The following is a 72,089-nucleotide window of genomic DNA, read 5'->3' as shown; positions in this document are numbered from 1 at the left end:
GACGTCACGGCAAATGGTGCGGGAATTCCAAGGTGGCGTCGCCACCTGTATTTTCTTTTTGCGCGTTTTCTCGCTTATTAAACGTCTTCTCGCAGCAAGCGTGGTGTTTTTGGTATCGTGGAAGACTACTTTACTAATGCGAGAAAAAATCGTTTTGATGTTTTGTCCCTTTAGCTCTTGGGGTGCCGGCTGTATCGGTTTCTATGCTTATTCACTGTGTTTGATACGGAACCGCTTTTATATTTTACTTAGCTTGATATATTTACAAGTTTTATAGCGCGGAACTTCTACACAAGGCGCTATAAAACATATAATTATGGATTACCAACTAGCCTGAAGCAACACCTTGTTGATATATTTGTTTTCCTTTTTTTAGGCTTCCTAAATGTTTTTACTGTTACTAGGCTAATCACCAGGTACTTGGAGATATAAAAGGGTCAATATAGTGGGAATAGCGGCGGTGTCCTGCGGCGCTTTGTGCAACTGTACAATGCGTCTGAGACGTTTCTGGGCTGCTCATGTTCTCTTGTAGAAAAAAAATTGGTAATATATTTGCGCATTACTGAGTACGTCGCTAACGAACGCTTTACGTCAGCAGATAGGAGAATGTAAAAGTCATTGCAGTTTTATATCCTCTAAGTAAACACTGTGCGTTTCAAAGAATGTCGCTAACAGCGTTCCTACTGCTGTACACCTGCCTGGTGATTCGGTATTGCAAAGACCATAATACGTTAGCAGGCAAGGTGGAACTCCCCAGCGCTATTGGCACCATCGTGCGGATGCTTCTTATTGAAGTTCTTGTGATTAGATGGCAAACCGCAAGCTCGTCGGCAAGCAGAACAGCGACTGCCACCTATTACACAAGCGACAAGCAAAAACCGCAATCAGCTAAAGCAACGCCAATAAGTTGTTTCGGAATAAAACTAATATGCCTTGAGCAAGAAATATAGAGCTTTTGAGATATTAACAGGCATTTCATTCAAATGAAACAAAATTGGTGGCAGCGAATAAATTTTCAAGCGAATATTTTTGTGCATAGGCGTTTAGTGCTACATTATCTAGATATATAATAACAAATTTGCGAATGTATCGAAGTATCTTAAGATACAATTGGAATGTATCGTATCGGATACAATCAGTGTTGCGGTATCTTGTATCTGTATTTCAACTACTTCTTGCCTGAGTATCTTGTATCGCGATACAATTTCAAAGTATCTTTTCCCAGCCCTGGCTGGAGCCATGGCAGCTTCGACGACATGGAGCCCTTGAACGGCTTAGCAGGTCCGGAAAGGGAAGGAGTCTTTTCAACGCCGGCACGAATTTAATGAGCTCCGCTGCTCGACAGGAGTAGCGCCGTGTCCGGTCTTCGCGCATGCTGCCTGCGTAGTCGGCGAACAGCGCGGGAAGTGAACACACGCGTCACCCCGACAGAGATCGTGCTTCCAAGATGTCGTGGGCGCCGTTGGTGATCGCCTCAGCTGCGTGGAGCGCGGTGGTCGCGTCGAGCGGACCGTTCTCGTGTCCCAGTCTGGAACTGTGCAGCTGCGTCGATGAGCGCGTGGATTGCGCGTGCCCGGGGGATGAGGCTCTTGACCTGTTCGCGTTGTTCGAGCCCGACGTGGAGTACATCAGCGTCAGGCACTGCGGAGTCGTGCACGTGCCACCGTATCTGGTGGCCAGTCTGTCTCTCGAAGAGGTCTGTTCTCACCTGTTTGCTTTGAGAGCGTAATCCATTATTTTTCCTCTTTAGAGGCACACTAAAGTGAAACAATAAATCAGTTTAGAATGATAAATGATACTTTGAAAACTCTAGTATCGTTAATTTCGCCACCATATGTTTATTAATATATTAGAAAATCCATGTCAGAAGTGTTACTTCAAGCTTCCCGCCGAAATCTCCGATGTTGAGATATCGGATTTCCAAGTGTATTTTTCGTAATTTGGCCCCATTGGCTCAAAGAAATTACCTGAAACTTGGTATGTTAAGTCTATGACCTCCTAAGAGGACAATGTACTTCATCTTTACCAGTGGCGTACCAACTCGTTCGCGAGTGGAGGGGGGGGGGGGGGGGGGGGGGCTGGCGTCGCTCACTCCGTGCGGTGACTTTTTATATTCATAGAGCTGATCAGATGACGTGCTTTTCAAAACTGTGTTTTAAATTAAGGAAGAATCTGCACAAACAGATTGTGCAGGCTGGGCCACCCTATACTGCGACAACACAGCAGTGTTTAGTAACATTTTGGCAATATTACCGTGAAGTTTAAAAAGTACACCCAAATTTAACCTGATCATCTGAGCATTGCATCAGTAAACTTCCCAGTCTTAGTTTGGCGTTGTAGTTACGATGAGTGTGAAGAACTTGCTATGACTCTAGTACCTTAAATTCTCACTTATTAAACAAAACATGTGGCTGACAAAGCAAGGTACTTCGCAGAAGTCTTCAGGATACGCCTAGTGCCAATTTCTTTACTGTTAGAGCTCTCTAATATAAAGTGTTTCTAAAGAAGAAGACCAAGTTCAGTCGATTAATACTTAAGCAAACCACATTGAGCTGTTTGTGTATACTTATGAGATTATGAATGTCTACGAATATATATACTAGGGGTCGTTCGTTGCCCTCGTACTTTTACCAGCTTGGGTGGGAGGTGGACGGTTAAGCGATTAAGTGGCCCTTTACTCCTCCCCTCCGGTTCCTCACAAGTAAATAGCCTACGTAAACTGTGTAAGCTCAAATTTTCCTTGAAAAAATGTAGGTGATTATAACGTTAAACTACCCCGCATTGTTTCCTTCCGTATAGGTTGTTACCTGTTAATGATTGGTCGAAATTTTCTGGGTCTTGCTCACAGCACCTGCTCGTAAAATGACGCCACAAATGATGCGTAAGTGATCCACCGCGTAATTACTACGAACGCATGACTGGGTTAAAAAATAATAATAATGAACTATTTTCAATACGACGTGTTGTTTGTGAATGGTTCTTCGCTATTTGTCAAAAATTTTCAATGTGCCATAAAATCGCCTTCAAGTGTTACGCGACGTCACAAGTCTGCGAAAACTCGCGGCGTTAAAATGAAGTGTGCAGAATAAGCAGCACATTACTGTGCTGAACAATAACTCATTTATTTCTGAATAGCCAAACAGTGCCTCTTTCTGAACGTAATTTAAGAAGGCTGTCCTCAAATCACATTGGCAGCGGCTACTTATAGCAGCTGGTGAGACGGATTCATATCCGTATAATAGATACTTTCAGTTGTAGTATAACGATGTTGAGCTGTTTTTGCGCGTGTACGACTCTCTGTGAACTCATCGTTGCTGACAAAGAGGTAGAGAGAGAAATAAACATTATTAGGAACAGACACAATCCTTCAAAGGTAGGCCGCCTTTTTAGTCCAGAAAACGGTGGATGCTGATCATCTCCCTGGTGAGGTAGATCAAGTAACGGGGCAAACTTGCAAGCGTGCTTCTCAATGTACTCGAGTCCACTGCTTTGTTACAAGCCGCCACGATCGCTGCAGGCTGCCATATGATAAGCCAAACGAAGCAGGGTAATCGGAGACTAAAATGGCAATCTATTTTAGCTGTCCTGGCTACGCACAACGAAAATACTGGACTCTTCTGCGCACTCATCAACTCACAACAGGTTGAATATGGAGCAGTGGCGATGCTAATCGTTTTCAAAGAAAGAAACTGAATTTGCTGAGAAAGGAGAGTGTTTGATAGGGCGATAAAATCTTTACCGGTTCCCGCCCATATTTACGTTGCCGATTACTTAACTTTCAGGCCAGGCAGAACAAAACAAGATCATGACAGATTGTTGTGTTCTAGAGCCCCTACTGAGCGATAGCCTCCTCTGCAATGCTCGAGCGCAAGACGCACAAGCATGGAATAGGCAGCCCGCACCGCAGGTAGCCTACAGTGCGTGGTCATGACACACGGAGGACAGTCGTCACAGCAGAATCGTAGGACAATTATTACATAATTACGTTATTCCTGCATTCAAGTAACACTTGCCTGACTTGTTAGTTTCCCAATCTGCAAGCGACAATAGACACGTGTCGAAAGTGGGGGGGCTCCGCCCCCCTAACATTTCTCAGTGTGTGTGTGTGTGGGGGGGGGGGGGGGGCTAGCGCTTCCCTTGCCCCCCGGTAGATACGCCTATGATCTTTACTGATTATGAACTACGTACCTAGTTGACGCCGTCAAAATCTATGACGTCACGGCTTTTGGCGCGAGAATTTCAAGGTGACGTCGCCTCTCACATTTTCTTTTTTGCGCGTTTTCTCGCTTACCGAACGTCTCCTCGCGGTAAGCGTGGTGGTTTTGGAAATGTGAAGGGGTACTTTACTAACGTGAGAAAAATCGTTTTTCTCTTTAGTGGCTATACATGGAAGATGCCCGTAAGTGACATTGTAGTTCGAAATTTAGAATTAGATAAGATGAAAGGGTAAATAGGAAAACTGAAGAGAGTCTAGCCAGTAGACAGTGATGTGGACGTCCGCTGCCCCATTTAGTATCTCCCGGAGGTTACATTTCAATTACCAACGTGTTTTATTTTTATTATTTTTTCAGCACCGTCTAACATTGAAAGCACGTGCGATGTGTGCAGTGGAGAGCTTTTCTGTTAACAGACTTACTTTGATGGCTAATTATGAAAATGCTGATTCATTCCATCATAAGGTTTATTGACCCAAGTGATATCTGCGGCAATGAGAGAAGCTGTTGTGAATGGCTCTGGATCAAATTTGATCACCCAGGGTTTTTTACACATTACACAATAGTAATAAAGGCCGCCACGGCCGGGACTCGAAGCCGCGACGTTCTGCTCAGCATGCTGAAGCCAAAGCAATTGGGCTGCGGGTGTGATGTTGGCATAACGTAGCAGCATCCTGCAGCCTTAGCAGGCCGTAGCAAAATAGAGATAATACTGGGGACCCCAAGTTATTGAGGCCCCAAGCGGGGGGAGTCGGTGTTGACTTTTCCCCCGCCCGAAATTTTCACATTTTGTATTACACGCGCACATACAAGCACACGCACAAACGCACACGAAGTACGGTTAATTGCCCCCCTCTCAACGCGAAAACAATTCGTGGCCACGCCACTGCGGGAGAGTATATAAAAAAGAACGCAAGAGCTCCTCTGACACCTTACACATGCACCTCGATGTAGCCTATAGCCACAGCTCTGCGGCTTTGGTAAGACACCGGGCGCCTTATCCAAAGGTTGTAGGTTCAGTCCCTATACCGGTGGCAAGTGGTCTTTTCGTTCACTTAATTTCTGTACATCGTATTTTCCAGACTACACTGCATATTTAAAAGAATACAAATAACGTCCCCTATATCTCCATTGGCTTCATTGTCTTTTGGTTTCATTAAGAGTGTCTTACACCCCTTTGAATTCCACATTGATTCTCCGAGACGACAACCACCACCCTTATTTTCCGTGGCCTGCACGCAGTTCACGCTGAGCGACATCGGCCAGCTGGTGATTCGCTCGATGGCCTTCGAGAGGGTGTCGGCGGTGCGCACCATGCGAATTCGCAACGTGCGCAACCTCACTTTGGAGCACCTGGCTCTGCACGGGCTGCGCGGCACCGAGCTTCTGGAGATGAACAACGTGACCACGGCCGAGCTTCCGCCTGCCGCGCTGGCAGGATTCACAGACGTCCAGGAGCTGGCAATCCGGGACTCGCACCTTGGACAGGTCAGTACCAGGCCCGTAGCCGGGGACGGGGGCTGAGGGGCTAGGGGCCCTCCCCGCGTAATTTTGGCGAAATGGGTGTTTTTACCAAAAATAATAAAAATAGGTGTTTTTCTCAAATGGTCACGGTTTCCAGCAAGTCCCCCCCCCCTCCGAAAATTATTCCTGGCTACGGGCCTGGTCAGTACACACGCATGCTATATATATATGCAGGGATATCTTGGAGCAAGGCAGCAGGGTGGGCGAATTGGTTTTGATGCATCGTACTTGGGGTAACAGCGCGACTTTTGACGTAGAGAGAGGAAGGAAATATCCTGCGCTAATGTCGTTCTTGTGTAGGTCTTGGTGTAGTTCTAAATCCTGCGCTTAACGCAGTTCCACTACCGTGAAACCTGAGGAAGTGCGTAGTACGGGAAACCCAGCGATTCCCTTGGCGCTTGCCGCCACCTCGGCAATCACGCGCTTGCGGAAGCGGTGGCGCCCTCTCTTGCGCGACGCGGGTATCAGGCGGACGTTTCAAAAACGTTTATCGCGATCTTCGGTGACTTATTGCGATTAATTCTAGGTTATTTCTGTAGTTTATATTATTTTAGACCTTTTTAGTTTATTTTGCACTGGCTTTGAACATTGTTAGCCTTGTTTTAGGCTCGTATTGGCCACTGCGTGACCATGCGACATGAGAGGGTGGTTGGGCGACAAGCCGGGCCCCTAAAGCACTGCGCAATTAAAAGCGCGGGTCGTGTTTTCCTTCCTCTGTCCATGTCAAAAGGCGCGCTGTTACCGTAACTACGATGAATTTGTAGGGATGCCCGTGTGGACATGGCGTAATACTTAAAAGACACTAAAAAGAAAAACGACTTTTCTCGTCGTGTTAGTAAACTTCTCTTTCGCGATACCGAAAACATCACGTTTGCTGCTAGAAGACGCATGGTAAGCGAGAAAACGCGCGAAAAGAAAATGCGGGCGGGGACACCATTTTGAAGTTCCCGCACCAGTCGCTGTGACGTCGCAGATTTCAACGGCGTGGGCCTTCGTAGTTCCTATATAATCGCTGAAAGCGAAGTACATTGTCTTCTGATGGTGCCAGAGACTTAACATGCAATGTTTCAGGAAATGCCTTGAGCCAATGTGGCCAAAATACGAAAACACACACACACACACCACACAACACACACACACACACACACACACACACACACACACACACACACACACACACACACACACACACACACACACACACACACACACACACACACACACACACACACACACACACACACACACACACACAACACACACACAACACACACACCCACACACACAACACACACTTTGAAATCCGTGACGTCACGCGCGGAGTTATCGGTGCGAAATTTAAAAATGGAAATTCGACCTTCTGTTTTGTTTGGAATTCTCCTGTGTTAATAAACTAATGGTGGTGAAATTACGACATTACGATTCTCAGAGTACATTTTATTATTCTAAGCCGATTCATTGTTTCACTTTAGTGTCCCTTTAAGGCAGGCACGTAGCGAGGATTTTTTTCGGGGGGGGGGGGGGCGGGGGGCAAGGCCTAATTGTTTGAAAGAAAGTCTTTCCATGGCAAAAAGAAAAAAAAAGTTGCCCGGGAATATAGAAGGTTGGACGAATTTGGGGGGGGGGCTGCCCCCCCCCCCCCTTGCCTACGTGCCTGCAAGGTATACTTACGACATTGATTGCGCCGTATTTTTCCTTTTTGTCTGTGTGCTCAAATGCTATTTATATATCAACTGCAACTGAGTGTCACGGTCATAGCAGTAGATTTAGCGCACAGTCTGAGTGGCTTTATAACATGTGCGACTGGACGGGTGCAGGTCCACTCCATGGCGCTGCTGTTTGCCAAAGGCAAGTCATGCCGGCTTTCCCACACGCTCTTGGACCAGGCGCAGAACGGCTCTCTCGTGTTCGACTCGGTCAGCACTGTCGAGGTGTCGAACTGCACCTTCGGCAACGTCAGCGGGGCCCCTCTGTCGGCCACCAACGCGACAGAGGTCATTGTCCGCGACTCCACGTTCAAAGAGCTCCGAGAGCGCGGTAGCCTGCTCCTGCTGGGAGGCGCCAACGCGACCTCAGTCGTCTTCGAGAACAACCGCATCGACGTCGCGGGGACCGGAGCTCTGGCGCAGCTGTCATCGGCGAAGAACGTCACGTTCGCCCGAAACGTCATCCGGACCGCGAAAGAAGCCGCGCTCCCGTCGGGGCCGGCCGTGAAGTTCGCGAACAACTCCTTTCTGTGCTCGTGCGATGCCTCGTGGCTGTGGAGACATAAAGCCGCAGGAGGTAGCGTCGCCGTCTACGAAGCAGCGGCGGTGATCAACTCGAGCCTCTGCGTCGGTCCTCCTCCGCTGGACGGACTGAGGATGAACGAAGTCGAGCCTGTGCCGGCCAACGGGACCTGCAGGTTGATGAAGGCGTCGAAACGCGATGCGCGCGAGAAGGTGCTAGCACGGCTCAGCGGCGTACTCAGAGCATCTCAGAAGCCAGTGCGAGCGTGTGGCGGTTGGACTGTTCTGGCTGTTCTCGTGGCACTCGCAATACCGCATTGACGAACGAGGCTGTTGGCAGAGAACTGTGGCTTAAAGCGCATCAACGATGGTTGGCATCATCTCTATTAAGGGGGCTAAGCTTCGCTACAGCACCCTCTGCCCCCCTCTCCCGCTAGTTGAGTCTACGGTGTAAGAAAAGTACCCTGACACCATGGTCGAGTCCAAAAGAAAGCGAGCTCCTCAATGGATGCAAAAAGGAAAATGAAGCGACGGCGTGCTTCTCACAAAGGCCTTTCATTGGTCCATGGTTTTCCAGGGTAAAGGTGGGAGGTAGACAGGTCCTTTATTGCAACATCAGGGGTCCTTGGTCACCATTATTGTCAAAAAAAAAAACAAAAAACATGCGCTGCCATAACGCTGTGCATTAAGAAATGACGTGAAAAGGCCCACCTGGGTAAAGGTATGTGGCAGAATTGGCGCCCCCTTTTCAATGATTAACGGGGGCGGCCACCCTCCCTCCCCCCTGCCCTCCTCGTGCGCACGCCTATGGTTAGCATCATGAATGACCGCTGCTGGACACGTGAAGGCACGCGCCTATATATACTAAGGGAAACTGAGTGCTGAACAACGATCGAGGCACCCGTTTATTTTGTATACACTGTTCATGTGTATTGTGAATTGTGTGCACTCGTCAGGCCCGTAGCCAGGGGGGGGCACCCCCCCCTTCCGAAATTTTGATGACACATGGTGTTTTATCGGAAATCATGAGAATAGGCGTTTTTTCTCAAATAGTCAAGGCTTTCAGCAAGTGCCCCCCCCCCCCCCCCCCCCCCGAAAAAAATTCCTGGCTACGGGCCTGGCACTCGTGCTCACTTTCTTTGTCGCTCTCTTTTCCCCGATAATCCCCCCCCCCCTCCCCCCCACACACACATGGGTAGGGCGGCAAAGTGTACAAATCCTCTCTCTTTCCTACATTTCCTCTCATTCTATAGTCCTGGAGGACTGGCGCACATGTCGTCTTGTTTGAAAAGGACAGAGTGGTTGGTGGCTCGAACTGAATTTATCGGTCGTTTCTTCAGATATATTGGACATGTTTGATTCGGAATGTTCACATACCCGCGTGTGCATTTGAAGCTGTTAAGTATGTGCCGAGCATGCAGCGGACATCTCATCGAATCATCTTTCATCGCACACTTAAATCTCATGATAGAAACTTGAAATGCAGGGTGACGCGTAAATAAAAGTTCAAACAAAAGGACATTGAGTCCCTCATCACCCATATATGCAGTATGTGTCTTCCATATACATAAGAGTTTTGTGCTTCATATACACGAAAAAGCTCTTGCACGCTAGAACTGCTCATAACCGCGAATTACAGCCAATTCTTATGCTGAAAATAGTATTAACAATCGAGGCGGTCAGCGAATGCTAAAAAGCATCTATACCAGCGGAAATATTTGCAACATATCTGTCACCTTCGCTACTTGAGTTTCGTAGCTTTCCAAAATTTTCGCGTCGTTATCTTTATCTCCTTGCCCATGCATACAGAATGCAAGTTGTGCTAGTGTCTAAAAGTACTGGGGCCAAATTATGCTTCGTATACATTTGTATACTCTTCATCCATCACTTTTCCCTTCCCGGAGTTGGCCGTTATCCTCTATAGACGTCGCTAACATGGAGTCTCAAACAGCGTTCATAACGTCAACAAATAATGATGGCGCTTAGAGGGAGGAACTGCTTAACTTCCTGCTCGCGCTCTTCGAAAAAGATAAAGCGCGAGCCGCGGGCTGAGGTAATTGGCTTGCTTGCCCCATCTTTGTTCGATGTGTTTTCGGCGCCGGAACCTCGCGTTTTTTATTTTTCGTTTTTGGTTTGTATTGCAACGCCTGCCAATTAGGCTTGCCGGTGTTGTGAACTGTGTGTGTATCGCACTTCGACACTTCCTTCGTGCCAGCAGAGCCTGCAAAGAGGCCATGCGGATACCACCAGGGAGCTGCAGGGTGTTGCAAGGAAACACGTGGCCTATACGGGCTGAACCATGAGCGCGCGGCGTCATTATGGAGCCTCGGCACACTACTGACGTGGGACGCCTTTAGCGATCGCCACACATGCAGCTTGCTTTAGTGCATGCCATCGTGGCCATAGGCGTATCTACCGGGGAGGGGAGGGGGGCAAGGGGGGCGCTAGCCCTCCACTGAGAAAAGTTAGGGAAGCGGAGCCCCACCCCCCTCCCCCACCCCCTGTCGCCTGCGCACTGGGAAACCAACAACTGAGGCAGTTTTCTTTCAAAACAGCAATCACGTAATTATATATTGAAATTTATCCTGCGCTTCTGCTGTGAAGGTAGGCCTCCGTGCGTCACGATCACACTGTAGGGCCTCTGCGATGCAGGCCGCTTATGCGACGCTTTCTTGGCTTGTTGTCCAGCACTGCAGAGGAGGCTACCGCTGAGCAGGGGCTCTGTAATGTTAGATCACTCTGCCATGCTTTTATTCCTCTCTGCCTGGCCTGAAATTTCAATAATCGACGACGCAAATACGAGCGGGAACCAGTAAAATTTTTTATGACTGATTGAACCTCTTTCTCTTTCAGCAAATTCATGTTCTTTAACCGAAAAGGAATAGCATCAGCGCTGCTCTATATATATCCAAGCTGCTGTGAGTCGTTGAGTGTGCAGAAAGTGTTGAGTATTTTAGTTAAGCCGAATTGGCAGAGCTAAAAAAGGTGTCCGCTTTAGTGTCCGATGAACCTGCTTCGCCTTGCTTATCAGCTTCTAGCGATCGCCGCGGCTTACAACAACGCGACGAATAAAGCAATGGACTCGAGCCCATTGCAAAGACCAGCTGCCGAGCTTACCCCGCGTCTTTATCTATTGCATTAGGCAGATGATCAAGGTCTACGGTTTTCTGGACCAAGGAGTCTGAATTCACAGCCGGGCTAGTCGGTCTTAATTGATCTTGAATTTACTTGTACAGCGCGAAATACAACCCGGGCAGCAAAGAAGCACACACGCGCAGCGCTGCTTATTTCTCTCTCTCCCTTTTTCTCAGCAAGGATGAGTTCATAACAGAGTTGTATACACGCACAAACAGCTCAACATCATCACACTACAATTTAAAATATGTGCTGTACTCATACGAAAACTATCTCGCCAGAGGACAATGTGATCGGTAGGCAGCCTTCTTGAATTTCGTTCTGAAGGAGGCACTGTCCAGCTATCCCAAAATTGTTGAGGTATTGTTCAGCATAGTAATGCGCTGTTTAGTGGGCACACGTCACTTATAACGCCGTGAGATTTCACATATTCACGCCGCGTAGTCGAGTAACAAGCAGGCGATTTTATGACACACCGAAAATTTTTGACGAATGACGAACAACCAACGGCCGACGATATGTCGTATTGAAAATAGTGTATTCGCTTATCTTTTACGTTGTCGTGCATAAGTGCTCATTACGTGATAGATCATTTTCGCGTCATTTGTTGCATCGCCTACGAGCAGGCGCTGTGTGCATGACTCAGAAAATTTCGACCAATCATAAACAGCTAACGACAAATGCGGAAGGAAACAGTGCGGGGTATACCGTAACGTTATAGTCGCCCGCATTTTTGCAAAGACAAATACGGTGACTATAAAAATGTACTACATATGTAATACCACAAACTCTTACTTAAAAAATAGAACTTCTTGTTAACAGTAATATAATAATAGTAATAATAATATTAATAATCACGCGCTAGGTACACTACTTGGACTGGTAGGAAAACAAGGCAAATTATAATATGCGCAACCCTGAACATGGGCAAGAAAGCGTAGTACTAATTACGGAAAAGAAAAGATGCAGTCATTGCTACCTATATACATTACAAGCGCAATTATTAGTGAGCAGCCTTTAGACATCAACGAAATTTCGTTGAATGATACAAATCTATACTATTGGGAAGGCTGCCATAAGCTGTGTGGCTAATGTATAAAAAGTGTGGCTAATTACAACATTGCATAACACGCATGTGTATGGTTGTCCCAGCGTGTGCTACATAAAAGTGTACTTTGTCTGTACTCTTACTATATGAAAATGAAATCAAATTGAGAGCGAATGAAGTTCTCTCTCTCTCTCTCTCTATATATATATATATATATATGTATGTATATGTATATATATATATATATATATATATATATATATATATATAATATATATATATATATATATATATATATATATATATATATATATATATATATATATATATATATATGATAAAGAATACTTATATTTTTACACTATACCATCCCCTAACTTCCTGGCATTATTGTCTGTTCTAGTGCTCATTAATATTTGTGTATAACAAAGAAAACGAGCCCCTTAAAATTCACACTTATTTCCTTCATTCATAGCGAGGGTCTCGTACTGGCCAGATTGCTGACTCTCAAGGTGGTATGCGCGGGATATTGGTCAGCTGCCAGCTCTTAATAGTTCACGTGCTGACGTGACGGCCAACAGGCCAGAAACAAAGTGTTCCACACTCGCCGCTCATGGCTACTGGCGGCGCTGACTGACGCTCCCACGTTTAATGTTTACCAGCAAGAAATGCTGTTTCGCCAGCAAATCTATCTAGGTCTGGGACACGTCGGTTAGCAAAGATGGAATTCGGGAGACCCTGAGAGGATTGCTGCGGTTCTTCGCTTTCCGGGCTCGGAAAGACCGAAGGAGTGAGGAGTTTCCTTGGCCTCGCCTCCTATTTTCGTCGGTTTATCCAGAACTTCGCCTGAATAGCTGCTCCACTACACCAGCTAGTTGCTTCCGACGTCCCCTTTCGGTGGTCTGAAGAATGCCAAACAGCATTCGACCTGGTTAAAGGACGCCCTCACGTCCGAAGTTCTCTGCCATTTTGACGAAGCCGCACCACCATCGTTGATACAGACGCTAGCGGCCGCGGTATAGGTGCCGTTCTTCTGCAACGCGACACCTCTTTCACAAGAGAGAGTGGTTGCATATGCCAGTCGCGTACTCACCGCTGCCGAAAAGAACTACACGATAACTGAGCAGGAGTGCTTGGCTGTGGTTTGGTCGGTGCCAGAAGTTCCGTCCCTATTTCCACGGCCGTCACTTCACAATTGTTACAGACCACCACGCCTTATGCTGGCTTTCCACTCTGAAGAACTTGTCCGGACGCTTGGGTCGGTGGATTCTACGCCTGCAGGAGTATGACTTTGACATGATTTTCAAGTCTGGTAGAAAACATCGAGACGCCGACGCTCTTTCTCGCTGCCCGCTTCCTACTACCCAGATCAGCGTTGGCGAGACCTCGGCCGTTACTTCTACCGCAGTTCCTACGCTCGCCTCAATGGGCTATCTGTTCTCGGACGACCAACCAACATTTCGCTCCCGCCAGCTGTCCGATCCATACTGCAGGCGTATTATGGACCACCTTTCGGGAGCCTCCCATCCACCTAACGCGCGACTTCGTCGTCAACTCCTGCAATTTAAGCCGGAAAATGGCGTTCTTTACCGCCACATTTACCATCCTGACGGTCAACGCTGGGTTCCTGTGCTACTACGCGCTCTTCAACTTCATGTGCTTAAAGCCTTCCGCGATTATTTAACTGCTGGTCATCTTGGTTTTCAAAAAACTCTTGACCGCATTCGATGTCGTTTCTACTGGCCCGGCCTGTATACTAGCGTAGCGCGGTACGTCGGTTCCTGCTTACCATGCCAGCGCCGTAAACTCCCGACATCTGCACCTGCTGGACCTCTACAGCAAATTCCGTGCCCCACAATGCCATTCGAGGTTGTAGGTGTCGACCTTTACGGGCCTCTTCCCGTCACATCTACTGGCAAACGATGGATAGTGACCGCCGTAGACCACTTGACGCTCTACGCTGAGACTACCTCTGTGATTACTGGCTCAGCTGCGGAAGTTGCTGACTTCGCTCTTCACGCCATAATACTGCGTCATGGGGATACTCGTATACTGCTTAGCGTCCGTGGAAGGGTGTTCCTGTTACAAATATTAAATGGAGTACTGCGTGCTTTCGGAACTACTCACAAGACAGCTTCAAGCTACCACCCTCAGACCAATGGTCTCACCGAGAGGTTTCATCGTACTCTTGCTGACATGATAGCCGTCTACATCCAACCAGACCAGAAAAACTGGGATACCCTGCTACCATTCCTCACCTTCGCGTATAGAACACGGCCGTTCAGCGCACAACCGGCTACTCGCCGTTCTACCTCGTTTACGGACGTCCCCCTGCTACCTTCCTCGACGTTTCCCTCTTCAAGAGCCATGTTACTTCACCTCAGTCTCCCAGTAAAGGGGTATTCTGACGGGGGAGAAAAAGGGGTATTCTGAATGCCTCAGAATACCCCTTAAGGGGTATTCAGACGGGGGAGAAATGCTCGGGGGAGACGGGAGGATTGCGGATCACGTGACCGCAACGTCACGGATTAGCGAGTGGGCGTGACCCCCCCCCCCCCCTCGGCTCCTCGGAGGAGACGGGGACCTTTTCCCCGACAGGACAAACGATCCCCCGGCGGTGGGGGATATGGCGGAATTTCGGGCTCTTGTTTGGCCACATTGTTGCACTTGCTCCTGCAGAGAGCGGCAGTGGGCGTCCAGTCTGCAGTTGGGGTCCTCTGTAGCTGGGGTCATCGTCGTCAGCAACTGGTGAAAGGGGCGGTACAAGCCACAGTAGTAGTCTAGTAACACTGGTCTCCCCCTCTGTTCGCCCCGTCCGTGTGAGTGGGGGGCATTTGTGGAGACTTCTCCTCGCGAGCTGACGTCACTAGGCTCCGCCTTTATCCCCCAAGCATTTCTCCCCCGTCTGAGCATTTCTGCCCCGTCCAGACGGGGGAGAAATGCTTGGGGGATAACGGCGGAGCCTAGTGACGTCAGCTCGCGAGGAGAAGTCGTCACAAGTGCCCCCCCCCTCACACGGACGAGGCGAACGGAGGGGGAGACCAGTGTTACTAGACTACTCTGGCGGCTTGCACCACCCGTTTGACGAGCTGCAGACGACCATGCGGCTGCAGACTGTACACCCGCTGCCGCTCTCTGCAGGAGCAAGCGCAACAATGTGGCCAAACAAGAGCCCGAAATTTCGCTATATCCCCCACCGCCGGGGGATTGTTTGTCCTTTCGGGGAAAGGGTCCCCGTCTCCTCCGAGGAGGCGCGGGGGGGTCACGCCCACTCGCTAATCCGTGACGTCGCGGTCACGTGATCCGCAATCCCCCCGTCTCCCCCGAGCATTTCTCCCCCGTCTGAATACCCCTTTAACTGCAAATCGATCATCATCATCATCATCAGCCTGTCTACGCCCACTGCAGGGCAAAGGCCTCTCCCATGTTCCGCCAATCAACCCGGTCCTGTGCTTTCTGCTGCCACGTTATACCTATATACCGATATACCGATATGAAGATGTAGATGTAGATGTAGATCCTGTGCTGCTGGCTCACACCCACTCAGGGGGATTGGCCAAGAATCGGGTAGCTTAAAAAATATTAAAAAACTAGAAATCAGAATAATTTCTTATTTTGTATAACAAAAAGATTTGTTACAAGTTAATTTTGAGAGAATAATAATTAAAAAAAGGAAAAAGCGTGTGCAATTAATTCTCATCAAATAAGAAATAAATTAATATAGAAAAGAATCTTGCTGTATTTAGGTTTTTGTTAACTATGGAACTTTGGAACTGTGGTTATTGTGAAAATCTCTTTGATTGTTCTATGAAATCTTGCATGGCTTCGCATACTTTCCCGCTGCTGTGCCCAAGGGTAAGTGCACCTAGAGATAGTAAATTTGAGGTTCTCAACTCTAATCCCATGATGCATAACGGCGTTTCTAGGGATGTCTTTCGTAATCTAGAAAACTTTTGACCAGAGATCAGAAAGTGTTCTATTGTTTCCTCTTCCCTACACTAAGAACAAAGGGGTGATGGTGCCAAGCCGGCTCTATATAAATAAAAATTTAATGATGGAATACGACAACGCAACTTCGTAATTATAACTTCCAGATCTCTGCATGACATGTTGAACTTTTTTAGGGTGTCAATAGATGATTAAAGTCCGGGGAATTTCCTAGAGATGGTATACTGAATTCTCGCATGATCATTTGCCTCCGAAATCTAGCCTCTACCATAAAAGCTGATGGGGATGTTATTAATAGCTGGTCCGTCTAATGCCGCTTTCGCTAATGCATCAGCTGTTTCATTTAGAAATAGGCCTCTATGCCCAGGTACCCATACCAAACGAACATACGTTAAGTGATCAGGTATTAGGGATTTGAAATCTTTCAATGTTTTCGTATCACCGGATGCCGTGAGCGCACTGCACACTGATAATGAGTCCGTTATTATTACTGCGGGATTTATTGATGTGAGCAGTTTACGAAGGGCCAGAACTATCGCTAAAAATTCTGCAATAAAGATGGGTGTGTAATCTGGAATTCGGAGCGAAAAGGACCAGTCTAGAACAGGGCAGTATATGCCGATGCCACTCTTTTCATCTCTCTGCGACGCGTCCGTCGCAATGACAAAGTTTGCTTGCATTCTGAACAGGTAGACCTGTGGGGTAGCTCTTAACATGTCACTCGGTAGGTGTTTTGCAGTATTAGGGAAAATGTCATCAAAGTAGATTTGAAGACAATTTGTCGCATCCCCCATAAATTAATCGTGCAGTAATTTTTCTTTTTCTTTCTTTGCTTTACCTGCAATCTGAACCTCGGCCGATCTCCGCAGTTGGCATGCACAATCAGGGAAAGAACACGAGACGAAACGATGCACGCGGAGAAAAGAAGACAAAGAAGAAGCCGTGTTAGTCTATTTTTCTCTGTTCATAACCTTGATTTGAAATCTGTCATTATTTATCTTAGAAAGCCCAAACGATAGTCTGACCACTTGCTCGTTAAGCAACTTCATTTATTCGATGTTTCATTTTTAATCTAAATTTCCAGATTTGTTCAGTTTCCTAGGTCTTTACCTCGAGCATCCAGTCGCCCGGTTCTTGGCCCATCCCCTCAGCGTGGGTGTGTGCCAGAGTGTATAGGATCTACTCTACTCTACTCTGTGGGTGAACGCCATTAGGAAGAGGTCATCATCATCGTCATCAGAAGGAGCTTGTCGCGTGTCAGCCCGCCTCGTTCCACGCGTTCACCTGCGGCCACGGTTGCCTATTCATTCCGCACAAGAAGCCCAAGACGTCCAAAGAGCTGGACGGACTTCGAGAAGGCGTCCACGTACCGTCAGCGCGAAACCCAGAATGGCGCACCGAGGCACGCCCCTGTTCTCGAGCAGCGTGGTCTTCTGCGCATTCCTGCGGCTTGTGGTCTGTCAGCTGGAAGCCATGGAGTGAGCTGAGCTCTCTTACATCTAGTTAAAGGCTACACTTACAGAAAAACTTTTGAGCTCACTGCGCGTCTCGTGCAGAGACGCTATCAGACGTAGACTAGCGCTTCTACAAAAAAAAAAAAAAACCGTGGGCGGTTTTCGAAAGGCGATGAGCGATATGTGTTTTCTAGGGTGGGACGCCGGCGAACAAAAAGGGGTGGGAGGGGGGTATGTTTGTGACATCACCGTTTAGAGCGCTCAAACCTGTCTCCTCTGGTAAGTATTGGGTCTGCGTCGTATGAAGGGAGCCCAATGCTGCGCAGGACTCGAAACAACTAAGAGTGGTAATTCAGGCTTGATTGGAAATTACTCTTGCTAACACACTCTGAAACGCAACGATATTTAAGAGAGCGATCGCAGACCACAACATGGCGCATACAGGCTAGTAACACAACATGCCACTTCCCATACTCTGGGCATTCTAGAACACAAGTCGTGAGACGTCAATTGTCTCCGAATTGTACTGACGTCACCTTTAGCCACCGAATGTATTGTGGCGCAAGTGCACATGCATGCACATACAACTCGTACTGCAATCGGAAAAAAAATGTCAGCCTGTGCGTGAAATGGCTATCTCTCAAGGTTGCGTCGGGAAGTAGTCATCAAAAAGCCTGATGAAGACCTCTACATGTACGTGCAATATTCGTAGTTGCTTTCAATCATGCCGTGTCTTAAGAATGTATAAAATGTTCTTTTACCAGCGCCAGAGACCACTTCAGGATGGTCCATGACAAGCACGATCACACTGATGTCAGCAGCAGTAGCAAGAGCTCTGATCCAGGTATGAACAATGCTTAAAGGGGTCATGAAGCACCCCTCGGGCTTGTTGAAAAACACATCCTGCGGAAAGCTCACACGGCTATGAACTGCTCAGCCAAATATTGCAGTCATGCGCGCCGCGTAAAGGCTACAAGCAGAACGCGAAGTTGCTGTTTTCTCAGGCGCCCTCTTTTCAAACAGAGGCCGGTTCTCACTCTCGTAGGTGGGCGGGGCGTCTGCCGATTGACGTCGCGATCTGCATCGCCGCGTCGCAAAAGACATAGCATCCTCATTGGCCGATAGCCGACGTAAATCGAGAGCGGCGTTCGGATCAGATGCGCTTCTTGCCACGGGGTACCACCACTTGCCGGCGCCGCACTCCTCAGTACACGGTAGCCGCGCTCGCGCACGCGAATCACAGCGGGAGAGCGATCGCGTTTCATGACGCGCGCTGACGTAACTTCTTTCCCTCGTGCCATCCCTCCCCGTGTAGCTTCCAGTGCGCTCGTCGGCACGAGAAAAGAGAGAAAGCGCTGAGAGCGTGCGCCCAAAACCCGTAACTCCGCTCATTCTTGACGGATTCGAGAAATTTTTGCGGCAATTGATTCGGGAGGCAGTAAACTCCGATACTGAGGCCATTAGATTATTACTTGGAAAAGTGATTCATGACCCCTTTAATATGAGAAGCTCTTCGCGTATTAGCCATCTGCACTCCATCATATATACATCTGGAGTTATAAACTTACGTCAGCCATTCAGATAGCATGATTGCGCATACTAACGTGGCCCCTGTGGGGACGTGAACATTTCGCTCAAAATCTTAGAAGAAATGAGCCTGCTCTTACCAGTGCTTTGTTCTTGCTCATACTTCACAGGAAGATCGAATTTTAGTCTTCATCGTTTTAGCGCAATTACATGAAGTCCTAGTTTCTAAGAAGAAAAAAAAAAGAAAATGTATTTCCTTTGCGGACGTTAGCTGTTGCCAAGGTGGTTTTAGCGTAAACATCGTTCGCCGCCTTCCGGAAGATGCAGAAAACAGGTTCCGTATTCTTAAAACGTTCTGTGAGGGTGCTGTATACATAGAATCGAGGGCAACCGCGGCCAGTGTTGAAGGACACTTAGAAAAGCTTTGTGAATTCGACCTCGGAGCTATTCCAATAGGGTAGCCGCGCGCTGTTGCCCCATATATAAAACACGCAGCAACAGTCCCGGAATGGCTGCTTTGTTCGGAAACTGTTTTTTGACTGCCCGTATAGGCTCGCGACCACGTGACCACGTGACCACGTAAGCCATGACCACGTGACGTCATGGCTTACGTTTCTAGCGTTGGCCATTTTAATATTTTCTTTCCATCCTCTTCAGAATGTAACAGTGATTGGTAACCTGCGCCTATATACACCACTATATTTTATGAAACTGCACATATTGCCACGCCCGCTTCTTCTTTTATTTTGATGTGTTCGAGTTTGACCAGCAAGGACGGTTATCAACGCTCGACGCTGTCCGCGAAGCAGTGTTCGAGAAGCTTCACGATTTTAGTAGATCGTTTTGTTAAGATTGCGCGCCGCACGTGAATGTTCCAGCTTTGTCGAGAGATAACGCCGCCACCAGCGATATTGCTGGAAAGTTCCATAGCGCCTGTATAAAAGCCGACGCGCTTGACCGCTTGTCAGTTGATCGACGGACGACGCCCTGTTCGCCGCTATCATTGTACAGCGTGTATTGCTGTAGTTCTAGTTCTGAGTTTCTCGGCCACAAGTTCGGCCAAATAAACAGTTTCATCTCGGACGTGCTGACTGTTGTCTTCGTCGACGTCACGACCACGTGACGTCATATAACCACGTGACCACATATCTATTTTATGGAAACATCATCTTTTTATGCCTCTTTCGCTTTCTTATAACTCACCGAACAGCTATTACCGCGGCGGCACTGGCTACTACATCAATCGGCACCACCGCTTCCAACGGGACACCAGGATCAACGGCATTACCCCTCGGCTTCGGCTCGGACTGCTCACACGAAGGACAGTGCAACGCGCTTCTCGGTCTCGCCTGCATCAGGTGCGTCCACTGAGTCTGTCGCGGTATTCAGAACGAATGCGATAAGCGCTGGCGTAGCCAGCGGGTTGGTAGGAGGGTTAAACCTCCCTCACCCGTAATGTTTGCTTATCGTATATATATATTCGCTGAACTCCCGCTCTAGAATCTTCAAGGTTGGTTTCAGGGGCTGCGAGGCCAAATCCGGGCACAGAAGCGCCCGCCGTGCATAAACCGCGTTTCTCGAGGTGACGTTGCTGCTTACGTCAGCAAAGCGCGGGGTTGCTCCGGCCAACCAGCGCGACGCTGACTCACCTTCTCTGTGATCTATTTACTGCGCAGCGCGCCGTTTATAGCGTAGCTTTGACAATTGTCCGCGAGCTAAGATGCAAATGAAAAAGAGCTACCGGAGAGTAGATGTGTATTATTATACAAGACGATGTCTATGGGATTGAAAGCGAACGTTTTCTGCGTTTTACAGCAAAGAGAACAGCGCGTCAAAGTGCGCATGCGCTACATCGACACCGATCTACGTCAGTGGGGTGGCATCCACAAGTGTGTTCGAGGTGAGAACATAGTCATATCCGGTTTCACGTTGCTACTAAGGCACTGCATGCAAATCACCTCTTACTCGTATGTCGACTTTAACACAGGCATCCAGTAAATTTGAGACAACATATGATTTACGACCGTCATCTTTCAGAAAAATAAGAAATTTTGAACACACAGAACTTTAGACCGAATGCACGCCCTTCAACGTTGCAGCCAAGAACCTCAACGAAGCGTGCGGTCAGCAACCAGGAGTGCAGCTACGGCAACCCGAACGTGCAGTGCGTCAATTCCTTCTGCACTGCTCGCACCCATTCGAGTTGACAGCAGCTAGGCTTTGCCTGTTGCGTGAGTTGTACTTCCAGTTCTAGTGTCGGACTGCATGCGTTAGGTGATGATGTCGGTGTTGCAGGGGGCTACGCAGGTCACTTAGCGATGATAAACTGATTTGCACATGTCTCTAGTGAATGGTTTTTTGACAAGTGTTGAGCCCACTATGAGAAAATTAAAGTGGCATGGCCCACTTTAATTCGATGACCCGTAAATTATATAGTCCGACATGCAGATGAGGCAGATTATCGTGTTTCATGTAGTGACGATTACACGTCTTTAGCAATCTCTTACTGATTAATTATTAATTGGCGACGTAGCCATATACTGTTTTAGTAGTACTCGAAGTACTGCTCTGAAATGAACTCATTACGCTTCAAATCAAGGAGGCGACATGGTTACCCATCGCCCTTAGCGTAATGCTGGCCCTGGCTTTGCTGCTCCTGGTGCTGGCTATGCCTATCAAAGTAAGTGAGACATACGTGATACATGTGATGCTACCGCACAAAGAAATTTACCACTAAGGCGCCGCAGTGCAATGACCTCGTCAAGCTCACAGATGCTGGTCGTGCTTGCTTGAGTCCAAATTCGTCGGGCACTCTGGCGACGACCGCATTCTGGCGGCCCACAAGGAAAGCCCACATTCTAAGATCTATCTATCTATCTATCTATCTATCTATCTATCTATCTATCTATCTATCTATCTATCTATCTATCTATCTATCTATCTATCTATCTATCTATCCTATCTATCTATCTATCTATCTATCTATCTATCTATCTATCTCTATCTATCTATCTATCTACTCTCTATCTATCTATCTATCTATCTATCTATCTATCATCTATCTATCTATCTATCTATCTCTATCTATCTATCGATCTATCTATCTATCTATCTATCTATATCTATCAGTGCCGATTGGTCTGTCTCAGGGTACTTGTCTGCAGTCAATGGCGTAGCCAGGGGGCGGCACACCGAGCCCATGTCACCCCCCCCCACCCCCCCCCCCCCCCCACCCCCCACCCACCCCCCCCCGCCCTCGATTTTTTTCCCATGGGATACAGATCAGAAAAGACACCCGACCGCACTTATCTGCACCGGACCCATATCAGATCAAGGAGGTGCCACACCAAACATTTCTGCCTACACCACTCTCTGCAGTATGTTCGGGATGCACGCAGGATGATGCGCGAGCGGGACGATTCAAGCAGCAGCAGCAACAGGAGTACTAGCAGCAGCCGCCGCTCAAGGCGCAAACGTAAGCGCAATTCAGACGCCACGACCCATGTCTTCGACGACTTGCATCCTGGCCCAGGACAGGCCCTGGCCAGACGTCAGCAACGAGCCAGCGTATTCGGCGGGAGACAATGACGGCAGCGAGGCGCATGAGGAGGAGTCGCGGCGACAGCCACGCGGCCCCCATGGTGGCTCGTGCTTGCGGGACTCGTCGATGCCGCCTTCGCATCCGCCTCGTTTCATCTGGTCCGGCAGGCTGCCAAGGTTCGCAAGGTGTGCCTGATTCTTAGAAATGTACGTGTGCCTAGAATGTACGTGTGTCCTAGAACTGTCGCCAGTAAAAGGCACGCGGGCAGCTCGAATAAAATTAAAATGAAGAATTTGAACCTCTGACTCACAACTTTCGAGCGTAGAAGCCGGACGCGCTGACCGTTACGCCACAAACGAAAGCAGGTCTCTTAGTATGAGGCCTCATATGCTGTAGAAGAACTTGTTCCTGGGCGAGTTGGTGCCTAACTTTGCTAGCATGTTATTTCTGGCCGCAATGCTTGAAACATAGAAAGAAACTATGAGCGCCATACTACCAATGGTTTATTGGCAGCAAAGGCCGCAAACCAAGAAAACTTCCGAGCATGCGCAGATGCGTGAAATAGTTTACATAAGAGATATGTCATCACGAAAGCTGTTACTAAAAAAGGATAGCTCAGATCCATATAGCATATAGCATCTTCATGTTTCAAGCATTGCGCCAGAAATAACATGTTTGGCAAGCCTCATGCTACCCGCTCTGACACGGATGGCTTGGCTTGGCGATGCGCTTACGGTAGCGAGACGCTACGAAGGACGACATGAACCAATAGCCCCTTTCGTCGCATTACTGATACAGATGGCGTGGCCATCTTTTTTTGCATGCTTTCCACAAATGCTCACGAAAATGCTTCCGCCATGGACCTGGAACCCAGCCCGCACTCTTGTGCTAGCGCAACACCCGCGGCCGCCAAAGCTACCACGACAGTTTTTGTATACAGACTCTCTGACTGTCTTTAACGCACTTGACGCGAGCAACAGTGTGCTGTCATCTTCTACATTAATATTTTACTGCATCTACATGCTGTGGAAAGCAAGTACTTCTTGGGAAACGCCCACAACAGTTTGCTTTACAAGATTCAGTTTTTGAGTTTATATATTGAAGTCGCATGAAGTTGTTAGTGGATACTATATCGCATATAAGAACGGGAATATGGGGTTAAATTTTTCTAAGTTTTGAAGAAGTTGCTTTCCCTCAAATTTATGGTTCAAATCGAAAAACACGCGCAGCACTCTCAACTTGGCTAACATATACAAGGGCTTACGATCTTATGGCCAGGGCTTCGTGCATTTAGCATCGAGGGTGGCTCATGTTCTGGTCCGTTTGTTGCAGACCTCGCGTTTGTCGACTGTGCAGAGGCCGACAGTTCATCCTCCGAGGGTGACGAGCAGCTGGAAATGCACTCGAGCGGCTCCTCCGTCGCCGATAAGCCGGAGGAAGACCCGTTTGCGACGCCACGCCGTACGCGCAAGGGACGACAGCTGCCCAGCCTGGACGGGCGAAAGACCGGTACAGGCCGCCCCTTTTACGCGAAGTTTTACTTTGTATTCGAGTGATAATAAACGTGCAGTACTGAAGTATACATGAGTGTTTGCCAGGAATGGGAATAGTCGCCGGATTTTCATTTAGGCATTCAATGTTTAGGTGGCGAGCTCGACTACAACGAACTCGGCAGCAGCAGCAGCTCGTCGCCGATGCATATGCTTGGACCCAAGGACGAGCAGATGCAGAGGGTCTTCGACAAGCAACAGGTCGTCGTAACCATCGAAACGCACAAACGAAGGCACGTACGATAAGCCCACTCTTTAGGATGCAGAGAAGAGCAGCTATAGTTTCCAAATTCAGCTCTATAACTTTTAAAGTGGAAAAAGTAGATCATAAGAGGCACGCCGTGTTGTGAGGGATGACGGATTGTTTGTCCTCCTGGACACCTTTAACAGTCACTTACATCTGAATACACCGCTGTTTTAGCATTCACCCCATCGAATGCGGCCGCGGTCGTAGGGAGCGGAACCTGCGCCCTCGAGCTGAGTAAAGCAACACCATGAATGAACCGTAGATATACCTACACATACACCCTTGTTTTAAGGCGAAAGCCTTAGGTGTCTATGTCGGAGGTCGCCGCGGTGAGCCGTGGATGATGAACCGAGATGCACCGTGACCAAAAAAAAAAAAAACCCTCTGCGGAAGTATTCGGAAAGAAGCTGTGAGCGAGTGAGAAAACGTATGCGCGCGCAGCCGAAACGTGGAGGACTTTCTCTTTCGCGCACGGGTGAAAGCTACAAGCCCTGCGAGCCTTCCTCGAGTTTGCGGCTTCTGCGGACCTCGCCACCTTATAGACGAGCCCTTTGGCTTCGTGTTCCCGCCTTCGTTGACAAGACACTCTTGCCACGCTAATCTCTCCTTCTATCTTCCTTTCTTCTATCATCTTTACTTCCGCTTCCCCATTCCTAAGGGCGCTGAGCCGTGCCCCCACGACGGGAGGCAGAAAATAGCGCCCCTTTTCATTTCTTTCACGAACCACTCTCTCTCTCGGCTTTATTATGCAGAGTAACAGGCGTTGTTGAGCTGAAAAGTGGGCGCACTAAGTACGCGTTTGAGTCAAACCAGGCGCAGATGCCGCAGCGTCGGCTGTTGCCGGCGGCACTAGTCGGCGGAGAAGAGGCGAGCGATGTATGGAGCGTGCCCATCCTTGCGGCTCGCGGGGACGGCCGCGCAAGTATGCCACTGCGGAAGAACCGCTGTTCATACTTAAGCGTCTGTACGAGCACGACGCCGAAGACAAAAGGATGCCGAACTGCATGCGGACGCGAGAAGTGGAATAGAGGCGAGCGTGGCGAGCAGAAAACGTAAATGATGCACAACACGCAAAGGGGCTTGCATAATGCGTTCAAAGGTTCCATCATATGTATGTACTGCTCGCTGCAGCTTATCCTAGATGAGGGCAGCAAGGTTTTCACCTTCTTGTGTTACAAGAGTTTGGCATCTCTTTAATACCTTCTTCTACGCGACGGGAGCATGGATCTGTGCTCGTACACGTTCCAGTAACTGCCGCGAGCAGCAGCCGTAAAATCATAAAATGGAAACACTTTATATGTGGAACAACAGGAAGTTGAGCTAGTTGGCACGGATCCATGATAAAATTAGGTATACGCGTGCAAACACGGATACACTAAAAGAGATAAAGACAACACAAACGCCCTCTATTGTGTCTGTGTTTGCACGTTTACCTTCTTTTATAACGCTATGTAGTCTGATGTCACTCAGTTTTGTTGGTTCACACGTACGATACTATTCCTCGTATAAAGTGAAGCAGTAAATCCTCGCCATCTGACCTGTCGCAAACGTTGCCGCCACCGCATCGGCACAAGATAGTCAGTATAACTACCGTGAATTTTAATAATAATACACTGTATGTGGAAATGTCACTGGGGCCGAACCCAAGGCACTGCACTATATCCGGCGCGTGCTGTGATAACCGTAGGTCTATGGGAACGGCCCCAAGCCCTCCGCCCGTGGTGTCGCTCCGAAGGCCAGAGCTTTCTCCATCGGAGTCCACGGATGACTCGTTCATGAAGGACCTGAAGCGCCGGCGCACCCTGAAGGCTCGGTTCTACGACGACCTCTGTGGCACGTTGCCGACGAGGTGCTCGGTGTCCGCCGAACCACTGCCTGTCGCGGCAGCTGCCGCGCAGTGCGGCTCCGCCCAAGTCACTCCGCGGAAGCTGCTCCGCAGAAGGTCGCGACGGTCGCCAGTGAGGCGCAGAGGGACGCCGAACCGCCGACTACTGGTGAGATATTTATCGTTGCTGAAAGAACATTTCTTGCGACTACGGGCAAGGAGGTTGCGGTTGATTCGGGCTTAAACGAAAGTTGGCCTCACGAAAGCATTGGCCAAATGTGCAAATCAAGACTATTGTAAGCGTTGTCCGGATGAGATAGAGTTCCAGATGAAAAATACTTAGCTGCACTTTCTAGCCATGGTTATTACTATGATGCCTGTGCATGTCAGCACGTCATGTTTGATTGATAAAGCCCTGCCTTAGTTTTCGGCCAACTGTTACTCGCCACTTGTTTATTTGTGTCCAGGTGGCTCTTGCATACAATCTTTACACGTTGCTCAAGCATGGATTTTGTTTCCTTTTCATAAAAATAGCGGTATACAGTAGACGCTTGCATGTTCTGCTTATATTTTATCTTCCCTTTGTCCCTCTTTTTGAATACCTTTGTAGATATCACCACACGTAAAACATGACGAGTAACCATTTTCATTCATTGACACAGGTCCAACATTTGGCACCACTGTTCCTGTCCACGGTTTCATCGCGTCAACCAAACCGGCAAAAAAGCAGAATACGGACATGAAGCAAGGCAAACAAGCCCCACCGAAGGTGATCGAAAAAATAGCTATTGACAAAACCTTGCAGCTGGGCCGAGAACATGATGTGAAAACCCAGCCACATTTACAGTTAACAGATAAAAACGACCGCTTCGGTACAATACCGGAGAAAATCTCGCTGAACGCAGGCTCGATCAAAGCGAAAAGGCGTTCGTCGTCGCCACCTGTTTTTGACAAGTTCCGTCACAGAGGACAGGACAGAGCAGAACAGGGCTCTATCTGTTCCACAAGCCGAGAAGGCCGAGAGCAAAGCTACTCGGCAAGGTCGTGTGCCAGTCGCCGTTTCAATAGCCGGTGCCAATCTGGACGAAAACGGAGTGGAGTTGCAAGTGCAACCTACGGAGCAGAACATTGCTGGGCTGAAGGTGCTGGATATTATAAAACCACTTGCCGATAACAGCGTCGACAAACGGCCAGCATTGACAGTCATCAAGGATGCGAATGACGATGTCGGCTCAGCGGAAATTGCTGGCTACAAGACGCCCAGTCAAAATGCGAGACTGGAAAGTTTGCTTGTCGATAGTGGCTCGGCAGAAAAAATGCAGCATAAGCAAGCCGACTACCTCGACATCGAAAAAGTCGGCGAATTGGCTTGCCTACTTTCTAGGCTGATAAAACGCACGACAAGGTAGAGCCTACTTCTTCAGTCGAAGACGGAATCACTTATGTTCAGAGTCCTGTCAAACGGAAGCGTCGCAACGCGAAACACTCCGGCACACCCCACAGTGCCCACAGGACGCCGAAAACGCACTCGGTGATCACAGGACGCACAGAGGAGAGCTCTGCGGGAACCTCTCAACAGTTCTCCGACATGATCGCCGGCGGAGTCACTCAAAAATCAGTAACTCGAAAGCCTGCTTTGCCAGTGCTGCCGTACCTCCGCATGGAAGAACTTTCGCAGGAGCAGACAGCCGCGAAGCAAAAACCACTTAGCATAAAGCAATTAACGGGCAAGATTGCAGTGCCAGAGACACCGGAGCTATCAGAGGCAGTGCCCAGTACAGAGCTTCATATTACGAAGCAAAAGACACCTGCAGAGGCTATGCAGCTTCCTATGAATCAAACCACAGAAAGTACGATAAAAAAAATGAAGTCGAAAGAAGAAATAACGCCTGCAGAGCAGTCGTCACAGACGACGACGACCAGGGAGAGCACTGCCGACGACGCGAAGTACGGTAGCGACAGGATAGGCGGGCGAACTCCAGAGCCGATACTTGTCGGTGTGCCGCAAGACTATCGTGGCTGGGTCGACATCGGTGCCGCTTACGCTGCGCAAAGGCCGCCCAAGGATGGGGGATCTTTAAGACTGTCAGAAATGGTAGGAAACACCAGTGGGCCTAGGGATATTTCGCTGACGTTCTCAGACGTCGGCGGTATCCGAAGCGTGCGCCGCAAGAAATCCTCGGTGTCGTCCGCTCCATCAGAGACCACACCGTCGCTTTCAGCGCAAAAGCCGCCGTACCAGGAGTACATCGCGAAACAACTTCAGCCTCCGGTGCACTTTGCCGAGAGGCCATTCGCGGAAGTCCTCGCCAGCATGGAGAGCGAGATGGCCTGTAAGTTCAAAGACGACCGGACAAGTAATTTGAAATTATTTTAGCGAAATGATTTCTACAGAGATTAGAGCTCGTGGCACCGTCGATCACGCCGATGCGCGAGCTGTAACGCAGGTTTATGCAACAACAACAACAACAACAACAACAACAACAAAACAACAACACAACAACAACAACAACACAACAACAACAAACAACAACAACAACAACAACAACAACAACAACAACAACAACAACAACAACAATAATAATAATAATAATAATAATAATAATAATAATAATAATAATAATACTTTTTATTTAAATCAAACAATACATGTGATTAGGCCTGCCAATGCTATGGGTGGCTTGAGTGGCATAGTCTGGTAGGCAGCAGAAAACCCAACGAGTTACATTAGTAGTGAAATGAGGCGTACAAAAGATGGCAGTGGAGAAAAAAAGACATAAGCGTTAGATTACCAATGACAAAGCATACAAACGAAAGTTGATACATTACAAAACACAAACACACCAATGTTTGTTAAGATGAGCTACTAGGTGTGGAACGATATATGAACTTTACGATGAAGCGTGGCATTGTCAGTTCGCGATGCAGTTGTGATCCTACCTGACAACCACTTTCATGCAGTACCGCCGAAAGAAAAGACAGAAAAACACGTACTTCACCCATTTTATTTGTCGGCTGTTTCATTTTTAGCTGATGACAGCCTTCCTGTTCGTTTAATTAAATGTCAGTGTCCCTGGTCAATTCCTTTCTTATCTGTTTTTTTTTTGTGCTAGCTGGCTATCAGGGTACCGAAAGGGACCTGCACGAATCGTCACGAACCAGCACCTCGCAAACCTCGAACCAGTCAGCCATGAATGACGAGAAATTCGATAAAGCAGCCATCGAAAGTTCGTCAAAAGGAGCTTCCGGGACTGGCTCTGGAGCAACCGCCACGAGCGGAGACGTGGCCGAGTCGTCGAGCAGCGTCGTATCCACTGCAGTCACGCCAGATGGCAAAATCGCGTTCAAGGCGGCGAAGACGACGACTTCTATCGACAGCGACAATTCGTCAAAAGAAATTCTAAGGGTGCGGCTCACCATGAGCGACTCCGACGACGGCTCGTTTCCACCTTCTGGATCCATGTCGCTTTCGTTCGTCTCCTCCAACTCCAGCTGCAGTGCCGCCACCGCCTAACCGATCTTGCCGACCTTCCGAGGTTGGAGCGCAGCGTGGCGGCGACGTCTCACGAGACGGGCGACGGCAGCCTCGTGCTCCGCATGCCGTTGCCGCGACTGACGTCGTCATCGGCAGTGCAGACGGAGAACTCGCGGCCACCCGCGTCTTCGCTGACCGAGTGCGGCACTCAGGCGCAGCTACTGCCGGAGCCGAAACCAGCGGGTCGTTCTGGCTGGCCTCAGCTCAGGAAGACTCGAAGGCGCGAGGTCGGCCCTCGCGTGGCCACGGATCGCCCCTGGACAGATGACGTCAAAAGGTTAGTCATGCTGGGCAACAAGCACTACCTGCGTCAGCACGCAGGACGCCGTCCCATGGCGAAGTCGGCGACGACTTTCGACGAAACTCACTACGTGCTCTTCAAGATCGATGACCGAACGCAGCCCAGTGCAACAGCTTCTCCGGTTGCCTCCGAAGCTGCTCTCCTCAGCACGAGCATGATCGGTGAGCCTGCTCGGGAAAGTTCCGAGTCCACACCGGAGATGTTGCTTCCACGGAGCACCGTTTCATCTGGAAGGGACGCCGACACGCTGGCGTCTGACGATAACAGTTTCGAGCAGTCGCTCAAGCTGAGCGATTTGATCTTAGTGCAGCACCCGGAGGTTGGCCTCAGGAACTTAAGTGCAGTGCACATTTCTAAGGCTGCCGCCGCTGAGGGCGCAACACAGCGCCAAGATATAACGCTCGAAGCTCTACACAAGGAGAAACAGGCACCGGATTTGAACGGAAGCCACCAAATCGGCGTCAGCGAGCCGATATGTGAGAAGGCATGCCTGAAGTCAGTTGCAGCCAGGATTTCAGGAGAGCAGCTTTCCGCTTCACTGGAGGCAGCTGCTCTTACAGAGAATGGAAGTAAATGCCCGGACACTCTCCGGAAGCCACAGCGTCCGAGCCTAGTCAAGTCGTCTGTCAAGACTGCCGACCGTGAACGTCGGCTGGAGCAAGAAGGTGCGGTTTCCAAGAGTGGGTCGAGGAAGCACCAGCAGCTAGGACGACGGCACCGACAGTTCATTTCGCCACGTCGCTATCTTCGCAACACGTCTTCTTTCTGCCAGATTCCTCTGTGGCCATACGCCTACCAGGAGGCGTGGTTCGGAGCGTGCATCCGGGACAGCAGGCCTTCGGCATGGTCTCGCCCAAGGCAGGATTGCTATCAGAGCTAACCAAAAGAGCCGGCCGCTACTGTGGACACGGCCCTGGTCGAACCCAGCTTCGAGTCCATCTACAACGCCATCCTGCAGTCGCCGCCCCGACAGGCGACCGCCCCAGAGCCCAGCGCGCCAGGTGACGTTCTGAGCCGGCAAGAGCGACCTCGTCAACGCGGGCCGTCTCGTTCGACGACTCGCTCACCACCGTGGTGCCTCTGGAGCCACCACCGGAGGCGTTCAAGTACGACACTGCGGACACGACGGCGAGCTCCGAGTCGGAGGCGCCTTCCCAGTGGCGCAAGGCTAGGCGGCGCTCTAGCCTCTGCCGCTCATTGACAGGCTCGCGTCTGCAGACACTGCCGGCAGCCTCAGGAGCCGCGTGCGGTGCAGCCTGCAGAATGATGAGGCTCCGTGGCCCTAGTCGGCTGGTTAGGCCAGGGCCGTTGCTACCAATGCCTCTGCCGTAGAAAACGTCGGTGTGGACCGACAAGGCGGCGGCAGCGGGAGGCAAGAAGACACCTACTCCGCTGATGTCGCCTTTCTATTCGTTCGAGGAGACTTACTCCGAGCTATCCTTTCGACCCGAATCGAATTTTGACCGCTCTGGTCGACGGCGGCCTCGCAGCGCAAGTGACTGACCACAAGGAGGCAGACGAAGCCAGTGCTTCGCGGCCTGCGTGAATCGCTCCTTTTCACGGCCCACCGACAGGACTTTTTCCAGATGCGTTCAATTACGTACGTTTAGTTGTCAATAAATGCTTCGAGAAAAGAGAGTGCTAGAGCAGAACAGGGTAACAGCTGTACGTGTCCATTTAAGGCTGAGATCTGTTGAGGAGTCAGTCAGAGCACTTAATTTTATATGCTTGTATACGTTCTCCGCGATTCTTAGTTATATAAAGAAAATTCGTTAGGTAGTCTTCTGTTGCGTTGTAATAAGTTATTATGCATGTACGACACCGTTTTCTAAGGAACATGCATATATCCTGAATGGTGGAAGCGTTTCCCACGTGCGTTGCGCAATGCGCTTGCGTGTTCGGCTAATTTCGAAATCAAATGTATCGAAATGAGCAGTTTGTTGCAACAAATTATTTACCTGTCGACGACGTACATGCAAGGTCAACGGCAGATCGCACAATTCGTTGAATTACGTCGCTGTGTGCATAAACGCGCTGGTCGTTACACATGCCCTATACTTGCAGTACTTTGGTTTCCTGTTCAAGGAGCAGCTCTCGCTCATTATATGTATGTATGTATGTATGTATGTATGTATGTATGTATGTATGTATGTATGTATGTATGTATGTATGTATGTATGTATGTATGTATGTATGTATGTATGTATGTATGTATGTATGTATGTATGTATGTATGTATGTATGTATGTATGTATGTATGTATGTATGTATGTATGTATGTATGTATGTATGTATGTATGTATGTATGTATGTGTGTATGTATGCATGTATGTATGTATGCATGCATGCATGCATGCATGTATGTATGTGTGTATGTATGTATGTATGTATGTATGTATGTATGTATGTATGTATGTATGTATGTATGTATGTATGTATGTATGTATGTATGTATGTATGTATGTATGTATGTATGTATGTATGTATGTATGTAATCACCGATACGTACATCATACGGTTTACCATATTCATTTCCAAAGATGGTTCGCTTCGACATTTCCTTTTTGGCAACACCTGAAAAGGAGCCATGAGGAGACAATCACACAGTTGCAGTGCGTAGAAAAGATGCAAGGCCTTTTCATTCAGACATCAACCATCTATTAATTCCCTTTCAAGGCCCTAACACATACGGCTTATCTATATGCAGCCTTATTGGCATTAGAATGGCATGGGGTGCATTTGCGTTCTTCACATATGCGGCTTGTTTTTGTGCATGTCATCTTGGCTCTATCTGCCATTTCTTCAAAGGAGTGAACCCATTCCTTTCAGCTAGGGTGTTCTGAGGCTCAGCGCGATGTCTCAGGTTCAATTCCTATTCTCAAGGTTCGCATTCGGGCACAGAATGTAAGTTCTTGGGCAGAATTGGGTAACGCTAAAGGACCCCACCCTTCACTTCCCCTTTGCGTATTCACAATAAGCTCTTATGATTGAATTGTTAAGCCGCTGTTAAGCAGGTGAGGTGTCACGCTGCAGACCTCGAGGATGCGCGTTCGGTTCCCAGCCAGGGCAGCTCTGTACTGATAGGGGCAAACTGCAAAACACCCATGCGTTTAGATTTAGATGCTCGTTAAAGAACTCCAGGCGTTCAGAATTAATCTGCAATCCCCCACTGTGCCATGCATCATAATCATATCGTGGTTTTGGCACAAAAGACCACGGAATTTATTAATCTTTTGCTAGAACTATTCGCAATAAGAAATTTTAGCCGATACTGATTTTGGTCCTATTAATGATGGCGACCGGTCAGGTGGAAAGAGCGTTTCCGAACCACAAGCTTTCTGAATGCGACCTGGACGTGCAGTACAAATACCTATAAATATTTCTGAACCCAACTAACAGCTATTCCCAGAATATATCGACATTTCCTAAAACCACTGCAAGGAAATTTCGTTAGCATCAGTCTACGATTGCGTTGTCAGATACCTACTTTAAACATTTATCGCGAAATGGATGGTCTCGTGCCTTTTCCCCTGGAGAGAAGATGAGATGATCGATAAATTTTTTACTTATATTATTTTCTTTTGCTTTTTAAGGACAGAAAAAATTGAGATGAACTGTTTAGGCTGTACTTCATATAACGATTTTTTTAATTATGGGTAATTTTTTTTCTCTTCCTTTCTGGAGCTGCCACAGAAATACCTCTACATACACGAAGAAACATTTGCAGTTGTTTCAAGTTGATATATTGTTCTTCTGGTCAGAATAGCTCGTCAGGTTGATTAGCCTGAAAAATCATTCGTGTAGTAATAACTTCTCTACCGTATATATAATCGAAGTCGTGGCTCATCTCCGCACTGGACATTAAACATCCTGTCGCGCGGTTCTTGGCACAACCCCCTTTGTGAGTGAGCGCCATCAAGAAGAGGACATCATCATCATCATACGCAAGCAATAAAAAAAAAAGCGAAATGAAACGAATCGATGCACGCGTAGAGAAGAAGAGGAGGAAGAAGAAGGAGTAGTTTTAAATCTTCATATCTACAATTCTTGGCCAATCCCCCAGAGTGGGTATGAGCCATGTGTAGAGGATCATCATCATCATCATCATCAGGAGCTTGCCACGTAGCTGACCGCCTCGTTCCACTGACTGCTGCGATTCTGCGTACATCCCGCACAAGGAGCTCAAGGAGTCCGAAGAGCTGGACGGGCTTCGAGAAGGCGTCCACGTACTGTCTGTGCAGAACAGAGAATGGCGCCCAGGCCTCTTTTCTCGAGCAGCGTGGTCTTCTGTACGTTGCTGCGGCTTGTGGTCTGCCAGCTGGAAGCCATGAAGTGAGTCTCACTCGCCCTACATCTCGTTAAGCGTTACACTTACCGGAAAACTTTCGGGTTTATTCTGCGTCTCGTATAGTGACGTCATGACGTGCAGACTGGAGCTCCCACTGAAAACCCTGGATGCTTTTTGGAAGGCCATGAGCTACAGAGGGAGCAAAGGGGGGGGGGGGGGGAGTTCACCGCCAGGGGGCTATACTTGTGACGTCTTTGTTTAAAGTGCCTAAACCTGTGCTCTCTGGTCAGTGTTGACAGGCGTCGTACCAATTCAGGGGGACACAATGTCGCTCTCGACAAGAAACGACAATTAAAGAAAGCATAAATAAGGCATATTCGGAGAGTGAACTCTTGCTCACACTATTGGTAGCCTCAGCGATATCTGGGACTCCGAGATCAGACGAGTAACTCAGACGAGTAACACACTCCACTGTGCATACTCAGAGCACCCAAGCAGTACAACACTATTCTCGCGACGCTTGTCTTCTAAAAAGATATACCGCCTTTAGTCATCGAGCACTTTAATGTTGCGTGGTGCATGTACACATCCGTGAATGTCTACATCGCACTACGATGGGAAAAATATGTGAATTTGTGCGTGAAATGGCTTTCTCTCGAAGTTGTGTCGGAAAGCAGAATCATCAAAGAGCCTGATGAAGACGTCTACATAAATATACGTGTAATATACATAGGGCATAGAAGGACGTAGCACGGCTTTCAGCGTCCTTTCGATCATGCCATATCTTAAAATGCATAAAATTTTCTTTTACCAGCGCCAGAGACCACTTCAATATGGTCCATGACAAGCACGATCACGCTGATGTCAGCAGCAGTAGCACGAGCTCTGGTCCAGGTATGAGCAAAAGTGGTTTCCTTATCCACCATCTGCATTCTGTCATGTACATCTCTGGAGTTAACTTACATCATCCATTCAGTAGCTAGATTTTAAAATTAGACAAACGCTTCGTGAATTCGGTCCTGTGGCTAGAGTGGATGTTTCAGTAGGTTTGCCACGTGATGGCTTATACACAACATGCGGCAAAAGTGGCGGAACGGATGCTTTTAGGAAATACTTGTTTTCTAACGGCCACAGTAGGCGCATGAAAAAGGATTAGTGTTCAGCACATGACGTCACGGTTTCAGAATTGCCTGTTGTCGGTAATGGATCCCGCGAAAACATGCACAGGGACCAGCGCGTCGAACGTGCATATGTGAAACCACTGAACATAATTTATGGGAACACTATCTTTTTATGTCTCGTTCGTTTTCCTAACACTCACCGAACAGACCTTACCCCGGCGGCACTGGCTACTACATCAATCGGCACCACCGCCTCCAACGGGACACCAGGATCCACGGCACTGGCCCTCGGCTTCGGCTCGGACTGCTCACACGAAGGACAGTGCAGCGCGCTCCTCGGTCTCGCCTGCGTCAGGTACGTCCGTGTATAATTTGGAAACATGTGATAACTGCCTGTTTAAATGCGTAAGGAATTCTATGCCAGCTAAACGAGAAATTGAAGGGCCTTCACGATTAAAGTCAGCCCTAGCTTCGCAAAAGCCTTACAGGTTTTTGGATGTGGAAAAATGGAATTATCCGCGGAACTGCCGCACAACGACTTTCTCGGTCCCAGAGGTCACCATACCAAATCCTGGCGCAGAAATAAGTGCGCTTGTGGCCGCGCTTCTCGACGTGGCGTTGCTGCTTAGGTCACCAAACGGCGGAATCTTCGGGCGAACCACTGTGACCCTGGCTCAGTTTCGCAGTTATTTATTTACCGCAAAGATAGCTATACATACACTGCAGCTCAAACAAATCTACCGCGACCTACAGCAGTAATAAGATTCGCCAGAGACGATCTCTGTATTGCATACGGCGTTGTTTACAAGACTCTGAGAACATTTACCTGCATTTTACAGCAACGGGAACAGCGCGGCAAAGTGCACATGCGCTTTATCGACACCGATCTACGTCAATGAGGGCGGCGTCCACAAGTGTGTCCGAGGTGAGAACATGGGTCAAGCCTGGTCAGTGTTACGCTGTAACCGCGCCATTGCCTTATGGTAGTTAGTGTTACACTAATCCACACAATCGCCGCATGCTTGTATCTCGACTTGAAATTGAGCGGCCAGTAATTTGGAGACCGCACGTATGCTTTTATGACGATCATTTCTTTTCAGGATACTAGAAATTTGTCGACTAAGCCTTCCACTCGACCAACCCCCCATATTGGCGTGCCACGGTTTATAAAATTTGGGTGACTAAGTTCTAGTCCACGCGGCTGTGTTTCGCTGAATTCACTCGACGCGGATGTTACAGATTACGAGACTTTTGACTTCATGTCCCGGTTAATTGGTTTCGTGTTTCATTGAATCTGCACGCCTTATCAAAAACAAAAAAATTAGTTTCGCTTAGAGTACTTGCTACTTTTCTCACCTGAAACATTGAAGAAGAGGCTGGCGAGACATACACTAAATGCTTCTTTCCTGCTTTCTTTATATAGCGTTAAAATCACGGAACACTGTAGTCGTGTCAACGTACAGAACTTAGACCGAATGCACGCTCTTTAACGTTGCAGCCAAGAACCTCAACGAAGCGTGCGTCAGCAACCAGGAGTGCAGCTACGGCAACCCGAACGTGCAGTGCGTCAACTCCCTTTGCAACTGCTCGCACCCGTTCGAGTTGACAGCAGCGAGGCTTTGCCTGTTGCGTGAGTGTACTTCCAGTGTCTGGTCATCAGCCTTAGGAGTACGTGTCCGGACTTGCATGAGTTAGGATGATGTCGGTGTTGCAGGGGGCTACGCAGGTCATTTATCGATGATAAACTGATTTGCACATGTCTCTAATGAACGGTTTTTGGCGAGTGTTGAGCCCACTGTGAGGACACTTAAGTGGCATAGCCCACCCTATAATCGATGTCTCCATAGTCGATGCTACTTATACTCCGACATGGTAGCCTGAGGTAGTTTATCGTTTTGCATGTATTGAAGATTGCCGTACTACTGTCTGTTGACTGGCAACGTATCCATACAGTCTTGATTTAAAAGTACCTGTAGTACTGCTACTAAATGAAACCCGCCACGGTGGTCTAGTGGTTATGGTGCTCGACGACTGACCCGAAGGTGTGCTTAGATTTACGCGCACGTTGAAGTACCCCAGGTGGTCAAAATTTCCGGAGCCCTCCACTATGGCGTCTCTCACAATCATGTTGTGGTTTTGGGACGTTAAACTCCAACAATTATTATTATGCTCTGAAATGAGCCCATCTCGTTACAGCTACAAATCAAGGAGGCGACATGGTTACCATCGCCCTTAGCGTGATGCTGGCCCTGGCTTTGCTGCTCTTGGCTGCTGGCTATGTCTATCAAAAGTAAGTGAGCCATACGTGATACCAGTGCTGGGCAGTATCGAATATACATGTATCTTAGATACTATCTTAGATACTCTTTGGGTATCTTGTATCTGTATCGCTATACGTCTCGCAAGAAGAGTATCTGTATCTGTACTTCGGATACATTCAATAATGTATCGTGTATCTTCAGATACAAGACACTCCTTAGGAACACCACCCTACGAAACAGTAATCGCTGGCTCAACTCCGCTTCTCAAGCTGGTACTGGTGCCACTAAATCGCCTGAATAAAACTAAGGGCAGTGACATAATTTTTTCTTTCTGGCAGAGTGCACCAGTGAGGGCAGGCGATGAGGTGTGCGCGTCCGTTTTGGTTAAGCAGAGTAACATGACAGCGTTCGCGCAGTCTCGACAGAACAAGCGCGCGAACGTCTATGCTTAGCTCACGTGCCTTTCGTTTCCTCGATTTTTTTCTTTCCACTTGTGCCAGTGCCATGGCACTTACCCTTATCCACTGTCCAGCGGCGCGTACCACAACGCGTGCGGCGATTATCACGCAAATTCTGATGCCGTTCTCCTGCGTGGTGCTTCATTACGAAATCTGAAGCACAGGGTTGCTTTGCGTCTCATGGCTTTCGCACATCAGCGATTTGAAGGTTTCTGTGGATGTAAGTTCGACTTATATGCGATTGACTTATGTGCAAAGAAGATCCTAACATTAGCACCTCTATTGCCGCTGCTAGATCTAATAGGGCAAGCGTTTACCTAACAGAAGATAACTTCGTGTACCCTATCTTTTAAATGCGAAGCATTTCTTAGCGAACTTCTGCGACTTTGAGCGTATCTATCTATCTATCTATCTATCTATCTATCTATCTATCTATCTATCTATCTATCTATCTATCTATCTATCTATCTATCTATCTATCTATCTATCTATCTATCTATCTATCTATCTATCTATCTATCTATCTATCTATCTATCTATCTATCTATCTATCTATCTATCTATCTATCTATCTATCTATCTATCTATCTATCTATCTATCTATCTATCTATCTATCTATCTATCTATCTATCTATCTAGCCGCCTACGACTTTGTGCTCTCCTGGCCGTTTCGTTAATCGGATGTATACCAAAATTGGTGTGTCATAACATGGCCTTATTACGAACGTAAATGACAGGTCATATCATGAAAATCATGACATGCATGTCATGAACAGCATGATTTACATTCCATGACCTTAGGCTCTTGCGGCCGTTCCGTTAATTTCATATACACCAAAATTGGTACGACGTGACAAGAATTCATGACGAACATAATGACTGGTCCTAACATGCAAATCATGGCGCGCATGTCATGTGCAGCATGATTTACATGACATGGTCTCTGAGCGCTCGCGGCCGTTTAAATGAAGGGATATATACGAAAACTGGTATGACGAGACATTTCTGTATGAAGAACATAACTGACTCGTGGTAACATAAAAATCATGACATGTATGTCATGTATGACATGATTTACATGCCACGCTCATGGCGCACTCGCGGTCGTTTCGCTAGATTGATATACACCAAAATTTGTATTGTGCTATGTGACTGTATGAAGAACATGAATAACAGGTCGTAGCATGAAAACCATGACATCCATGACATGTATGTCATGATTTACATGCCACGCTCATGGTGCATTTGCGGCCGTTTCGCTTGCATGATATACACCAAAATTGGTATTGCGCGACACGACCGTATGAGGAACGTAAGTGAGAGGTGGTAACATGAAAATCATGACGTGCAAGTCATGTACAACCTGATTTACGTGCCACGCTCATGGTGCGCTAGCGGCCGTTTCAGTAGATTGATATACACCAAAATTGGTATTGCGCGAAGTGATTGTATGAAGAACATGAATAACAGTTGGTAAGATGAAAACCATGACATGCATGCCATGTATGTCATGATTTACATGCCACCCTCATGATGCATTCGTGGCCGCTTCGCTAGCTTGATGTACACCAAAATTCGTATTGAGCGCAGCGACTGTATGACGAACGTAAATGAGATGTGGTAACATGAAAATCATGACATGCATGACATGTGCGACATGATTTACATGTCATGCTCATGGCGCACTCGTGGCCGTTTCGCTTGCTTGATATCCACCAAAATTGGTGTTGTGCTATGTGACTGTATGAAGAACATGAATAACAGGTGCTGGCATGAAAACCATGACATATATGACATGTATGTCATGATTTACATGCCTCGCTTATGGTGCACTTGCGGCCGTTTCGCTGGCATAATATGCGCCAAAATTGGTATTGCGTGACACGACCGTATGACGAACGTAAGTGAGAGGTGGTAACATGAAAATCATGACATGCAAGTCATGTACAACCTGATTTACATGCCACGCTCATGGTGCGCTAGCGGCCGTTTCAGTAGATTGATATACACCAAAATTGGTATTGCGCTAAGTGACTGTATGAAGAACATGAATAACAGTTGGTAAAATGAAAACCATGACATGCATGTCATGTATGTCATGATTTACATGCCACGCTCATGATGCATTCGCGGCCGCTTCGCTAGCTTGATGTACACCAAAATTGGTATTGCGCGCAGCGACTGTATGACGAACGTAAATGAGACATGGTAACATGAAAATCATGACATGCATGACATGTACGACATGATCTACATGTCATGGTCATGGCGCATTCGTGGCCGTTTCGCTTGCGTGATATAAACCAAAATTGGTATTGCGCGACGCGACTGCATGACTAACGTAAATGAGAGGTGGTAACATGGAAGCATGACATGCAGGTCATGTACGACATGATTTGCAAGCCACACTCATGATACATTCGCGGCCGTTTTCCTAGCTTGATATATACCAAAATTGGTATTGCGCGACGCGACTGTATGACGAACATGAATAACAGGTGGTAACATGAAAGCCGTGACATGATGTCATGTATGTCATGATTTACTTGCCGCGCTCATGGTGCATTCGCGGCCGTTCGCTAGCTTGATATACACCAAAATTGGTATTGCGCGAAGCGACTGTATGACGAACGTAAATGAAAGGTGTTAACATGAAAATCATGACATGCATGTCATGTATGGCATGATCTACATGCTATACTCGTGGTGCACTCGCGGCCATTTCGCTCGCTTGATATACACCAAAATTGAGATTGCGCGATGTGACTGTATGACGAACATAAATGAGAGGTCTTAACATGCGAATCATGTTATGCATGTCATGTACGGTACGATTTACATGCCACTGTCATGGTGTGCTTCCGGCCGTTTGTTAACTGAATATATACCGAAATTGGTATGGCACCGACTCGAGTGCGTGATGAACATAAGCGACAGGTCATGCATTGTATATACCAGAATATGCGTTTCATTGGCATGGAGTATACTAGATTATGCATGCACGCGTGCATGGCAAACATGCGATATATGGTGGACTAGATGCCGTGGCATGAATGATTTCATTTGGCCCAAAGACAAACAAGGCGATGTATGCAGCTCTTTGCTGGCTGCTTCGCATTACATCGATTCCCACAGTGCGTGGGATCTGCCGAATTTTTTTCTACCTGCTGTCGATCGAGTCCCGGCCGCGGCGGTCGCATTTTCGATGGAGGCGAAAATGCTTGAGGCCCGTGTACTTCGATTTAGGTGCACGTTAAAGAACTCCAGGTGGCCGAAGTTTCCGGAGCCCTCCACTATGGCGTCCCTGGTAATCGTATCGTAGTTTCAGGACGTTAAACCCTAACAATTATTATTATTCTTATATTCCTGCTATCTTTATTTAAAGAGTCTTTGAAATCATAATTTGATTGTCAGCACAAGCGCTTTCTTGGTTGTCCTTCTCTTGTATCCCGTACATTACCTAGCGCTTTGAACTGTTTTTTTTTTCCAGTCTGGTCACAGCAATGTCTGTTGTAACGTGCTGTAAAAAATAACCTCTTGTGCTTTATTCTTCAAAACAGTATTTGCCGGAGCTAGTTGGTTCATAGCTAACACTGGTTTGAGCAGCGAAACTGAAAACAAGGGACAAAAAGGAAGACTGACAAGGACATCGCCGTCCTTTTTTGTCCCCTGTTTTAAGCTCTGCGGCGGATCAAACCAGTGTTAGATTAATTCTTACTTTTAACTGTCTGCTTTAATTCTGCTACAGTTTACACATTTATATTTCACTTAAGTTTACTGTTCTGCCAAGGCGATTCTGAAAACAAATATGTAATTATGTGGGCGCGCACTGACTATACAGTACCAAATATCCTGCTCACTGCTTAGTAGAACAGCGAAATTGAGTTTGCACTATAATAATGGAAATAATTGGGAGCCATATTAAAGTCGTTAGGAAGGGGATTCAAGAAACATTGCTATTACTAAATGACCCGTTTTTCTCATGAGCATCCCAACGAGCCGTTTCAGTCAATTGTTCATTGGCACTACATCTTTTTTATTGTCTTACATTAACAGGCAAGTTGACGATACTTCATGCTTAATTATCATAGCTATTAGGGGTGCCGCCTGTATCGTGCTTCAATACTTATCCACGATGAATGGTTGATACAAAACCGCTTTTCTATTTTATTTACGTATATTTGTATTTCTTTTTGAGGCCTCCCTAATTTTTTTTTATTATTACAAATCACCAGGTAATCGGAGCTATAAGTGGCAATAACGTGAATATCAGCGGTGTCCTGCGACAATTTGTGCAAATATACTGTCACGCGCTCTTATTTCTTTATTTTGGTGCGATCGGGTTGAAACCGCACAAGAAATATTAGCAGCGCTCGGCTCAAACCGCACCGCGATGATCTGAAATCTTCGCGATTGTTTCAGATTGTTCCGTTAAGACTGCGCGCGAATCCCAGCCGCGGCGGCCATATTTCGATGGAGGCGAAATGCTAGAAGCCGGTGCACTCAGATTTAGGTGCACGTTAAAGAACCCCAGGTGGTCGATATTTCCGGAGCACTCCACTACGGCGTCCATCATAACCATATCGTGGTTTTGTGATGCAAAACCGGAACAATTATTATTAAAATTATGCGCAGGACGCGAGCATTCTAGTTAATTCGGGAGCTTACGCGAGCACTAGCGGTAAGGCTGGAAGGTTCGATCGTTGATGTATAGAAGACCACGCGTTCCGCCGATGATCAGAATACCGATGGCCGACAGGGAACCCAAGCTCAAGTTTGGGGGCGACGCTCGCGCGGCTAAGCTATGCGTTTCTGAGGGCAGACACTGCCTGCGAAGGTGCTTTGTCGCCGTATATGCCAGCGGCGGCGGCAAGGCCGAATGAGGAGTGCGCGCATGCACTCCTCATTCGGCCCAGATCACTGTTAGTCGGCAATAGTTACGCACCACAGATGCAATCCGAAAGCTCTGCGCGTGCGCGGAAGCTGGAGCGGCAGTGTTGTGGCCGTGGATGCCTTGTCTGTTTTCTTTCTTCGTCCCTGTCTAGTCGCGCTTACCACTCTTCATGGATGCCCCCAGTTGCCATAAAAGCAGTGGCGCCGCTCGACGTTCCTTTGGAAGCCTGATGGCCTGATAGGCTTTGCTTGTAATTTGAGTTACTTAGTTTTCTGGGCACAAGCTTGCCCAGTGAGCAATTTCGTCTCTACCAGAGTGACTGCCGCCTTCTTCATCGTCACCACCATGTGGCAGGCATTTCTCTCGTTGAATAAAAATAGTTAAAAGATTGCACGTTAGTGAGTATATTGATAACGAACGCTTTACGCCAGCAGATAAGTAGAATATGAAAAGTCACTGCAGCTTTATGAGCTCTACGTATTGCTACGTCTACACAATGCGTCAAGAAAAATGTAGCTAGCAGCGTTGTTGCTGCTGTACACCGGTGATTCGGTATTGCGTAAACTGTCTTTAACAGACAAAGTAAAACTCCACACCAGTATTTTCGGTATCGTGCGAAGGCTTTTTATTGAAGTTATTGTGATTAGATGGCGACCCGCTAGCTGGTCGGCAAGCTGAGCAGCGACTCCCATCAATTACAAAAATGACAAGCAAGAGTCGCTGTCAGTGAACAGCTGTCCTGTTAAGCAGCCAAAACAAACGCCAATAAGTTCTGTCGGAAATAAACTAATGCACTTTGAGCAAGAAGGAATAAATTTTTGAATACTAACAGACATTTCATTAAAATGAAACAAGATTGATCACATTAAAGAAATTTTCAAGCAAACGTTTTTGTGCATAGGCGGTCGCTACTACGTTATGAGGGTCTATAAGAACAAATTTGCGAATGTATCGAAGTATCTTAAGATACAATTGGCAAGTATCGTATCGGATACAATTATTGCGGTAGTATCTTGTATCTGTATCTCCAATACTTCTTGCCCGAGTATCTTGTATCGTATCGCGATACAATTTCAGAGTACCTTTGCCCAGCCCTGCGTGATACAAATGATGTTTCCGCACAGAGAAATTTACCACTAAGGCGCCGCAATGCAATCAAAGCTCACAGATGCGTCGTCGTGCTTGCTTGCGTCCAAATTCTCATGACCACTCTGGCGACGACCATATTCCGGCGACGCACAAGGAACGCCCCAATTCTAAGATCTATCTATCTATCTATCTATCTATCTATCTATCTATCTATCTATCTATCTATCTATCTATCTATCTATCTATCTATCTATCTATCTATCTATCTATCTATCTATCTATCTATCTATCTATCTATCTATCTATCTATCTATCTATCTATCTATCTATCTATCTATCTATCTATCTATCTATCTATCTATCTATCTATCTATCTATCTATCTATCTATCTATCTATCTATCTATCTATCTATCTATCTATCTATCTATCTATCTATCTATCTATCTATCTATCTATCTATCTATCTATCTATCTATCTATCTATCTATCTATCTATCTATCTATCTATCTATCTATCTATCTATCTATCTATCTATCTATCTATCTATCTACTATCTATCTATCTATCTATCTATCTATCTATCTATCTATCTATCTATCTATCTATCTATCTATCTATCTATCTATCTATCTATCTATCTGTTGGTCTGTCTCAGGGTACTTGTCTGCAGTATGTTCGGTATGCACGCAGGATGGTGCGCGAGCGTGACGGTTCAAGCAGCAGCAGTCACCGCTCGAGGCGCAAACGTAAACGCAGTTCAGACGTCACGACCACGTCTTCGACGATTTACATCCTGACTAAGGACAGGTCCTTGCCAGACGTCGACAACGAGCCGGAGTACTCAGCGGGGGACAATGACTGCAGCGAGGCGCAGGAGGAGGAGTCGCGGCGACAGCGACGCGTCCCCCATGGTGGTTCGTACATGCGGGACCCTTCGATGCCGCCTCGCCACCCGCCTCGTTTCATCAGGCAGCAGGCTGCCAAGGGTCACAAGGTGTGCTTCACTACACACGCGCGACAGTTTATCAGGAGGGGGTTCGCTTGTTTGTGCCTGAGCTTGCTGCATGTCTACGTCTGCACCAGACAATTTGTGGAGCGCTATGAAGTTCTGGTGTAATGGAGCACTCTGGTTTGATTTGGACCAACCGGTGTTCTTTAAGATGCACCTATTTATTTATTTATTTATTTATTTATTTATTTATTTATTTATTTATTTATTTATTTATTTATTTATTTACTTCGTGATACCCTCCGGGTCAACGGCATTACCGGGTGGGGGGGGGGGGGGTAGAAACATGATTTACATTACACCTGCGATGTTGAATAAAATAGAGCTTTTATAAATAAATTGAACAGGCAAGTTGGATTGCATCGTTATACAATGTTAGCTAGTGCAGAACGAAACAAATGACGATCGGTGATGATGGCCACATATTCGGGGAAGAAATTCCAGTCAATAGAAGCTCTGAAAATAAATGAATCGGTCTATGTTTTAGTTCGACATGACGTAACACCAACTTTATTGGAATGATGAATCCTAGCTGATACGTAAGGAGGGGAAGAAAAATTGTTTCACTTCAAGTTGAGTACACGGGCGTTTTTATTTCCCATCCGCGGAAGGTCGGCCTCCGTGGCCTGGAATCGAACCTGCGCCCTTTTGCTTAAGAATGCTACAGCATTGCCCTTAACCTGCCACGGCGGGTATTGGCTACAGTGACTCTGGCTGTCTTTACTGCATTTGGGGCGAGAGATGGCAGCGTGTCACCTCCTATAGAAACATTTTACTGCATCTACATGCTGTGGAAGGCAAGTACCCCCCCGGAAACTTCAACTGCGTTACATGGATTAACAAGATACAGTTCTGATTTTGAAGAAGGAACAGACATTGAAGATAAGCGAACCTATTGTGGACATCTTCACACAGAGGTCAATAGTGAAGGGGATAAAGTTTTCCAAGTTTTAATGAAACTGCTTTCCCCCGCAGTCTTAGTTCACATCGAAAGAACGCGCAGTACTGTCTACTTGGCAACCATATTACTGGGGCTTACGATCTAATAACCGGCGCTTCCTGCAGCTTAGCATCTGAGGGTGGCTCATGTTCTGGTCCGTTTGTTGTAGACCCCGCGTTTGTCGACGGTGCAAGAGGCCGACAGTTCCTCCACCGAGGGCGACGAGCAGCTGGAACTGCACTCGAGCGGCTCCTCCGTCGCCGACAAGCCGGAAGAAGACCCACGTGCGACGCCACACTGCCGCACGCGCAAGGGAGGACACCTGCCCAGACTGGACGGGCGAAAGACCGGTACAGGCCGCCACTTTTGCGCGACGTTTTACCTTGTATTCAAGTGATAATAAACGTACAGTATTGACGTATACACGAGTGATTGCCAGGAATGGACCTATACACCGGATTCTCACTTAAACGTTCGATGTTTAGATGCCGAGCTCGTCTACGACGAACCTGGCAGCAGCTCGTCACCGATGCATATGCTTGGACCCAAGGACGAGCAGATGCAGAGGGTCTTCGACAAGCAACAGGTCGTGGTAACCATCGAAACGCATCAACGAAGGCACGTACTTAATTATCCCGTCCTGTAAAGGCAGAGGATGGAAATGGCAGCTATACATTTTATAGCTTTCCAATTAAACTCCCATGGCGCTCAAAGCGAAGAAACAAAAACATTAATAAGAGAGACGCTGTGTATTGGGGGGATTCGTTATTGATGTCTTCTTAGAGTTATTTAAAGCACACCTAAATCTGAGTGCACGCGTGTTCTTATACATGTCACCCTCTCTGCACGATAGCCGCCATCGCCCGGAATCGAAATCATGTTAGAGCATAGCAGAGTAACACCATACTAAGCCGCAAATTTCTGTATACACCTCGTTTTTCTGAACGCATTCCTTTATTTCACAATTATTTCTTTTCTGCGACGGGAATGTTCTTTACTATAGGAGGCGTGCACGGTACACGTCTCGCTAAGCCCTTTCCGCGCGGCTCGATAATCTACCGCGACGCGCTAAGCGCGCTACTGCAGCTTCCTCGCAATACCGCACATGATATAGCATGGCGTCACATTTATCCGCTTCGCACTACCCACGCGAGCATCTGTCGCTTCTAATAGTCTTTGCGCACCGCTGCTCCCAAATCAGTCGCTTAACGCCTCATACTGAAATGCAAGAAGCCTGAAGACTTATCCAGTTTGCAATGTTTGTAGATTCACTGCGCAGAAAGAGGTCCCAGAGCTTTCGCAGGATAAATATATCTCTACTGGAAAGCGCGAAATATATATTATTATATTAGGGACAAAAATTATTACACTAAGCACACCGGCAGTTATCGTATTCATATCAATAACAACGCACTCCTACACCAAATGTTAAGGATCCAAGGCTCCGCGGTATATACGGCATGTACTGTGATCACCGTAGGTCTCTTGGAACGGCCTCAAGCCCTCCGCCCGTCGTGTCGCTCCGAAGGCTAGAGCTTTCTCCATTGGATTCCACGGACGACTCATTCATGAAGGACCTGAAGCGACGGCGCAGTCTCAAGGCTCGGTTCAGCGACGACCTCTGTGGCACGGTGTCGACGAGGTGTTCGGTGTCCGCTGAACCACTGCGTGTCGCGGCAGCTGCCGTGCAGTGCGACTCCGCCCAAGTCACTCCGGCGGAAGCTGCTCCGCAGAAGGTCGCGACGGTCGCCAATGAGGCGCAGAGGGACGCCGAACCGCCGACTACCGGTGAGATATTCCTGTCGTTGCTGAAAGAACATATCTTGCGAATACGGGCAAGGAGGTTGCGGTTGATTTGGGCTTAAACGGAAGTCGGCCTCACAAATGCATTGGGCGTGCAAATCAAGACTATTCTAAGCGTTGTCCGGGTGAGATACAGTTCCAGATGAAAAATTAAACCTCCCCCCTTCCCCCGAAACTTTTCAGTTTTGCGTGTGAGTATATACACGCACACATACAAACGCATGCGTGAACATATATAAAGTATGATTGTCCCCCCGTCCCCCCCCCCCCCCCCCCCCCCGTGAAAAAGATTTCTGGCTACGCTGCTGCAGTGAAAACCTTTTAAAGTAAATTACAAACAAAACAAAAGCTGCGCGCACATCACTTTTTCCTTTTTTTGCTCTTCACTCCACTTTCCGCTGACGGGTCTCCGCGGTTTCGCATTCGCCAACCGCTCGGGCCATGTCAGCGCGGCGGCGAATGCTCGCCGGCTTGTCCCGCTTCACTGCTGCTAGCGGTTGTTGGTTTGTTGAACTAGAGGACTAGAGTTGGTTAAACTAGAGGACTAGGTTGAACCCTATAGTTCCCGACAGTCAATATTACGCGGTAACATGAACAACGGTCTCAAACAGCACCCGGGAGCGAAACTTGAGGCTAAATAGCGTTCATATAAGCGCCAAGTTTGAAAATACGCATATGTAATACGTATTTGTAAGCATTTAGGAACGAACGCCAAAAGTAGGCATTTATAGGCACTATAAAAACACTATAAAATCCCTTCTTAACCTTTAATTCATGCTCATATATCAAAATGGCGCGATAGGAGCCCAAGGAACAAAATAGGCATTTGCCTAAAATCCGGTCTCTAGAACTGTGCATGTCAGCACGTCATAGTTGACTGATAAAGCAGTCCTTTCGTTTTCGACCAACTATTACTCGCCACTCGTTTATTTGTGTCCAGGTGGTTTTTGCGTATGGTCTTTGCATGTTGCTCAAGTAAGCATTTCGTTTCATTTTCATGCAAAGAGTGGTATATAGTCGACGCTTGCGTGTTCTGCTTGTCTTTTATCTTCACTTTGTCCTTATTTTTGAATACCTGTGTAAATATCACCACACGTAAAACATGACAGAGTAACATTTTCATTCGTTCACTGAGATTGACATTTCCAAAATGTCACCTAACGTTGCCATTTGAAAGAACGCCTTTCCCTTATCACAGATATGGTAACTCTGAAGGGGATTTTACGTCAGATATCGGAAAACATATCGATACCGATTTCCACAATGACTAAAATTTGGACGCCGATTCTCAAATATAGAGTTTTCGTTCCACGGTGATGTTTTAACTCGTACTGACCGCATGGGGCGCCTCAAGAAAAGAAATGCTTCAGACTAGTCTTGTCTTTGTAGCTTACTCGAAAAAAACACTATTAATCGCAATACGCGGGAAAATAATGTGGGTACTATTCAGCAAAGTCACAAAACCTTATTCCAAGTGAAGCCGCGGGCCGCTAGGGTGGCGAAACTTTATTTGTTTTGCGGCCCGCGGCCGTAAATGCAGCCCGCGGGCCGCGTGTTTGAGACCCCTGTCCTAAGGCTTAGACGAAAGTTGATCTCACAAAGACTGGGCAAGCGCACAGCAGCTTATCGATTCGATGCAGAGTAGTAGTAGTAGTAAACATTTATTAAGCTGTTATATACAGAGAGGTTGTTCGGGAAACCAGCCCCTAGTGGGTGAGCTCCCTTACAATACCAGGTGGAGTCCCTAGTCAGGGACCCATTGGTCGTGACCGCTGTCCTGACAAGCCTGGCCATGGCTTTTTGGGCCGGAAGGACCTGGCAGCCGAGCAGGGCCGCCTCCCAGTCCTCTCGGGTTGGGTTGGGGTTCGGGGGCAAAGAAGGATTGAGCTGGCATGCCCATACTATGCAGAGGAACCAGTCGCAAGTCAAGACTATTCTAAGCACTGCCTTGATAAGATACAGTTCCAAATAAAAAATCATTAGATGCACTTTCTAGCCATGGTTATTTCTGTGATGCCTGTGCATACCAGCTGCCATATTTGATCGATCGAACCCTGCTTTCGTTTTCGACCAACTTGTACTCGCCACTAGATCAAATATCAGTCCAGGTACCTTTGCATACAATCTTTGCATGTTGCTCAAGCATGCCTTTTGTTTTCTTTTCATGCAAACTGTGGTATATAGTTGACGTATGCGTGTTATGCTTGACTTCAATCTTCGCTTTGTCCCTTTTTTGGGAAACGGGGCTAAACATGACCACATCTAAACAAGACGCTAAAATTATTTTCATTCGTTCACACAGGGCCAACATTCTGCACCAGTGTTCCTGTCCACGGTTTCACCGCGTTAACCAAGCCGGTGAAAAAGCAGAATGGGGACATTCAACACGGCAAAGAAGCGCCACCAAATGCGATCGAAGGAATAGCTATTGACAAAACCTTGCAGCTGGGCCAAGAATATGATGCTGCGGAAACGCAGCAACATTTACAGTTAACAGATAAAAATGACCGCTTCGGTACAATACCGGACAAAATCTCGCTGAACGTAGGCTCGATAAACGCGAAAAGGCGTTCATCCTCACCACCTGTTTTGACAAATTCCGTCACAAAGGACAGGATACAGCAGAACAAGGCTCTACCTGTTGCTCAAGCCGAGAAGGCCGAGAGCAGCGCTACTCGGCGAAGTCAGGTCCCAGTCACCGTTTCAACAGCTTGCGCCAATATGGACGAAAAGGGAATGGAGTTGCAAGTGCTGCCTGCGGACCAAAACACTGCTGTGCTGAAAGTGATGGATGTTGTAAAACCACTTGCAGATAACAGCGTCGAGAAACAGCCCGCACTGACAGTCCTCAAGGATTCGAATGCTGATGTTGGCTCAGCGGAAATTGCTGGCTACAAGACGCCCAGTCAAAATGCGAGACTGGAAGGCCGGCTTGTCGATAGTGGCGAGGCAGAAAAAAGGCAGCATAAGCAAGCCGACTACTTCGACATCGAAAAGGTGGGCGAATTGGCTTGCCTACTTTCTAGGCTGATAAAAACGCACGACAAGGTAAAGCCTACTTCGTCAGTCGAAGACAGCGCGATCGTTGCTGCTCAGAGGCCTGCTGGCACCGCCCACAGGACGCCGAAAACGCAGTCGGTGATCACAAGACACACAGAAGAGAGCTCTGAGGAAACCTTTCAACAGTTATCCGACATGATCGCTGGCGGAGTCAGTCAAAAATCAGTAACTCGAAAGCCTGCTTTGCCAGTGCAGCCGGACCTCCGCATGGCAGAACTTTCGCAAGAGCAGACAGCCGCGAAGCAAAAGCCACTTAGCATTAAGCAATTCACGGGCAAGATTGCAGAGCCAGAGACACCGGAGCTATCAGAGGCAGTGCCCAGTACGGAGCTTCATATTAAGAAGCAAAATACACCTGTGGAAGCTATGCAGCTTCTTATGAATCAAACCACAGAAAGTACAATCAGAAAAATGAAGTGGAAAGAAGAAATAACGCCTGCAGAGCAGTCATCACAGACGACGACGACCAGTGAGAGCACTGCCGACGACGCGAAGTACGGTAGCGACAGAATAGGCGGGCGAACTCCAGAGCCGATACTTGTCGGTGTGCCGCAAGACTATCGTGGTTGGGTCGACATCGGTGCCGCTTACGCTGCGCAAAGGCCGCCCAAGGATGGGATATCTTTAGTACTGTCAGAAATGGTAGGAAACACCAGTGGACCTAGGGATATTTCGTTGACGTTCTCAGACGTCGGCGGTATCGGAAGCGTGCGCCGCAAGAAATCCTCGATGTCGTCCGCTCCAACAGAGACCACACCGTCGCTTTCAGCGCAAAAGCCGTACCAGGAGTACATCACGAAGCAACTTCAGCCTCCGGTGCACTTTGCCGAAAGGCCATTCGCGGAAGTCCTCGCCAGCATGGAGAGCGAGATGACCACGTTTAAAGAAGACGACCATACAGGTAATTGCAAGTTAGCTGTACAGTGTGCACTAGGAAAGGGTTGCTGGTACCTTTCGCGACCGTGCGAGTCACTCAGGGCAGCACCGCTATTTTTGTTACCAACACATCCCCGTGCATTGTTACGTTGGTTCGAGGGGAATGTCTCGGCAAAGTGGAACCCGTTGAAGACGCACAAGTTCTGGACGCACCCGATGACTCGCACTGTACCAGTTCCCGCACCATCATTGCTGTTTCCACGTCCGATTCGTCACCTACTGATGTATTTGGTCCCTCCATTGCTGACAACCTTACGTCGGTCCAGCGTTCGCAGCTTCTGTGCTTGGATGAATTTCGTCATTCTTTCGATGTCGGGCAAACATCCCTCGGCCGCACGTCCGCTGTTACGCATCGCATCGACACTGGCGCCCAACCACCACTGCGGCAACGTCCATATCGCGTGTCTCCCACAGAACGCCTGGTAATTAACGAGCAAGTGGACGATATGCTTCGACGCGATGTAATTCGGCCCTCCGACAGCCTATGGGCGTCTCCTGTTGTTCTCGTTGCGAAGAAGGACGGTTCTGTGCGGTTCTGTGTGGACTACCGACGGCTCAACAAGGTCACCCGCAAGGATGTTTATCCACTGCCGCGAATCGACGACGCTATTGACAGCCTCCAAGGAGCAGAATTTTTTTCATCTCTCGATTTGCGCTCGGGGTACTGGCAAGTGCCCATGGCTGATGACGCTCGACCAAAGACAGCCTTTGTCACGCCCGACGGCTTGTACAAGTTCAACGTCATGCCGTTCGGTCTGTGTAATGTGCCCGCGACCATCGAGCGCATGATGGACACCGTTCTGCGTAACTTGAAATGGCACACGTGCCTGTGTTACCTGGACGACGTCGTCGTCTTCGCTCCGGACTTCTCCACGTATCTCCAACGTCTGCGGCCTGTCTTGACCCGTCTGAGCAACGCCGGCCTCCAACTGAATCTGAAGAAGTGCCGATTTGCGGCACGGCAGCTGACAATCCTCGGCTACGTCGTGTCCAAAGACGGAATCCTTCCCGATCCGGCCGAGCTTCGGGCCGTGGCCGAATTTCCCAAACCTACGTCCGTCAAAGAACTGCGCAGTTTCGTCGGACTGTGTTCATACTTTCGACGCTTCATACGAAACTTTGTCACCATCATATCGCCGCTGACGAAGCTCCTTGGAAGTAACGGACCCCTAAATTCGTGGTCGTCCGAGTGTGACGACGCGTTCGCAAAGCTCCGTCGTTTGTTGACGTCTCCTCCCATACTACGCCACTACGACCCTACGGCCCCAACGGAGGTACACACGGACGCCAGCGGTGTAGGCCTCGGCGCTGTCCTTGCGCAACGCAAACCAGGGTTCCCCGAATATGTCGTGGCATACGCAAGCCGTACGCTTACCAGAGCCGAGACCAATTACTCAGTCACGGAAAAAATCACAGCATATCCACGGGGTGAATGATGATGAGTGGGGCGAAGCTACGGAGGGAATCATCTGTAAACCGTGAAACTCTTCCGTGAAATGCGCCCAGTACATAATATAAAGAGTGTGAAACATCGTGTATATATTAAACATCAAACTTTTATTGTACTGTTGGTTTACGTGGTCCCTTCATTATCACTTGTGATCGGTGAAATGCAAGGAAGAAGTCCGCTCCCGAGCGAAAGAGCGCCAAGAGCGACCGCATTCCCCGCTCGCCCTGTGCGAATTAAAGGCAAGGCTAGAGGGAAGACAGGACGCGCGTTCCACGACGCGAGGTCGGTAGCATGCCCAACGAAAGCCAACGGAACGCGATCGTGCAAGTGCTCCGGCTTCGCATCGCCTCATGGTTCCATTTAGCGTCCCAAAACCAAATATATTGCTCAAGGTGTGCCTTGCGTTTTTCGTAGAAATAATTTCTTTATCATGTACATTAAGACGAAAAGTTGAAAGCTCACTAGAGTGTATCGCCCGCAAAGTATGTCTTTTAGTGTGATTTAACTCTCGTACGGCAGGGTCCTCGCGCCGTTGCCGGTCCACCTCGCCCGTTGACGATCGGGCGAGGTGGCTACATACAACTACTACTACTACACTTTAAGAAAAACATCTGGCGTTCTTTCGTTCTGCTTTTACAAAACATCTGGCGTCTTTCGTTGGTTTATTTCATCAATCAACGGCGTTTTGAACAAAATTTTTATTGTTTAATCACGCACAGGAGAAATCTCACCAGGCACTACCTTGGAGGTAAACAATGGCTGCTAATGGGAATGAGAGACAGAAGAAGTCGGCTTTTAGCTAACACTTACACTTCTACTTCTACTAACGTTTCCTACTGGAACATGCCAATGGCTGCTAATGGGGAATGAGAGACAGAAGAATTCGGCTTTTAGTTAACGCGCACGCTGCGAATTTTTTATTGTTCAACAACGCACAGGAGAAATCTCCCACCGGCACCACCTTGGAGGTCAAAGCGTAAGACTTGTTACGGACTACTACGATGACGACGACTACGAGGGACGAACGGGTGCCGCCTTAAGGAGCTTCGCCCCTAAAAGAGTGCCTGGCGATCATATGGGCCCTTACAAAGTTTCGACCTTATTTGTATGGTCGCCCATTTGATGTCGTCACCGACCATCATGCACTATGCTGGCTGTCGTCATTGTAGGATCCCTCAGGCCGTCTCGCCCGCTGGGCACTTCGCCTGCCGGACTACGACATCCGCGTGCTGTACCGCAACGGACGCCAGCATGCTGACGCCGACGCCCTGTCCCGCTCTCCCTTGCCTGACGACAATGTCCACAGCTCAGTGTCTCACATAGCTGTAGCTTCAATCGACGTTCACACCATCGCTACCGAACAGCGCAAGGATAAATGGATCACCTCGCTGATCGACTTGCTCACTGATCCGACGGCAACACCATCCACTCGCGCGTTGCGTCGTCAAGCCCACCATTTCGCCGTTCGTGGCGACCTCCTGCACCGACACAATTACAACGCCGACGGCCGCCAGTGGCTACTAGTGATACCCCGCAGTCTGCGTTCTGAAATATGCGAAGCCTTCCACTCTGACCCGCAATGCGAGCACTCTGGGGTATCCAAAACTTACCACCGCATTCGACAACGATACTTCTGGCGAGGGATGTACCGCTACGTGCAGAAGTTCGTTCGCTCCTGCCTCGATTGCCAACGCCGAAAACCTTCAACGCACGTGTCGCCAGCAGGTCTACAACCATTACCTTGCCCTAACCGTCCGTTCGGGCGCGTGGGCATCGATTTGTATGGACCACTTCCTCTGACTTCGGCTGGTAACCGCTGGGCCATCGTCGCTGTTGACCATCTAACGCGATACGCCGAAACCGCCGCCCTCCCAGCGGCTACAGCGCGCGATGTTGCCTCCTTCCTACTACACCGATTCATACTGCGTCACGGTCCACCCCAAGAGCTTCTCAGCGATTGAGGCCGTGTCTTCTTATCGGAAGTCGTGGAAGCCATTGTGAAAGAGTGCCATGCTGTTCACCGCAAAACTACTGCTTACCACCCGCAGACGAATGGCCTAACCGAACGCTTTAACCGAACGCTCGGCGACATGCTGTCAATGTACGTCGCCGCCGATCACACCAATTGGGATGCCATTCTGCCCTTTGTCACCTACGCCTATAACACCGCCCCTCAGAGCACTACTGGTTTTTCACCGTTCTTCTTACTGTACGGAAGGCACCCGTCGCACACCATCGACACGATACTTCCATACAAGCCGGATCCATCTGAGTGCGCGCCTATTTCTGACACAGCCAGGCTCGCTGAAGAGTGTCGCGAGCTTGCCAAGACATTTACGACGCAGGAACAAAAGCTGCAGAAGAGCATTCGCGATGGCACCACTACTTCTGAACCCATGTTCCTCCCTGGAGCGCTCGTATGGCTCTCGGTCCCTACCGCTGCAAGTGGCCTTTCTTCAAAACTGCTGCTGAAATACGAAGGCCCATACCGGGTCGTCGAGCGCACATCCCCGGTCAACTACTTGATCGAACCCATCGAACCCGGGGTAATTGTAGAGAAGCATTGGGACATGGTAATGGGTTACCCTCTCCAGCGCCTTCTAGTGGGTCGTCATCTTTGGTGGCTTGAAAAAGAACGCCGTTCGCGCAGAGAGTTCGTGCCTTGCCGTGACTGTCGCCATTACTCATTGTCGTTCAGTGCTGTCTATTAAACACCTTAACAAGTGGAATTGCTTCTACAGATTATTAGTTACGTCAAAGCATCTACGTCCGCCGATCACGCCGAATAGCACCCAATAATACGGGCTTATATACAATGCTATATGTACTTTATACGATGAAATCGACCATGATGACTTTGCGATGCAGTTCTTAACCTGACCCCTAATTTCATGAAATACCAAGGACTTCTATGAATGAAAAGCACCTAGTTGATCCCTTTCATTTTTTGGTTGTCGTATTCTTTGCTAATGATAGTTTTGCTGTCCTGTTCCATAAACATGAGCTTTCCTTGCAAATTCATTTATACGCTTTTTTTCCCCAGTTTGCGATCAGGGCCCCGGACGAGTGATGGAGAAATCGCCTTCAAGCAGCACTCCGCAAACCTCGAACCAGTCAGCCATGAATGACGAGAAATTCGATAAAGCAGCCATTGAAAGTTCGTCAAAAGGAGCTTCCGGGACTGGCTCTGGAGCAACCGCCACGAGCGGAGACGTGGCCGAGTCGTCGAGCAGCGTCGTATCCACTGCAGTCACGCCAGATGGCAAAATCGCGTTCAAGGCGGCGAAGACGACGACTTCTATCGACAGCGACAATTCGTCAAAAGAAATTCTAAGGGTGCGGCTCACCATGAGCGACTCCGACGACGGCTCGTTTCCACCTTCTGGATCCATGTCGCTTTCGTTCGTCTCCTCCAACTCCAGCTGCAGTGCCGCACACCGCCTAACCGATCTTGCCGACCTTCCGAGGTTGGAGCGCAGCGTGGCGGCGACGTCTCACGAGACGGGCGACGGTAGCCTCCTGCTCCACATGCCGTTGCCGCAACTGACGTCATTGTCGGCAGTACAGACGGAGAGCTCGCGGCCACCAGCGTCTTCGCTGACTGAGTGCGGCACTCAGGTGCAGCTACTGCCGGAGCCGGAAGAAGCGGCTCGTTCTGGCCGGCATCAGCTCTGGAAGACTCGAAGGCGCGAAGTGGACCTTCGCGCGGCCACGGATCGCCCCTGGACAGAGGACGTCAAAAGGGTAGTCATGCTGGGCAACAAGCACTACCTGCGTCAGCATGCAGGACGCCGTCCCATGGCCAATTCAGCGACCACTTTCGACGAAACTCAGTACGTACTCTTCAAGATCGATGACCAAGCGCAGCCCGGTACGACTGCTTCGCCGGTGGCACCGAAAGTTTCCCTCAGCACGAGCATGACAGGCGAGCTTGCTGGGGAAAGCTCCGAGTCCACACTGGAGTTGTTGCTCCAGCGGAGTACAGTTTCATCCGGAAGGGATGTCGATACCCTGGCATCTGACGATAACAACTACGAGCAGCCGCTCAAGCTGAGCGACTTAATATTCCTGCAGCATCCGGAGGTTGGCCTCAAAAACTTCACTGCGGTCGACTTTTCTAAGATTGCTGCCCCGGAGGGCGTAGCAGAGTGCCGATGTGTTGAAGCGCGACTCGAGGACAAGCAGGCACCGGATTTGAACAGTAGCCAGGAATTCGGCACCGTTGAGCGGGTGTCCGACAAGGCAGCGGGGATTTCACGAGAGCAACTGCCTTCTTCAAATGATATGGTTGTTCTTAAAGATGATGGAGGTAAATGCCCGGATGCTCTCCGGAAGCCTCAGCGCCCAAGCCTCAAGCCATGTGCGAAGGCTACCGATCAGGAGCATCTGTTGGAGAAAGGTGGTGCTATTTCGAAATGGAGTACCGCTGATGCTCCTGCGGCAAGGGAGACGGAGCCAACTGTTCGTTTCGCCACGCCTCTGCCTTCGCAACACGTCGTCTTCCTGCCAGATCGCTCCGTGGCCATAAGACTTCCGGGTGGCGTGATTCGGAGCGTGCATCCGGGACCGCAGACCTTCGGCACTGCCTCATCAGAAGGCACAACGACGATTACAGTTCACCAAAGGACCCGGCAGCTACGGCTCGCCACGTCCTTGGATGAACCAACTTTCGAGTCAATCTACAACGCCATATTGCAGCCGCCGCCCCGAGTGGCTACCGCTTCAGATTCCAATGCACCAGGTGACGTTCCGAGCCCTGGAGGGGTGACCTCGTCAACGCGGGCCGTCTCGTTCGATGAATCGTTCACCACCGTGGTGCCTCTGGAGCCACCATCGGAGGCGTTTAAGTACGACACCGCGGACGCGACGACGAGCTCCGAGTCGGAGGCGCCTTCGAAGCGGCGCAAGGCTAGGCGGCGCTCTAGCCTCTGCCGCTCCTTGTCAGGCTCAGGTCTGCACGCACCGCCTGCAGCCACAGGAGTCGAAGGCACCAAAGTCGCTTGTGGTGCAGCCCACAAAATGAGGCTCGGCGGCTCTCGGGGACTGGCCCCGGCGCAGGTTCGCCCGGGTGCCGCTGTCACCAAGGCCGCTGACGCGGAAGGCGAGGTCCCGGAACGACGAGGCCACGGAAGCGAGTGGCAAGAGACCCCGACTCCGCTGCTGTCGCCTTTCTATTCGTTCGATGACACCTATTCCGAGCTATCATTCCTGTCGGATTCGAACAATTTCATCTCGTCCAGGTCGGTCGCGGGCTCGCAGCGCAGCGACGAGCACAAAGAAGCTGATGGCGCTTGTGCACCGTGGCCTGCGTAAAGCACGCCTGTCCGGGGCCCACCCGCAGAATATGTTCCGGCTGCATTCATTTACGCGTGATGATCAATAAATGCTGTGAGAAAAACGTTGGCTATAGTAGCAGAAGAGAGCAGCGGAATAGGGTAGCAAAAGATGTCATCCCGGCCGCATTTCCATGGAAGCGAAATGCTAGAGGCCCGTGCACTCGTAATGATATAGTGGTTTTGGTAGCAACAATTATATATTGCATCCTAGCTTAACGCAATGCTGGCGCGCAAGGCGCCAAAGTGTTGCGCCGGCATTTCGATCCGCTGAGAACGTTCCTTGTGTCGCGTTGAGCCGCGAATGACAAGCTTCACTGTAGAAGCAGGTAATACGTAACCACTAATTTCGTGATGCCTCTTTTGAAAGAAAATAAAAAAAAAGATAAACACTATTGGAACAATTGCGGGACAGGTCAAACTGAGTACAGATGAGGTTGACTTGACGCTTCGATAATTGAAAAAAAAAGGGGGGGGGGCGTCCTCCTTTTTGCGCACGCCTATGCTTGGCTGTAGTAGCATAGTGTTATCCCGGCGTTATTTTGGAAGTGCGTTCCCCACCCCGGAAGCTCTATCATGCTACGACTGAGTTGCTTTCACCCTAAAGTAAAGAATGGTGACCCCATAGGGTTAATATGGGTGACCCATATTACCGTGACCCGGACCAGGGGCGTAGCCAAGGGGGGAGGGGGGTTGGGGGGTTCAAACCCCCCCCCCCCCGAAATTTTTCAGTTTTGCTTGCGTATATATACACGCACACATACAAACACACGCACGAACATACATAAAGTATGGTTGAACCACCCCCCCCCGAAAAAAATTTCTGGCTACGCCCTTGACCCGGACAACTGCTTCGGGCACCTGCGCTATCGGACGGCGGCTGCACCAAACGAACAGGCGCGCGGGGACAAAATGCCGTTCAGAGATGGCACCACCAGCGCGTTTTGGCTGATATTTGAGGCCACGGTGGTAGTAGCGTTTACCGCTCCACTGCGAAGGGAGAAAGTGATAATACCCAGAAAAACATGGAGACGGAGAGCTCTTACTTAGACGCGCGCCTCTCAAGTGCGGATTGCACGCTCACTTAAATCGTTGAAGTCCGACCCGGCCGCCACTCAGACGAAAGTGATGCCCCCCCCCCCCCTTAAAAAAATTCGGCCTACGCCCCTACAGGCTGTATATCAAAGCTGATGCAACCACGTCCCCAATCCCCAATTACGTGCGCAGCATATTCGCTCAAAAAAATCTACAATTTAGAGGGCCATCACTAGCTATTCCTTTCTCCAAGCCATTGAAATTCCTTGCTCCTACGCGGAAAAACGGCAGTAAGTCTTCTCAAACGATGCTACGGGACAACGCTGAGTTAAACCTACACCACATGAAACAGAATCCTCGGCGAATACTATTAGTTACCGTACAAGCGCATGCATGAACAGCCACCCTATCTTAATGGGGAATTTCGCTGCGACTTAAGCCAGGATTATGTAAGGCTTGCGATCACTCACGTCAATAGCACACGTTTGGCGATCGCAAATGCAAAGCACACCAATCGTTTTCGCCAACCAGTAGGTACAAACGCATGCTCACTATTCACGTCAACTTTTTACTAACAGTCACGCTCAGTGAACAGAAAGTTTCATGCAGAAATAAAAAAACGTAAGAACTTCCGCCGCTGCCTCCGCATTTCTCGGATGGTCCGGAGGTACTTTCGACGCCAAGCAACGATGTCGTCTCTCTCTAGCAACGCGGAATTCCTTGTTCTTTTTCGGAAGGCGAACCCCAAGTCGTTCAGCATTCTTTGGATCGTACGAGTGCTAATGGTCGGCATGTCCATATCAGGGTCGCTGATCACGTCGTTGCGTATCTTCTCGACCGTAGGTATTTCACTGCGCATGAAGTAGCTGTACACTTTGCGCCGCAATGCTACCAACGCAAACGTGTCATAGCGCAGCAGCCGCGTCTTGCCGGTGATGCGCTTCTCAATTTGGCCCGAGAAATTCAATTTCTTGCGCTTCGGGGAGGCAAATGGGGCCGCAGAGCTTCAGCCTTGATACGTTTAACTGCTCGCTCGCTCACTCCGGTGAGCTCGGCGACAGTCCGGCACACTGCATTTGCAGACAAGTCACGCTGACGGCGCCTCACTCCAGCGTACACGTTGCAGATAACTTGCTTGGTCTGTTTTGACAGCCACTTTCTGTCACATTTAGAGTACAGCTTCTTCGGAGAACGAGACGGCGAGTTTGCGGCCGCACACGGTTCAGACAGCATCGCGACGCGATGTTTACTGAGTTGGAAAAACGTGGTCTGTCCAAGAAATAAAAAAAAAAAAAAACACAGAAACAAAATTGAAGTTTACAATAAGCTTTGTTTCACAAACGGCTTCCATACTGGTTCTCTTTTTATAATGAAGAAATCTTTATTTATTCGAGCTAGGTAACTTTTTGAATTAGAAAATAAATGTAGGTACTATTTCTTGGCGCGCGCGCATGCAGGCACTTTGGCTCTGTAGCTTCCACAGTGGTGCCAAGAAAAGTTGTCGCCGAGTATAGAAGGCAGAGAAAGCATACAAATACCGTGAAAGTCTGTTCGTGTGCGGCCATCGCCACGCAGTCAAACATCAAATGCGCTCGCACAAACCCAGTCGTCAGGAACGGATGATCCACTGTAAAAACCTTCTAAGGCCGGGCGGAGCACCAATAAAGCTTCAATGCGTAGGAAGCAAATGTTTCAAAGTACGCATAGCTCCCTTCGGCAAGCTTGTTCAACGGTAAATCAAACTTTTACTTAATTCGGTTCGCGCGAAGGACAAAGTTAAACTGCTGTCTGCTGCTGTCATCCGTGGTTTCGATCTCGTCCGTTTCCCTGAATGCCCGAGGGAATGCAGCATATTGTTTTACAGCAAACAGTGAAGGTGTTCCGAGCCATAGTGTTCCGCGCGGCTTTCATTTTCACGTACAAACTAAAGGCACATAACACAATTTCCTGTCCCACACGTCTCGTGTGCTGTAGAACTGTGAAAAAGTGCCGCAGGGTGTATGATGCGCACGCGTGTTAGCGCCGCAAGCGTGCCGTCGTTGTACTTAAAGGAGTACCGTATATTCTGGGGCGCAGTCCGCATCATTGCGTACAAGTTTAAACGACGGAATATTCTCTATATGTGCGGAGTATACGTGATTTCACGTTTAAGTCAGCAGCTAGGTATGAAAGAAAGTAAGACCATACTGCGATACAAATGTCGTAATAAAACCGACATCGTTTTTATCTTTATTTCAATAAAGCCCATCAAGGCCCTCAGAGACGTTATTACACTGAATGTGGCGCTAGTACAACGCAGGAATGCTACACCGATTAGTAAACATATTATAATGAAATTGTGGCAGTAAAGTGAACGATACAGTAAACAATAAAACGCAATAAGCATACTTTCTAAGCTGAGTTATACCGGGAAAGCGACGGCATATTTATTGCAGATGATGACGGCGACAGAAACAATCATAAACTTATTGCAGCCGTAATTAGTCTTTTGCATTGAACTCAATATCGGCTCACACCTTATGTGGACTGTAATCCGGAAAGTACGATATTTTGCCTCTCGGCAACTTCGATCTGTTTAGCGGCTACGCTTGCGAGCCTATGTTAATTCAGAAAAGGATGCGTGTTTGACCGGCGTGCGTTGTTTCGTGCGAACGTAATTATGCTGTATATACTATTCAGAGGTCGCAGGCCTTTTGTAACTTTGCGGTGACTAGACACAGTTTTACTTGACTGCACGCGTTAATATTTCATCGACGCAAGAAGTCAAGCGAAGCGCTTGCAGAGCGATACACTTACAATTTACTGCGCAACATTCTTTGGCTGCAGTATTCGGGGTATTCGCGATGTTGGGCACGAAAAATATTTTCGTGTTTCTTATAACCCACAGAGTTGCTGTATATGGCTCCTTTATCCATATACAGTAACTTTATTAACGCAAAGCCCATAGCGCCGCCTATACTAAACAGTAAGATTAGGCCTGTATGTGGCCCTGTTTGAACGTGCGCTTGTTTCACTTGTTGACGGTTCTGTATCCTGCACAACTATACAATAAAACGAAAAAAAAAGTACCAGTGTATACGCATTGCTAGAAATCAACGTCATAAAGAGAACAGGCTATTTACTAAAGCAAGCCTCTGTATGACTGCTTTTTCAAATTTCTGATTTCATTTGCCTGCTTGGTTGATCGCTCACCAGTAAAGTGCCGTTCAGTGTTGCGCTACTTCAATTATCGGCCTACTACCTCTAGTATAGCCCACTCTTCGGACCATAGAGTTTCATACTTTATAGTATGAAACTCTATGCTTTGGACGGTGTCACAGCGGAGTGGGCCGATCATGGGGGCAGTATAATGCGCGTCACGTGCTCGGGGTCCTCACACCTAGCCGCCTTGCCTGGCAGGCGCATAATCGCGATGGTACAAAACATCTTGCGGGGGATGCTCAATCGTATAATTTCAGCGAGCGGCCCCAAAGGAGTCGTTTAGTGCGTCACTTACTGCCACGCATGGTGCCATTATGCACTAAGCGTCATCGCGCCTCGATAGTGCACGAGACCGGTGGGAAGCGATCAGAGTTGTACATCGGTGCCCAGTGGCAGATTAGATAACGTTAATGTGACGTTGTCTTCTATATAGCTCGCCAACACTAGCACTTCGATCAATGACCCTCCGCACTGCCCTTGCTTATGTTTCGGACTCCGCGATCAAAGGGCCACTAAACAACCTTCAAAAATAAAAAGAACGAGCGCTGCATTCCCTGGCGTTTTCCGTCTATTCGGCACAATTCGTGACGTCAGCAGTCTATTCACATGATGTCACGAGGAAATAAGCTATCGATCGGTTTATATAGGAGAGATATCAGTTGTGAATTGTCTTCTGTCCTCCTTTGCCATGCAGTCGCACGCTCGTTCTGCCCTGTCTTGCATTGCTGTTGCGCGCCACCAACTGATTTCACATCGTTTTGTGGGTCTAAACTGCGCAAGCAGAGATAACAGTGTGTGGTCATAAAGCCCCAAATCTTGATAGGCTGAACGCTTAGCGCTGACATTTTCCACGTGTTTTCCACGTTTATGAAGAAATAAGTGGCAAGGAGTAGATAGCGCCTGTAGGGGATTGGGGTGGTGGTAATTCAACTCCCCCCCGCACCAAAATTTCTCAATTTTGCGTGTGTTTAGCAAGCACACATACAAACGCACGCACGAACATACATAAAGTGTGGTTGCCCCCACCCTCTCCCCCTTGCCTTGAAAAAAAAATTCTGGCTACGTTACTGGTAGAAGCGCTGAGTGCGAGAAAGAAACCGCGCTCTCGTCTTTGAACTGGGAGGTTAGGGGCCCTTTAGAGTCTTTCTTGACACAAGAGCGAAATATCGACTGGCGCGCAATTCTAGCGGAGACTGCTTATCAGTTCGTATAGTTCGGACAAAGCCTCAATGCCTATACTTGCAAACTCTGTTCTACCGAAAGCTCTCATTTCTACGTTCGAGTTCGGAGTGCGAAAATGTAACACGACAAATGATGGTCTTTTGTTTCAGAGCCTCAACCTCGCTTCGGCACCTGAAATGAGGGCGTATCTGCTTCAGTTTTATTTACTTATTTGATGCCTTCAGGTGCTTGCAGCACCTGAAGGCATTATTGCAGGGGCGTTACAGAGGGTTTATATACGGTCGGACAAACAAACAACTGAAGAAACGAAATTAAAACAAGTACAACAGAAATGCGGCACAAATATCACACCGCTGTACATCCATTCACAGCGCTCTGAACGATCATGATTAAACTCGGCGCAACGGACACGATATACAGACGAAGAATTTTAACGATATACAAACGAAGAAGTTTAACCCATACCAACTCGCCCAACTATCAGTGTTACGGGCTCTGAACGATACTTCAATGCAGAAACTGCAGCTGCCCAAGCGTTCAACGCGAATGCTCTAAATCATCACAAGCGCTCGGCATGCAGGGGTAAACTTGAAAAGGCGTGGAGTTATCTTCGTATTTATTTTTTGTTTTAGGCAAAAGAAGGCTATCGCCGTGTTGGGCTTATGACCGAACTTCGCTTGTCAAGTGATCATTCATGCAAGGTACGATGTAATTTCTTGGCAAAGCACCGCCGTGAGCATTCGCGCTTTATTTTTGTCGAACCTGCGCGGGTCGTCGTAGTGCGTTGTGATTCGAATTTGCATGTGCGTTGGTGTGTCGTATTCGTAAATTCGTATGCGTGACGAATTTCATGCTTGTTCTTGCGAAAAATGCCAAAACGAGCATTCGTTTGTGATTCTCCCGTGGAGGCAAAAGAATAAAAAAAAAACAAAACAAATCTAGGCAGCTGAAATTGGATAATTGTGTTTTTTTTGTCTATGTGGCAATGAATGCGCTCCTCTAATGATAGCGCACTGAGGGCGTAATTAAATGCTGTCGACACCCCGAACTTTGTGGGCCTGAAAAAAAAAAAAAGAAAAGACGACAGGCTTTTTCGTTACTAAGCAATTTCAAAAATAGTCAGGCACAATAGACGGCGCTTGAAATGCCATCAATGCGTCTTGGGACTAGTAGTGCGCGGTTTGAAGGATTGTACATCACGTTTTGGTGTGAATGAAGTGAGATTTCAGCAATTTCCAGAGGCGCCGTGTTTTCAGTCAAAACGTTTCGAACATACCTTTATTCATTATTCTGGACGTCACGCCTTCGTTCTCCGGCACGGTAACACTTTTTCACACCGAGAGAAAAAAATTTAAGAACTTATTGAGTAGTAGTAAAAACTCTCGCGAATGCGGGTGTTCATTTCCATAGAGACATCGTGGGTAGCTCTCACGCAGAACGAGACGCTTTCATGAGCGTTATAGAGCTTCACTGAGCTCTATAAGATACTAGATGTGATCATGGATAAAAGGCGGCTAGGAAAACCCAACTACAAAATACTGCAAAAGTAGAAAATGTTTTGCATATGGTCGAGTTGTGTGCTACAAACGTGAAATAATTAATTTCATTCTTGTTAAACTCTTCAAATAGTACCATTTCTGAAAAACGAAAAACGTCATCATTTTAGGCATGCTTGAGGGACCGGGTGGTTTCCATAGTAATAGCAGCTGCTTACACTAACTCGAACATTAGTTAACATACCATGTAATCTTCCAGGAAAGAGATTAACAGCCCGTATTCCAAGATTTGAAAATAAAAAATCGCACTATCCAAGCAAAGACTTTGATCACGATATTCACCCGCCCCGGTGTTTATATAAGACAACTAATCCACGAAATGTTCTCGTTATTTTTGCTTAACCAGAATAACTCCTTAGGAGGCACTGAGAGAAAGCACGCATGGGATGACGCTGTAGAATGCGCATAACGTAATAAGATCTTGTAGGATTCGCGATCTCGGAACTGCGTACTTGGAATGGTTCATTAGTGAAGCTTGGAATGGTGACATTAGTGAAGCAATCCAGGGAAACTTTACTAAAGCCTTAAAGGGCTATGTTGCCGCTCCCACTTGCGCGGGACATTGCGAGATCTTGCGAGACTTTCGCGAGCCCTGTCTAAAAACCCTGCGCGACCTTCTCCGGGCGAGCGAAGGCGCCACATCATGGCATCTTCATGTGACGCCATCATGACGCTACATATCGCCAAAATTTGCAACATGATCATGACCTCACGTCATGGCGTCATCAACTGGCATCACCGATTGGTCAAAGGTTGGCCGATTCCAGAGGCAGTGCAACACCACTTGAGGCGCAGAATGCTTCAGTGGAGAAAGGAGGAACATTGCATTCGACTGAGAGCGTCGAAGCAATTTAATGTAGGTCTGTCACACTGCGGCTCGTTATGCCTTACAGGAAGTCTGGTCCCCAATGGCATAACTTAATGCATTACCAAGTGTGCAGTTGGCTTTTGCCTTCAGATGTTACTGGTAGTGTAACATTCCGCCAATTTTTTTGCGTAGGCGAACAGTAATCCTTTTCTCCTTGTTAATAGAGTTATTCTTGAGATCTTAATCAGCGCCATTATCCTCAGAATTTCCGTTTACGACGTTGTTAATGCAGCAAAAGTTTAATATTACATTCGTTAGTCATTTTACCAAAATTTGATAAGAATTAAAAGATTGCCTATTCCTTATATTGCAGGGACATTGAAAGCGGGCTTCACCGCAATTAGGGCATTTGTGAGGAGAAGCCTACTTCTGTAATTCCTTCTGCGTTTAATTATCTGTCCTTCACGTTTTCAAGGATTTCAATAATGCTCTTTTATGTCTCCATTTTAAGGCCTCAGATGCCTCATCAAACGCAAAAGTCGACAGTCGACAGTCGGCGGCGTCAACATGAGTTATGCAAAAATCACCATCGTGTGATGACGTCACCATATGACATCATCACGACGTCACAGATTTCCAAGATTTATGAAGTCGCTATGATGTCATCACGACATCACTGTGACGTCACATGATGACGCCATCATGTGATGACATCCCATACATGACACCGTCGTTTGGTCAAAAGTGGACTGATCACGAAGGCAGTGCAAAACCAGGTGACGTGCAGAAAGCTTGCAATGCCTCCGATCATGGAGGCAGTGTAAAGCCACGTTAGGTGCAGAAAGCTTTCGGAGGTTGGGGTGGATCAATACATAGATTGAGAAGAAAATGAAGAAGATGACTTTCGCCTTCGACTCGTCTTAGGCGTACGTATAAGGAATCCTCTGAGGTAAACCTACAAGTCCTCGCTGTGTTGAAGTTCCTCATGACCACGATGCGCACTGTCCTCAACGGAATGACAACTCCGTCAGCTCAATGTGCTCTGCAAGTCCTGGATTCCTTGGAGCCAGTCCTTGCAAGCCGTTTTTAACATCTCGGATTCTAGCCTACTTTTAGACAACCGCAGAGGAACCGATGTCAAATATTTCTCGGTTGTGACTGCCTGTGTGTGTGCGGTGAACACTGATGTGATGTGTGTGCGCGTATTACTTGTTCCCTCTTTTCTCCTTGCTCTCTCTATTCCTTTTTCTCTCTTTCCCCCTCCCCCCGTGTAGGGTAGCAAGCCGGGTACAACCTGGTTAACCTCCCTGCCTTTCCTTCGCTTTTATCTCTCTCTTTTCTGTACCCAATTGTACCCTAAGCACCGTACCCTATGTACGGTACATATGTACCGTACATTATGTACCGGTACCCTATGTACCAGACCCTATGTACGGTACACTCTCCTGTACCCCATGTACAGTATCCGATTTACGCGGATCGTAACTCCCTAACTCCCTATACATAACGCATTCTCTGTGATTTACACTGGTATGTTCGATAAGGGGCTCTAAATACGAGACGTTCCTCGCGTGATGCCATCAGCGTAGCTTATCACTCCATGAGACATCCAAATGAAATGCACAGGTTCGAAATACCAATATAGTTAAAATTTCATGTTGTGGTGGAAAACAGTGCGGTGGACGACGACTGGTGATAAGTTACACAGGGTTTCCCAATTATCACGCAGCACGATTAAAAAAAACGGGAATGTTGTCACGCGAAACACACCTAGTGCATATCGTTCGCAGTATACTGTAGTAGCCACTACTAAAGTTTTCGTTAATGAGGTTTAGTTAATCAGTCCTGATTATATTTCTAGCTCGAAAAATACTCACCATGATAATTAAATTCTCAATGGTGCATATGAAGGCATGTTCAAATGACATCTAACCGCGCTATTTTCAACAACGTACTAATTGCGTGCTCGCTATTTCTGGCGAATGAAGAAAGCCCACAAAATCTGAAAAATTACACGTGAGAAAGATAGAGATAGAGAGAGAGAGGCAGAGAGAGAGAGGGAGAAATTTTATTGAGGTCCGTTAAGGGGTATTCAAACGAGGGAGAAATCCTCGGGGGGATTACGGATCACGTGACCGCGACGTCACGGATTAGTGAGTGGGCGCGACCCCCTCGCGCCTACTCGGAGGGGACGGGGACCTTTTCCCCGACAGGACAAACGATACCCCGCGGTGGGGGAGAAAACGGATTTTCGGGGAGGTGTCTGGCGCAGTTGCTCCTACTCAAGCAGCCGTTTTGCAATCGCTTTGGGTGTTCGTTGGCCGCAGCCACGGCAGCCGCGATGACCAAACTTAGCGAAGATTCCGCTTTTTTTTTTTTCGATCGTCTGAGAACATGCATCCCAAACCTGCTGAAATTGAATGCTGTGTGATAGGTGATTTTCAACCAGATGGCAGAGCGCTACCTCCACTATGGCCCTTATACCTACCGGTCACTGATATTAAATTTTTTTTCCAAGCATTTTGACGTCGCCAGTTTTCTTGAGCCCGTTTAACCCGGCATCGCCGGTGTTCTCGAAATAACGACTTAGCGAAAAAAAAAAGCATAGCGTATGTTTGTACAGTAGTATATTAATGATGAAAACTAGTAAACAATACGTTCGAACGAACATTCTAGATGTTTGACGGAGCGTCGCTTGCTCTTGCACACTACATAGTTCTCATGCAGAAGGCTCCAGCTAAACATACGTAATATTAGAGGTCTCTGTCAAGCACTTAGAGACGACATCTCCTCCGTTCTCGTAAAAAAAAAAGAAAAAGAAAAGACTATGACAACTGCACTTCTTCGTTAACACAAAGCTGACCAACATCGAAAGACGCTTCATTCCAATTCCTACTACTCGACTACATGATCAAAGCCTTACAGATTAGAGCCAAGGTTGAATGATCCGAAAAAGCCGCCGTCAATGACCTCGCGAAGAATGGCACCTCTTTTTCAGTCCGGGCTTGCGACTAGAAAAGCACGTGAAATACTTAGCTTCGTTATTTATTTTCTGTCTGCGCGCATTCTGCGAAAGGCAGCGGTGCACGTAGCCTTGTATAAGCCACCAGAGTAGTCTGGCCTCCGTTCGCCTCGTCCGTCTGAGCGGGGGACTTTAGAGGGGAATTCACCCTGTCTGCTGACGTCACTAAGCTCCGCCTTTATCCCTCGTCGTTTTCTCCCTCGTGTGAATACCGCTTACAGACGTGGGGGAGGGTGTCCCCTGCGCCAACTCGGCTATTCTCACGTGGGTACCGACAGGTCTAGCCTGCGGGGCCTGTCGCGGGTGACTAGACTGCAGCGCACATCAGGAAGCAGCGCCCTCAAACAGGATCACTGTGAGGTAGCAATTCAAGACTATGCTCCCACCTTTTGCGGGTGGGAGCGTAGTCACGTGTTATTTTTCATATTTCGCGTGCTTTCTTTATTAGCCGGAAAAAAATGGGCACGTAATTAGTATGTTGCTGAAAATAGCGCAGTTAGATGCCATTTGAACATGCCTACACATGCCTAATTGACATTTTAAAGATTAGGTGCACTTTTCGAGTTAGAAACATAATTAGGATTAATAAACTAAACCTCATACGAAAAAAAATTGTAGTGGCTACTACAGTATACTGGGAACAATATGCACTCGGTGTGCTTCGCGCAACGACGATCCTCTTTATTTAACTCGTGCTGCCTGATATTTGGGACACTCCGTATACAGGGCTTCGTGTTTTCGGATAAATCCCAAAAAAAGATCCAATAAACACTCGCCGGTAAAATTTTTTACAATTCGCATTTATCTGATAGACTCCGATTTTAACGGCCGATAGACCCTGTTCCGTTCTTTATTGAAAGGGCATGTTCTAAGCGGTGATTGATACATCGGCCGGTTTGGCAAATTTAAACTTTACCTCACGTCAACAGTATCTCGTAGACCGCACCCATCGCACATTTAACAAAGGGCTTGTCGCGCACGGAGCGAGAGACGTCAATTTATGTAGGGCCCACGGGAGCGCGAGACGGCATCTTGATACACGGTCCCTTGGCGGCACTGGGACGACGTCGTACATACAGACCTCGTAAAGTGTGCTTGCGTCTATTACAACGAGCTTTAAGGGTGCAATACGCACAAACGCAGGTGTTTTGTATACAAGTATCTTTGCTTGTGTGTATATGTATTTTTGCGTTAAACACCTCCCAGACAACTGAAGTGCGCTTCGTGTGTTCTGACGTTTGCGTGTTTGTGTGTTCAGATATCATTTCATCTTATAAGATATTGGAGTATTTAGAATAATGCAACATTAAACTCCGAATTCCGGATAATTGGGTACCTACAAAAAATAAACTCCGATAAACGCCGAATTCCCCCCAAAAAAATTAACTCCGAAAAACACCCTGAATTTCAAGAAAAATAAACTCCAAAAACATGGAGCCCTAGACAGCACGAGTGCTGTCTAACGAATCCCTGCCGTGGATGCCGCATTTCGGTCAAGGATAAATGCAATAATATGCTTGAAGTCAGAATTAAGTACAAATATAAAACTTCGTTGAGGAAAAAAAAAAAGAAAAATCCCGAATCTCCCACTGCATCGGGTCTTCTCATCATATCGTGGTGCTGGCGCGCAACGCTCCAGAATATATTTGGGCCTAATATGTATTTCGTCGTAGGTCTGTTGTCGACGCACTTAAAAAGAAGCTAGGTGTGTATACATACAAAAAGCAGCCTCCTTCGTTTACCGTAATGTTTACTATGAACACTAGAAAAATAAAGGAATATGACTGCCGGTTTCCCGAAATAATTACAAACGACACTACGCTTGTGCGGTACTCGACGTAGGCTCGATGTGCTCCTACATACACACCATTCCTTCCCAAAGCGATATAGTACCCGCAATTCTTTCGCAGTGAGTGATATAACACTCGCTTCCTTAGCAGCCTCTGTTTTATTCGCTTTCGACAGTGCATCGATCGCGTTTGTGTGTGTGTTTAAACGAGAATGCTTCAGAATATCTTCAGAATCGACACATTATTGATGTCATTCCATCATCGTCATACTACCTCCTTCATTTTTCCCTTTACGTCATTCCTTTTCCCGCACTCCATAATGGCAACGGCGGGCCCAGGAGAATGAATGTCATACAAGACTCATAGCAAAATGGGCCAATCCCAAAGACAGACACGCACCGCGCGCGGACTTGGGGATGGCGCCGCTAGATGGCACAGTGTGTTCAGAGAGGCTAGAGTCCTTGTGTATGCTACCTTTAGGGTAGCAGAGTTGCGCGTAGGTCTGGATAGCAACCACAGCAGGCCGTTTTTGCAGGCGTCATAACTACCGCGTCGAAGACCAGCGATAAACTTGACAGGGCGCACGAAACGAACGAACAGGTACACACAGGACGAGCGCGAACTTTCACAGTTGTTATTTATTTCTGTTTGAACAGCGCGCTCCTTTCGCAAACGCGGCCGCTGCGAAGTGACCTTCGTACGCTCTGTGGATTCAGCGCGGACCTCGCGGGGAGAGCACAAGACATACAACCGCCCGCTCCACCTCCCCCCC

At 48.0% G+C, this 72,089-nt stretch overlaps 3 protein-coding genes across 3 annotated transcripts; all 3 read left to right on the top strand.

The window, feature by feature from the left end:
• The first annotated feature begins 1,423 nt into the window (after positions 1-1,423).
• LOC119382669 (uncharacterized) lies at positions 1,424-9,037 on the top strand. The gene is made up of 3 exons (XM_037650468.2): positions 1,424-1,696; positions 5,457-5,702; positions 7,556-9,037. The coding sequence occupies exons 1-3, from the start codon at positions 1,448-1,450 to the stop codon at positions 8,285-8,287; spliced, it is 1,227 nt and encodes a 408-aa protein (XP_037506396.1). The 5' UTR covers positions 1,424-1,447; the 3' UTR covers positions 8,288-9,037.
• Positions 9,038-17,486: 8,449 nt separating this feature from the next.
• On the top strand, positions 17,487-37,235 carry LOC125757333 (uncharacterized). The gene is made up of 6 exons (XM_049412808.1): positions 17,487-17,575; positions 18,316-18,395; positions 35,694-35,841; positions 36,326-36,411; positions 36,985-37,116; positions 37,201-37,235. Exons 1-6 carry the CDS (start codon positions 17,487-17,489, stop codon positions 37,233-37,235), a joined length of 570 nt encoding a protein of 189 aa, XP_049268765.1.
• Positions 36,272-46,559, top strand: LOC119381138 (uncharacterized). The gene is made up of 5 exons (XM_037649110.2): positions 36,272-36,411; positions 36,985-37,116; positions 37,683-37,776; positions 44,883-45,186; positions 46,311-46,559. The coding sequence occupies exons 3-5, from the start codon at positions 37,703-37,705 to the stop codon at positions 46,536-46,538; spliced, it is 606 nt and encodes a 201-aa protein (XP_037505038.1). The 5' UTR covers positions 36,272-36,411; positions 36,985-37,116; positions 37,683-37,702; the 3' UTR covers positions 46,539-46,559.
• The last annotated feature ends 25,530 nt before the right edge of the window (positions 46,560-72,089 follow it).

This window comes from Rhipicephalus sanguineus, chromosome 2 (genome assembly GCF_013339695.2).
Source record: "Rhipicephalus sanguineus isolate Rsan-2018 chromosome 2, BIME_Rsan_1.4, whole genome shotgun sequence".
Lineage (NCBI taxonomy): Eukaryota > Metazoa > Arthropoda > Arachnida > Ixodida > Ixodidae > Rhipicephalus > Rhipicephalus sanguineus.
The sequence above is the reverse complement of the archived record's forward strand: the minus strand, read 5'-3'. Positions and strand labels throughout refer to the sequence as shown.

Excerpts from the sequence above, each read along its gene's own strand:
- LOC119382669 (XM_037650468.2), top strand. The coding sequence starts at position 1,448 with ATGTCGTGGGCGCCGTTGGTGATCGCCTCAGCTGCGTGGAGCGCGGTG. Across the intron at positions 1,697-5,456 it reads CCAGTCTGTCTCTCGAAGAG|TTCACGCTGAGCGACATCGG; the intron begins GTCTGTTCTCAC and ends GCCTGCACGCAG. Across the intron at positions 5,703-7,555 it reads GGGACTCGCACCTTGGACAG|GTCCACTCCATGGCGCTGCT; the intron begins GTCAGTACCAGG and ends GGACGGGTGCAG.
- LOC125757333 (XM_049412808.1), top strand. The coding sequence starts at position 17,487 with ATGGCGCACCGAGGCACGCCCCTGTTCTCGAGCAGCGTGGTCTTCTGC. Across the intron at positions 17,576-18,315 it reads TGTCAGCTGGAAGCCATGGA|CGCCAGAGACCACTTCAGGA; the intron begins GTGAGCTGAGCT and ends TTCTTTTACCAG. Across the intron at positions 36,412-36,984 it reads CGTCCACAAGTGTGTCCGAG|CCAAGAACCTCAACGAAGCG; the intron begins GTGAGAACATGG and ends TTAACGTTGCAG.
- LOC119381138 (XM_037649110.2), top strand. The coding sequence starts at position 37,703 with ATGGTTACCATCGCCCTTAGCGTGATGCTGGCCCTGGCTTTGCTGCTC. Across the intron at positions 37,777-44,882 it reads GCTGGCTATGTCTATCAAAA|GATGGTGCGCGAGCGTGACG; the intron begins GTAAGTGAGCCA and ends GTATGCACGCAG. Across the intron at positions 45,187-46,310 it reads AGGCTGCCAAGGGTCACAAG|ACCCCGCGTTTGTCGACGGT; the intron begins GTGTGCTTCACT and ends CGTTTGTTGTAG.